Here is a 72,089-nt window from a genome sequence, read left to right as displayed (position 1 = left end):
TTTTTGTAAGAATGTTGGCGGGAGAAGGGGAAATGTGGGACGTATTCCACATGGCTAATGGCGAGTTTCCGGGAGATGATGAGATCGGAGAATATAACGGATTTGTGATCACCGGTAGTTGTAATATACTTATAATGTAATTTTTTACACAGTTGGTGTACTATACTTTATTTTACTAATAATAAGTTCCATTTATCATGAATAATCCTTTTACTAGATTATCTTTTAATAACCTAATAATATAATTTGAGGTGACAAATAAGCAGGTTGCATCAAACTTGTGATGACCCAAAAGATCATCACTTGTTTTAAAATAAAATTCTACGTTCTGAGGCCTTAAAACCTCTTTTAACATCACCTCGATTTACATGCGCAGTCCGGGCACATAGCCGGAAAGCCTATATGTGAAAGTCTGTAAAAATGATAAATTTTGACTATAAAATGAGTTAATTTGACTTCGGTCAACGTTTTGGGTAAACGGATCTGGACCCATGATTTGACGGTCCGGAAGGGTCCGTAGGAAAATATGGGACTTGGGCGCATGCCCGGAATTGAATTCCGAGGTCCCAAGCCCGAGAAATGAATTTTTAAAGAAAATTATTTTCTGAAATTGTTTAAAGGATATGGAAATGAAATTTGATTAGAACATATTGGTATCCGGCCCGTATTTTAGTTCCGGCACCCGGTATAGGTCTTATATATGATTTAAAATAATTCTGTGAAGTTTGGTAAGAAACGGAGTCCGTTTGACGTGATTCGGACCTTAATTGGAAAGTTCAGTGTTTAAAGAAGTTTTGAGAAATTTCATTGATATTGAGGTTTAATTCGAGGTTTCTGATGTTATTTTGGTGATATGAGTACACGAATAAGTCTGTGAGATATTTTTGAGGTTGTGTGTATATTTGGCTTGGAGCCCCGAGGGCTCGGGTGAATTTTGGATAGGCCACGGGGTGCATTTTGAACTTAGAAAATTGCAGAACGTTAGCTGGTGTGCCCAGGCCTACAGGCTTCGCATTTGTGAAGCCTGGCTCGTAAATGCGAGCTCGCAAATGCGAAGGCTGGATCGCAAATGTAAAAAAACAGCCCAAGCCTGACTTGTTCGCAAATGCGAAAACCCCTGTTCAGCCTTGGGTCGCAAATGCGACCCATTCTTCACAATTCCCAAGTCGCAAATGTGACATGCTGTTCGCAAATGCAAAGGTCCTATTTTCCTAAAGGGTTAGCAAATGTGATCCTTGTTTCGCATTTCCCAACAGAGAAAAGGTTGCGAACCCCTGTTCGCATTTCTCATACCTGCGACCTACAACTTTTATACTTAACTGATTTTAAACCCATTTTTCGTATCCTCTCAAAACATAAACACCCTAGGACGATTTTTCAAAGGCTTCTTCTTCTCCAAATCAATTGTAAGTCATTTTAACTAGTTTTCTTTGATCATTAACAACTTTTAACATGATTTCAACTCAAAATCAATGATTTCCATAGGGAAAATTGAGTGTTTTGGGTAGAACCTAGGTTTTTCAAAAATTGGAGATTTGGACCTCGATTTGAGGTCCGATTTCAAAACAAATCATATATTTGGGTTCGTAAGGGAATGTGTAATCGGGTTTTGGTTCGAACCTCAAGTTTTGACCATGTGGGCCCGGGGGCGATTTTTTGACTTTTTGGGTAAAACTTTAGAAAACTCATTTTCATGCATTGGGGTTGATTCATTTAGCGTTTATTGATGTAATTAAGTAACTTGTGACTAGATATGAGTGAATTGGTGGTGGAATCAAGGGGTAAAACTATAGTTGAATCGTGAATTGTGTTCGTGGCATCGAGGTAAGTGGCTTGTCTAACCTTGTGTGGGGGACCTTCCCCTTAGGATTGGTATATTTGGTAATTGAAATACCTTGTACGTGAGGTGACGAGTGCGTACTAGTGCTAATTATTGGAAATCCGATTTTCTTTAAGTACTTACTAGTATGTTTCCTTTCCTGTTTCTATTACTTGCACTATTAAGCCTATTGTTAGCTTAGGAAAGCATGTCTAAGTGACTTAATTGCTTCATTTGATTTAACCTTCCTTACTTGAATTATGTGCAGCATGCTAGGCTAGAATCAGTTATTGCCTTAATATGAATTTTACTATTTATGTTTATCTTTCTGCTGCTGCTGTGTATTTATTTTGGGACTACGGACGTGGGATTCCGGTAGCTCCCCCTTGTTTGTTTACTTTGGGACTACGGGTTAGATTCCCAGTAGATCCCCCTGCACATTTACTTTGGGACTACGGGTTAGATTCTTGGTAGATCCCCCTGCACAGTTATATGGAACTACGGGAATGCACCGGGTAGATTTCCCCAGTACTGGGTATTACAATTGGGACTACGGATCGGGATTCCGATAGATCCCCGTGCATTGATAGTTGGACTACGGGACGGGATCCCGAGATATCCTTCGGACATATATATGATGGACTATAGAACGGTATTCTGGGAGATCCACTGGACAGTTGTAATTAGGACTACAGGACGGTATCCTGGAAGGTGCCCCGGTTGTTATCTCTGTGTTGAACTGTATTTCTTTCCGTGGCTTGTTTTGTCTCTGTTCTAGTTGTTGTTGTCCTGTCAATTCTATGTTATTTCTTAATGTTGCACTTATTTATACTATTTTATTCAACACTATTAACCCTTATATTGCGTTTAACCTCAGTAAGGCTCTGACCTTCCTCGTCACTACCCGACCGAGGTTAGAATTGGCACTTACTGAGTACCACTGTGGTGTACTTATGCCCCTTCTGCACATGTTTTTCATGTGCAAATCCAGGTACTTCTACTCAGGCCTACCATCCTTGAGGGGGGCGACTACTTAGAGACTTTGAGATACACCTGCCGCGTCCGCAGACACAGGAGTCCCTTTTTATTCCTGCCTTTTAGTATTTAGCCCTTCTATACTTTCTATTCTTATTAGACAAATTCTGGAGTTAGAACTATGTAGTGTTTCTTTTTCTTAGCTTGTGATTCGTGGGTTTCCGGGTCTTGGATTTAGACATTGGTTTTGAGATCTATATAAATATGGTGTATGCCGAGCGGCATATTTAACATTGTTATTGCCTTATTTCTATTTTTAAATTGTTTTACTTCTGAAAGTTTTGGTTATCTTCTGCAAGTTTAGGCTTACCTAGTCGTAGAGACTAGGTGCCATCATGATGGTTCACGGAGGGCGAACCGGGGTCGTGACAAGTTGGTATCAGAGCTCTAAGTTCATAGGAGTCACGGATCACAAGCTGATTTATTAGAGTCTCGCTGATCGGTACAGAGACGTTTGTACTTATCTACGAGAGGCTATGTAACTGTTAAGAAAATTTCCACTTCATTTGATTTCCTTGTCGTGCGATATTTTGGCATCACAATTCTAAACTTCTGTCTTCTATTCTCTCACAGATGGTGAGAACACGTGCTACTCGAGATGATCAGGCACCCGTGCCCCCTACTGCAGTCGTTAGAGGCTGGGGCCTGGGTAGAGGTTGGGGACGCACATATGGTGCAGCCAGAGCACCTACGCGAGCTGCCACTGATGTACCACCCACAGTTCCAGCCAGAGTCTAGGCATTTGATACGCTTACTGCTACTACAACTCCAGCCCTTCAGGAGACTTTGGCGCAGTTCATGAGCATGTATACCACCTTGGCTCAGGCAGGGTTGCTTCCGTTGTTGCATCTACATCTCAAACTGGGGGAGGATTACAGACTCCCATCGCCCGCACTCCTGAGCAGCGAGTGCATGTTGAGCAGGCCCCTGAGATTATTCCTTTGCCGCCTACAGTGCCAGTTCAGCCCGGGGACAGGGCAGCGGCTTCCGAGGATGAGCAGTTGAGGCTTGAGAGGTTCAAGAAGTACAAGCCCCCTGTATTTAGTGGTCTAGCATTGGAGGATGCTCTGGGATTTTTTGATGAGTGTTACCGCATTCTCCATACCATGGGTATCTCAGGATCGAGCGGGGTTTCTTTCACTACCTTCCAGCTTTGAGGAGCCGCCTATGAGTGGTGGCGCACTTATGAGTTAGACAGTCCAGATGAGGCTACTTCATTGACTTGGACTCAATTTTCAGATATATTCCTAAGAGAGTATGTTCCTCAAAGCCTCGGGGACGCATGGCGCGCAGAGATTGAGCATTTGCGCTAGGGCGCTATGACTGTCTCAGAGTATGATGTCCGTTACACCAGTTTGGCTAGGCATGCGCCAGCCTTGGTTGCTACTGTCCGCGAAAGGGTTCGCCTGTTTATTGAGGACCTTATCCCCTACATCAAATATAGCATGGCTCATGAGTTGGAGATGGATATTTATTACAAGCAGGTGGTGAGCATTGCTAGAAGGATCGAGGGTATGCATGCTAGCTAGGGAGAGAGAGGAGAGGGAGGCCAAGAGGTCTCGAGAGTGGGGCCATTATTTTGGTGCCTGTACCCCAGCTACAGGTCATCATGGAATGGGTTATATGTGTCGTCCTATTCATTCATCTCTTCCAGCAGCCAGTAGTGCTCCAGCTCTTCCTAGACCTCAGGAGCCTTATTATGCACCACCGGTATCTAGCGCGACTCTTGCGCGAGGTGCTTTCAGAGGTTAGTCCAGCAGACCTGGCCCTAGCCAGTGACAGCCACCACATCCTCCCAGATCTTGTTTTGAGTGTGGTGACACACGCCATCTAGTGAGGGATTGCCCCAGATTTGGGAGGGGTGCACCTCCACAGACTTCTCAGTCATAGCGTGCCGCACAGAGTTCTCAGGCTATGGTTACAGCTCCAATTGCTACCCCACCTGCTTAGCCAGCTAGAGGTGGAGGTCGGGGAGGTAGAGGTCTCCCTAGAGGGGGAGGCCAGGCCAGATACTATGCCCTTCCTGCCCGTACAGAGGTTGTTGCCTCCGATTCTGTCATCACAGGTATTATATTGGTTTGCCATAGAGATGCATTGGTTCTATTCGATCCAGGCTCTACTTACTCTTATGTGTCTTCTTATTTTGCTCTGCATTTAGGTGTACCTCAAGATTCTTTGAGTTTCCCTGTTTATGTTTCTACTCATATGGGAGATTCTCTTATTGTGGACCGCGTTTATCGGTCATGTTTGGTTGCTCTTAGTGGTTTTGAGATCAGAGCCGATCTATTATTACTCAGCATGGTTGATTTTGATATTATCTTGGGCATGGACTGGTTTTCGCCCCATTATGCTATTATTGATTGTCACGCCAAAACCGTGATGCTGGTTATGCCAGGTGTACCACGTGTTGAGTGGAGGGGTACTTTAGATCATACTCCCAGTAGAGTTATTTCTTTTCTTAAAGCTCAGCATATGGTTGAGAAGGGGTGTGACGCGTATTTAGCTTATGTGAGAGATGTCAGTACTGATACCCCTTCAGTTGATTCAGTTCCAGTAGTACGGTATTTTCCCGATGTGTTTCTAGTTGATTTTCCAGTCATGCTTCCTGATAGAGATATTGATTTTGGCATTGATCTGTTGTAGGGCGTTCAGCCCATTTCTATTCCTCCGTATCGTATGGCTCCTCCTGAGTTGAAGGAGTTGAAGGATTAGTTACAGGAATTTCTTGATAAGGGTTTTATTCGACCTAGTGTTTCACCTTGGGGTGCTCCTGTCTTGTTTGTGAAGAAAAAGAATGGTTCTATGCGTGTGTATTGATTATCGCCAGTTGAACAAGGTTACAGTGAAGAATCGTTATCCTTTGCCTCGTATTGATGACCTGTTTGACTAGCTTCAAGGCACACGGGTGTTTTCTAAGATTGATTTGCGCTCAAGTTACCATCAGTTGAAGATTCGGGAGCCAGATATCCCGAAGACTGCTTTCCGGACTCGGTACGGTCATTACGATTTCCTTGTCATGTCATTTGGGTTGACCAATGCCCCAACATCTTTTATGCATTTGATACACAGTGTGTTCCGTCCATATCTTGAATCGTTTGTCATTGTGTTCATTGATGATATTCTGGTGTATTCCCGGAGTCGGGTAGATCATGAGTAGCACCTGAGGACTGTGCTTCAGACTTTGAGAGAGAAGAAGTTATATGTTAAATTCTCGAAATGTGAGTTTTGGTTGGATTCAATGGCATTCCTAGGCAATGTGGTATCGAGTGAGGGTATTCAGGTGGATCCGAAGAAGATAGAGGTCGTGCAGAGTTGTCCCAGACCATCCTTAGCTACAGAGATCCGCAGTTTCCTTGGTTTGGCTGGCTACTACCGTCGTTTTGTGGAGGGGTTTTCATCGATTGCAGCCCTTATGACCAGGTTGACCCAAAAGGGTGCTCCGTTTCAGTGGACGGAGGAGTGTTTGGCAAGCTTTCAGAAGCTCAAGACAACTTTGACCACATCCCCAATTTTGATACTGCCTATAGGTTGAGGTCTTATACGGTCTATTGTGATGCCTCGAGGGTTGGCCTCGGAGCGATGTTGATGCATGACGGTAGGGTGATTGCCTACGCATCTAGACAGTTGAAGATATATGAGAAGAAATACACTGTTCACGACCTTGAGTTAGCTGCTATTGTTCACGCCCTGAAGATTTGGCACCATTACCTATACGGTGTGCCTTGTGAGATTTATACTGACCACCAGAGCTTGCAGCACTTGTTCAAGCAAAAGGATCTAAATTTGCGCCAGAAAAGATAGTTAGAGTTGCTAAAGGACTATGATATCACTATTTTGTACCATCCGGGCAAGGCCAATGTGGTGGCCGATGCTTTGAGTTGTCGGGCAGAGAGTTTGGGGAGTTTGGCTTATTTACCAGCATCGGAGAGGCATATGGCGATGGATGTTCAAGCCTTATTTAGCTAGTTTGTGATATTGGATCTTTCGGAGCCCAGTCGGTTTCTAGCTTGCGTGGTTTCTCGGTCTTCCTTATTTGATCGTATCAGGGAGCGGCAGTATGATGACCATCACTTTCTTGTCCTCAAGGACAAAGTTCAGCATAGTGATGCTAGAGATGTGACTATTGGTGATGATGGGGTATTGAGGATGCAGGGTCGGATTTGTGTACCCAATATTGATGGGCTTCGGGAGTTGATTCTAGAGGAGGACCATAGCTCGCGGTATTCCATTCATCCGGGTGCCGCGAAGATGTATCAGGATTTGAGGCAGCACTACTGGTGGATGCGGATGAAGAAGGATATAGTTGGATTTGTAGCTCGGTGCCTCAATTGTCAGCATGTGAAGTATGAACACCAGAGACCGGGTGGGTTGCTTCAGCAGATAGAGATTCCGGAGTGGAAGTGGGAGCAGATCACCATGGACTTTGTAGTTGGGCTCCCACGGACTTTGAGGAAGTTCGATGCTATTTGGGTGATTATGGATCGGTTGACCAAGTCTGCTCATTTTATTCCTGTGGGCACTGCTTATTCCTCGGAGCGGTTGGCGGAGATCTATATCCGGGAGATTATTCGTCTACATGGTATTCCGGTTACCATCATTTCAGATAGAGGTACTCAGTTCATATCACGGTTCTAGAGTGTCGTTCAGCATGAGTTAGGTACTCGGGTAGAGTTGAGTACAGCATTTCACCCTCAGACGGACGGACAGTCCGAGCACACTATTCAGATTCTTGAGGATATGCTTCGTACGTGTGTGATTGAGTTTGGAGGGTCTTGGGATCAGTTCTTGCCATTGGCGAAGTTTGCTTATAACAACAGCTATCAGTCCAGCATTCAGATGGCACCGTATGAGGCTTTATATGGGAGGTGGTGTAGATCTCAGGTGGGTTGGTTTGAGTCGGGTGAGGCTAGACTATTGGGCACAGACTTGGTAAAGGATGCGTTAGAGAAGGTTAAGGTGATTCAGGATAGATTCCGTACAGCCCAGCCCAGACAGAAGAGTTACGCGGACCGAAAGGTTCGTGATGTTTCCTATATGGTTGGAGAGCGAGTTTTGCTTCGTATTTCGCCTATGAAGGGCGTTATGAGATTCAGGAAGAAAGGGAAGTTGAGTCCGAGGTTTATTGGCCCTTTTGAGATATTGAGGCGTGTGGGAGAGGTTGCTTATGAGCTTGCCTTACCTCCCAGCTTGGCAGGAGTTCATCCGGTATTTCATGTTTCGATGCTCCGGAGGTATCACGGCAATCCATCGCACGTGTTGGATTTCAGTTCAATCCAGTTGGACAAGGATCTATCTTATATTGAGGAGACAGTGGCAATATTGGACAGACAAGTTAGAAAGCTGAGGTCAAAGAAGATTGCATTAGTGAAGGTTCAGTGGCGGGGTCAGCCGGTCGAGAAGGCGACCTGGGAGACCGAGCGGGATATCCGAAGCCGTTATCCCCATCTTTCTCTGACTTGGGTACTTTCTTCTTCTGTCCGTTCGAGGACGAACGGTTGTTTTAGAGGCAGAGAATAAGGTCATCACTTGTTTTAAAATAAAATTCTGCATTCTAAGGCCTTAAAACCCTCTTTTAACATCACCTCAATTTGCGTGCACAGTCCGAACGCGTAGCTGAAAAGCCTATATGTGAAAATTTGTGAAAATGATAAATTTTGACTATAAAATAAGTTAATTTGACTTCGGTCAACATTTTGGGTAAACAGATACGGGCCCGTGATTTGACAATCCTAGAGGGTCCATAAGAAAATATGGGACTTGGGCGTATGCCCGAAATCGAATTCCGAGGTCCCAAGCCCGAGAAATAAATTTTTAAAGAAAATTATTTTCTTAAATTGTTTAAAGGATTTGGAAATGAAATTTGATTATAACATGTTGGTATCGGGCCCGTATTTTGGCTCCGGTGCCCGGTACATGTCTTATATATGATTTAAGATAATTCTGTGAAGTTTGGTAAGAAACGGAGTCCGTTTGACGTGATTCGGACCTTAATTGGAAATTTCGGTGTTTAAAGAAGTTTTGAGAAATTTCATTGATATTGAGGTTTAATTCGAGGTTTCTGATGTTATTTTGGTGATATGAGTACACGAATAAGTCCGTGAGATGTTTTTGAGGTTGTGTGTATATTTGGCTTGGAGCCCCGAGGGCTCAGGTGAGTTTTGGATATGCCACGGGGTGCATTTTGAACTTAGAAAATTGCAGAATTTTAGTTGGTGTGCCCAGGCCTGCAGATGCGAAGCCTGGATCGCAAATGCGAAGTCTGGATCGCAAATGCGAAAAACATCCCAGGCCTGCCTTGTTCGCAAATGCGAAAACCCCTGTTCAGCCTTGGGTCGCAAATGCGACCCATTCTTCGCAATTCCCAAGTCAAAAATGCGACATGCTGTTCGCAAATACGAAGGTCCTATTTTCCTAAATGGTTCGCAAATGCGAGCCCTGTTTCGCATTTCCCAACATAGCAGAGGAATTGCGAACCCCTGTTCGCATTTCCCATACATGCGACCTGCAACTTTTATACGTAACCAATTTTAAACTCATTTTTCATATCCTCTCGAAACATAAACACCCTAGGACGATTTTTCAAAGGCTTCTTCTTCTCCAAATCAATTGTAAGTCGTTTTTAACTAGTTTTATTCAATTATTAATATCTTTTAACATGATTTCAACTCAAAATCAATGATTTACATGGGGAAAATTGGGTGTTTTGGGTAGAACCTAGGTTTTTCAAAAATTGGAGAATTGGACCTCGATTTGAGGTCCGATTTCAAAACAAATCATATATTTGGGTTCGTGGGGGAATGGGTAATCGGGTTTTGGTTCGAACCTCGGATTTTGACCATGTGGGCCGGGGGCAATTTTTTGACTTTTTGGGTAAAACTTTAGAAAACTCATTTTCATGCATTGGGGTTGATTCATTTAGCGTTTATTGATGTAATTAAGTAACGTATGACTAGATATGAGTGAATTGGTGGTGGAATCAAGGGTTAAAGCTATAGTTGAATCGTGAATTGTGTTCGTGGCATCGAGGTAAGTGGCTTGTCTAACCTTGTGTGAGGACCTTCCCCTTAGGATTGGTATATTTGGTAATTAAAATGCCTTGTACGTGAGGTGACGAGTGCGTACTTGTGCTAATTGTTGGAAATCCGGTTTTCTGTAAGTACTTACTAGTATGTTTCATTTCCTGTTTCTATTATTTGTACTATTAAGCCTGTTGTTAGCTTAGGAAAGCATGTCTAAGTGACTTAATTGCTTCATTTGATTTAACCTGCCTTACTTGATTTATGTGCAGCATGCTAGGCTAGAATCACTTATTGCCTTAATATGAATTTTGCTATTTCTGTTTATCTTCCTGTTGTTGCTGTGTATTTATTTTGGAACTACGGACGTGGGTTTCCGGTAGCTCCCCCTTGTCTGTTTACTGTGGGACTACGGGTTAGATTTTCGGTAGATCCCCCTGTACAGTTATATGGAACTACGGGAATGCACCCAGTAGATTCCCCCAGTACTGGGTATTTACATTTGGGACTACGGATCGGAATTTCGGTAGATCCCTGCGCATTGATAGTTGGACTACGGGACAGGATCCCAGGAGATCCTTCGGACATATATATGATGGACTATGTACGGTATCCCGGGAGATCCACTGGACAGTTGTAATTGGGACTACAGGACGGTATCCTGGAAGGTGCCCCGGTTGTTATCTCTGTGTTGAGCTGTATTTCTTTCTGTGGCTTGTTTTGTCTCTGTTCTAATTATTGTCTTGTCAATTCTATGTTATTTCTTACTGTTGCACTTATTTATACTATTTTATTCCACACTATTAACCCTTATATTGTATTTAACCTCGGTAGGGCCCTGACTTCCTCGTCACTACCCGACCGAGGTTAGGCTTGGCACTTACTGCTTACCGCTGTGGTGTACTCATACCCCTTCTGCGCATGTTTTTCATGTGTATATCCAGGTACTTCTACTCAGGCCTACCATCCTTGAGGGAGGCGACTACTTAGAGACTTCGAGGTACATCTGCCGCGTCTGCAGACACAGGAGTCCCTTTCTATTCCTGCCTTTTAGTATTTAGCCCTTCTGTACTTTATGTTCTTATTAGACAAATTCCGGAGTTAGAGCTATGTAGTGTTTTTTTTCTTAGCTTGTGATTCGTGGGTTTCCAGCTTGGATTTAGATATTGGTTTTGAGATCTATATAAATATGGTGTATGCCGAGCGGCACATTTAACACTGTTATTGCTTATTTCTGTTTTTAAATTGTTTTACTTCTGCAAGTTTTGGTTATCTTCCACAAGTTTAGGCTTACCTAGTCGTAGAGACTAGGTGCCGTCACGATGGTTCACGGAGGGCGAACCGGGGTCGTGACAAAACTTGAGCACGACCAGATATTATTGTGGTGTGAATCGGAGTGTATGATTTTATGTTGTGTCACTGTATACGAGTTAATGATTCTTTCTCCCTTACTGTGATCAGATGCATGCTTCATCACCAACAGCAGCTAGCTATTTCATCATTAAGCTACTGCATATATATATTTCTAACAAGTTTTATTACACTTTGCATTGTCCAGGACCATCAATTTCTCTGTACTGTGTACCTCTGCACTGGGCAGTCATATTTTGCCTGTGATTTGACATGATTTTAGCAATGTTCTCACTTTATTTGCGTGTTTCCTGTCTGTATCTTATATGGCTAAAATTTCAATCGGTTTGTCACCTCCAAATGGTTGAAACATGTGTTCGTTCTTTTAATTTGGAATACAAAAAATATATATGTTGGAAGACTTTAATTTAGTGCTTAATAATGACAGCCTTTGCTGCCAAATTTGCAAATAAGACTACTCATACTCACAGATGTTGCATATGCATGCAGCAGTAATTTTGACCACGATTGCCTATTCGCGGTAGCTACAAGAACAAGAGCTAGAGTAATGTTTAAGTTTTGTTATGATGATACCCTAGAAAAAGTGATAATTTGATATAATGCATGGGTTAAATTTCAACTGAGAGTGTACATTTTTTACCCGGACCATATATAATTCCTTAAATCCTATATTTGATTATGCGTGAATGTCTGTTCTTATGTTTGATGTTTCGCCGTGGGTTGTTAGTAGTTTATATAGTTTCCTCACTGTTTCCTATGGTAGTATATATTGTTGTCTATAGTTATTGTTTTTACATCTATTTTTCTATTTCTTACGATGTTGTTACTATTTTTTATCTTCTATTGTTGTCACTAGTCTATTGTTTATTTTTCTTCTTCTCGAGCCGAGGGTCTTTCGGAAACAGCCTCTCTATCCCTTCAGGGAAGAGGTAAGGTCAACGTACACTCTACCCTCCCCAGACCTCACTTATGAAATTTTACTGGGTTGTTGTTATTGTGATGTCTGTTCTTATGTGGCCTACTTTCAATCAGTGGCGGAGCTAGGTCTAGGTTACGTTGAAGGAAGGAAATACTTCAAAACTATATATGCAAATAAGGCAAAAACGAATTCTTTTGTTATATATATAAAAGTTGTTGAATTTCATTCAGATAAAAAAAAATCTAGTGAGTGACAAAAGGGATTCAAAAATTGCTACTTTCGAATTCCTTATATAAATTCCTCGTTTCGCCACTTTTTCCAATCCTTCTCATTTTTCTTGGGCATAAGTATGGAGTGCTTCATCTTAACTCCTATATTATTCAAGGACTCCTTCGTGGAAAATTATACAAGTTAGTATATCGAAACCACCATGATATTGGAAAATTTATGCCTTATTAATTATGTAGAGAATTAAGTAATCTATCTGCTAAGCTATGTCGTAATGGGACTCTGAGCTTGAATTTCTTTGGCAGACCTCAGAATTTAGTATTTCACCTATAGCAAGCTAAGAACAATAGTTCAATTAATTAGTATCTACTCATATATATTGAGTTAATCACACTGAGCCAAGGACAAGTGAAGTCATACAAAAGCTTAGAGAGCTCAAGTTGTACGTATTTTGATTAAAGATTTTTAAATTCTACGTTTCAATAAATTACTTTTTTTTAATTGCGTTATTTAGTTAACGAATTTATGTACACTTTGGTTTTAAGTTAACTTAGGGTGTGTTTGGTACGATGGAAAATATTTTTCGGAAAATATTTTCCAATCTTTTCATTTTTTGTTGGCTTAAATGTTTTGGAAAACATTTTCCTCGTGAACTAATGTTTTCCTTGTCAAGAGAGGAAAACATTTTCCAAAATTCTTTTTCAACTTTCTCCACCCTATTCCCCATCCCCACCAACCAACCCCCACCCTCACCCTAAATAAAAATGTTGTTAATAATTTTTTTTTCATTTCAACAAATGAGTGTTTTCTTTTCATGATATAAAAAAGTATTTTTCTTTTCATTTTAATAAAAAAGTACTTTTTTTTCATGATGTAGAAAAAAGTAATTTCTTTCATTTCAACAAAATGAGTATTTTCTTTTTATAATTAAAAAATATATTTTCTTTTACTTTAATAAACGATTACTTTATTTTTATGTTGTAGAAAGAGTACTTTCTTTTCAACCAAAAAAAGAGTATTTTCTTTATAGTTATGGAGCATTAATTACTTTGGGTTTGTGTGAATTATTAGAAGAATATATAATTAAATTGTTGAAGAAAATAGAGTTCCGAAACCGTTAGGTATTTGGGAGGGGGGGGGGAGCAAGGAAACATGGGGACTTGGGGAAAAGGGGTAAGGATAGTAACATAAAAAAATATTTTCCTAAAAATATATTTTCTACTCTCAAACCAAACACTAGAAAATATTTTCCGAAAAAAGTTTTTCACTCACCAACCAAACAAGGAAAAATAAATAATAAAACCACTCATTTTTCATGAAAATATTTTTTAGAAAAACATTTTCCTTTGTACCAAACACACCCTTAATGTGTAAATATTTTCATATTATCGGTATATAAAACTAAACAATAATAGCATATAATTAAGGAAAAGAGGGATGATATACTCTTGGATCGTCACATGGGCAGATTTAGAGTATTACGTACGGATTTGAATAAACCTAATAGTTTTTACTTAGTTCTTATATTTGTAATTTATAGATAAATATAAATATTTAATTGCAAACTCAATAACTAAAACAAATTATAAAATCGATGACAAAATTCAAAAGCTATAAACTTCAAATCATGACTCTACCATCTCTTTTGGAAAATGAAAAGACATAACGCCCAAATGAGAGAGATGCCTCAATTCTTTATCATCTGGGAGAGGGGGAATTATGTGGTGCAAAAGACAAAAAGGTTCTGAAGCAGAAAGCATGGTGTCTATATGGTTCTTTTTCAATTTTAGTCTACGGGGAGGCCTCTAAAAATGGCTAAAAGCTTTCATGTTTGAAAAGGATAAGAGCAAATTCACAAGTCTTTTTATCCCATGCCATCCAAACAGTCCTAATTCATACCTATCGTCTCTGCATCATTTGTCTAGTGTATGCTCAAATTTAGCAAACGTAGATTGATGATTTTAAGTGAGTGGATATCAATTGATACTGCATGATTCATTATCTCTTTGTTTGAGAAAGTGTGGATTTAATTAATACAAGTATATATTCTGACATCAAGATTTAAAATGTTCAAAATAAATATGATCATATGTACAGTTGTTAGTATCTATTGTCAAAAACAACATCCGTTACTGGTGAGGTGACAAGACATCCTAGATCGTGAACATTCATAACCCCGGCCCCACCAATTATATTCCTGTCATATATATATATCGATCTATTTATGGTGCCATATTGGATATTGTAAAAGGCTAGTGGGCAGTGACACGAGGCAGACGAATAGCACTCCAATCAGTGAAGTTTATCTTAATCCTAGACTAGATAGGGGATGATCCACACAATATCCTGCACTTCAAAAGAAAGACAAGTTTTTAAATTTTAACGAACCGCGATTATCTGTCTAGTTCAAAGTTGGATATGCCTGGGTAGACATCAAAATTTTAATGGATCAGGCCAAATCTTATATTAAAGATACTACAAAGACTCTTGAAATCCTAGGAGTCTATTAGGGTTTCTTGGATGTTACTCTACCCTAACTCACGCCTATATAAAGGTATATATATTCTTTTGAAGAGGTGTCTCAAAATTCCCATAAACTCTTGGTATATTCACAAAGAGATCAAAATATGGCTGAATACTTCTTGACAATCAAATAGTTCAAGAAGCTGGAGATCAAATACATATTCAGGAGGTCTGCCCATCCTACATTCGAGAAATACGCTATTTCAGCCCTCGAATCACAGAGATAATCAGGAGAGAAAAATCAAGGGAGAAACAGAATTGTACTCACAATTGATTAGTAAAAATATTTTTCTCTTATTTTGTGATTGCAGTTTATTTTTCATATCTTGAAAATTTATGCAAACACCTTGCTTGGCTTGTCTTACGTACATTCTCCATTACAAACATATATCGACAGTGTGAAAGAATTTCTGCATTATAAAATCATCAAAATAGTAACTACAGGTAACTATATATAATAAGCAAAACTAATTTATTCTATGATAACATCATATGGTCACTTAATTTGCGAGTATTCCACCAATGAAATATCTGATTTGAGGTCCCTCTTTTTAGTTGAGAAGAACCTGAACAGAATGGAACGGACAATGAAAAGAAAGATGCCAAATTGCCAAAACAATTTGATTTGGGGTGGCAGAGGGGTTGAAGATGACTTCTCAAGGGAATAAATGTAGTCTAGTTGGGTGTGTTTGTGCCTCCCAAGGTTTGATTATCTGGTCCAGAAGTAAGACACTGTAGGACCAAAGGAGTACCAGAAGCTGATTAGATACCAAATGTCCAAATTTGTGAGGAGAAACTTGGATGCCGCTGTCCTTAAGCTGTCTGTCCCACATTATTTTGGTCCCCAGCACCACCTCCTGTCAATTGTATATACGCCTTAGGAAGTTAAATAATGCAAATATTGTCTAGTGAGGTGAAAGTTGGTAATAGATTTGCCAAAACAAATCACCTCATTTTTCTTAAGTTGTGTAAATGAGTCTCAAAGAAATAGACTTACGAGGGTAATCCAAATAAAAATACCGGGCGGGCTTTTTATTTCCCGTTCCATATGAAATTATTACTATTTGAATAGTCAAACTATTTTTTATTCAAGTGCCTGCTACCACTCGACAAGGAATACTCTTGCCACCTGAAACCTACAGTTACACTCTTACTAAAGCGTTGGGTTTCGAACATTTAGTCATAAGCAAAAAGAGTGTAGTCATAAAATTATTCGATGATTACGTCTAGCTATAATCAACGTTGAAAGCCACAAATATTAATAGATGGCAACCTTCAATTATTGCCCTTTAAGCATTACAGCTAAAATGCGAAAACATATGGAACAAAACGATAGACTTGGCAGAAAAGCATCTTCAAAGAAAACCATGTTCTTAGATATGAATACATGTGCGTTCATGGGTTTGTAAATGTTTGTACAGTACATTACCATATCCTTTCTTTGTGGTAGCAAAAGGAAAACATATTCTCAAACCTAGGTAGGACCATAGTAATACTTATATAGTCCTTGAGTCATCTGACGTTTTGGAAATACTAGGGAAAGCCATCCATCTGCTCAGTATTTCTTAATGTTTCAACAACACATTACACTCCGACCGAATTCATATAGTTATACTTCAGAAGCACAAAAAATAAGAGAAAAGAAAATAAATTAAGAGGAAAGTAATCCAGGAACGGAGAAAACAAATTGAATTTTGCTTTTTCTTTCAGGTCTCACACAGCTAAAAGAGATAATACAGTTAACAAGAAGCTGGCATACAGAGAACTACCTAGTATAACCAGCAACTCAACTAATTGAAGCGGTTCACAATAATTGGCTGTCACCAGAGAACTTGGTCCATTGGATGCTAAATCTTTTAGTGAGTGCGGATTCTACTGCTTTCAGCATTTCGTATAGGATGAAAATACGGATGAGCCTGCAATGTCGATCACAGTTACAGTGGGCAACATTTCTAAGAACCTTGAACTGACAACATATTGCCCAGTAGAAATCAAAGACGATTAAAGGAAAAAATTGGGAATTTTAACCTTCATTAAGGAAAAGAGAACTTTATTTATTTATTTATTTTGGAAAAAGAGAGAACTTTCTTTATTTATTTAATAAGCTGGAGAAAAAAAACGAAAGGCAGGGAGGATTTTACCATTGCTTCTTTTGCAGTTGGTCTTTCCTGATGATCGTAGCGGAGCAGTTTGTCAACAAAATCAACCGCCTGAAAAATAAGCATTGCACATTTTTAGGTAAACAGAATTTCACCTCATTGTATTTATAAAATCTATCGAAACTAGCTTTCATACCTCGGGGCCTGCGAGATGTTGGCTTTCAGAATTAATAAACCTCGACCATGGTTTCCTACTATGTCTGAACAATGAAAAAGTCTAATTATCTAGCAGAGAATGATCCATTTGAAAATATAGTTTTTGAGTTGACAATACTAACCGTCCAACAAGGGCTGCAAGATGAGGATCTAATTCCAATCTATACTTGTTTAGATAAGAATTTAATTCATCAGTCCCCAGAATCTGATGATCAAAACATAAAAAAGGAACTTTTAAGGGGTCTCCGCATCAAAGTATTGTACTCTTTTCTAAATGCAAATATACAACTCATTCATGTTTACCCTGGTAATCTTGCAAAAAAATTGGTCATATCATCTTCCAAACAATTTAGAATTCTTTTAAGACCCGGCAAGGCAGGGCTGAACTGACAGTTGAGTTAGGTGAGCCAAGGGTGATTAATTTTAGCACAGGTGCAAGACCACAGTTCAACAAAAACAGAAATGGGACTGCAATGAACATAGATCGGTCTAGCTCAAAAGAAATCATATGCATCACGAACCTACTTTCCATTTACTTAATTGTTTGGAGAGCAGGCACGAGTCCTGCATTTCAGAGACACCCATCAACAAACTATTTCCATTTGTTTAGCCATAGCCAAGCTTATGTCTAGACTCATTTAATGGCACGCATCCGAAATAGGTATTTGTAATTATCCAATATTAGTACGTGCAGCCTTTTGCTAATTATGTAGAGCATTTTGAAGTATCTGCACGGAACACCTATAACCCTGTCACACCCATCCCCCAATGCAAATAAAAGATTTCTGGCCTGCACGTGATTTGATATGACATGCTGTAGACATGAAATTGAAATTAAAAAATATCCACTGCAACCCCCCCCCCCCCACCTCCCCCCAAACAAAAAAAAAACATGTTAAGCTTTCAGATGAGGGGGTATGCATACTTCAAGATAAAATAGTCAACAGTATAAACATAGGAGAAAGTGGGACTCAGCAAGGGAAGAGCAACAGGGTTGACTGAGAATGACTGAGAAGTAAACTAATCGAAGCAATCTTTCATTGGCTTCTTTTTCCAGGTTTAAGGCATTTTGGCCAAAAATAGGATGCAAGAATTTTGGATGGAGTGGAGGCTCGCATTCGGTGTTCTGTGTGATAAGAATTAGACCTAATATGCTGTATGAAACTGAATGTTGGCCAGTCAAAAACTCATATTCAAAAGATGAAAGTAGCAGGGATAAGAATGCCGAGATGGATGTGTAGGCGTACCCGGATAGATAAGATTAGAAATAAGGTTATTCGGGACAAAGAGGGAGTGGCTCCTATAGAGGACAAGATGTGAGAGTCAAGGCTGAGATCAGGGGCGTATCTAGGGGGGTTCTATGGGGCACATGAACTCATGCTCCCCTCCCTAAATCATGTATAGTAATGTTATATTTTCTCAAAAATATTTAATTATACCCATGCTCAAATATAATATGATGTGATGGTTATTTGGTCTACCTCTCTAAAGAGGTTGTGAGTTCAAATCTATGTCAATCTTATTATTATTTTTCTTTTTTTAGAACTAGACGCCCATGGGAGATACGCGTGTGGTGTCACTTTTTGCGTATTAATTAAGTACTTTTTATTTCTTTTTTTGTTTGGTTTATACTTTCAAACATTGAAATTCCTATTTTTCTTTTGTTACTATAGAATCTTATATGATTAAACAAAATGTGTATGATAAACTAGTAGCAATGTGTGATGTAGCATATAGTTAATGTGTTCAACTGATCCCAATATTTTTAACATAAAAAATAGATATAGATGTAAGAAAATTACTATTTAAAAATTTTAACTTTGAACTTATAATTCAAGTGTAATGGGTGCGCAATAGTAAGAAATAAAGGTTGAACCCGTAAAATTTATACCTTGGATCCATCTCTTCTTAATAGTGCACCCATCCTGCCAAAATCCTGGATCCGCCTCTGGCGGAGATGATTCGGGCACATGAAGAGGAGAAGCACAAATGCTCCATTATAGGATATGAGAGGTTGGCCATGGCAGGTCTAAAATAGAGGCAGGCCAAAGAAGTACCAGGGTCCAGAAAGAGGTGATTAGGCAGGATTAAACCTGTTAATCGGGCCGGGCTGACCCGTTTTCAGCCTGGTTCGGCCCGGCACCGTAGCATATAGGGCGGGCTGGGACGGGTTGGACAGGGAGCGGGTTTTAGACGAACACATTTTAGATACCGGTGCACCGGAACCCGCTAAACCCGCTAACCCGTTAACGGGTTGTTAACGGGCTGCAGCCCGATTCAGCACGTTAACGGGCTAATAAAAATTTTAATTTTTTTTTTAATTTGTGTACCGTTGCTAACAAAATTTAATTAAAAAAAATAATAATTAGCACAGCCCGCCCGAGCCCGTTAAGCCCGAACCCGGACGAGCCCACAAAACCCCGCAAATTCTTGCTATCCTCAGCCCGCTAACCAACCCGGTCCGTTAACGAACGGGTTGGGTTTTTTTTGTTCAGCCCGTCCCAGCCCGCCCGTTAAACACCTGTGGGCAGGACATGCCGCTACTTCAACTTATTCAGAATATGACCCATGCAGTGTTATAAATAGCGCTCGCCTCATCGCTAATAGCATGAGGCAAGGCGAGGGTGTCGCTTCAGAGCATCTGTTGCGTTGCGATTCCAAATAGCGCTCGCTTTAGGGTGTGTTGCGTGAGGCGGCAGTGTCGCGAGTAGCGACTGTAGCGTCGCTATTTTAAAAAAAAAAAAGAGAAAGGCAGAAGACTTAAGTCGGGAATTAGGGCTTAGATCTTTTTCACCTGCGAACAAAAAAACTTCAGCGATTAGGGCTTTTCACATGCGAACAAATCAACGGTCTTCTTCAGTCTTCTTCTTCATCATCTGGCTTCATCTTCTTCAAGCTTCAACAGCGAAAAAACAGAGGTATGCTTCTCTCTTCTCTATTTTTTTTCTTCTGTTTTTTGTCGATAGAAACAGAGCCAAATAGGTTCTGCATTTGTGCTTTTTTTGTCGAGCAAAAACCAAGGCTTTTCTTCTTCTCTTATTTTTTTTTTTTTTTGCTCTATTTTGTCTTTCTTCTTTATTTGCTGTTTTTCTAGAGGCAAAATTTTCATTTTTGTTCTTCTTTCTTTGTTGTTTCCAAAGGCAGAATCAATTTTTGGTTTTGCTCTGTTTTTTTGTCTTTTTTTCTTTGCTTTTTTTCCAGAGGCAGTGTTTCCAAACTCCAAAGGCAGAATCATTGTTTTTGCTCTATTTTTTTGTCTTCTTTATATAGTAGATTAATTGCATATTGACTTGATAATTTTTTTCTATAAAACAGCGTTGAAATGGCGTCATCCGATAATTCTAAATGAAATGATATAGCTTGGAATTATACTATACAAGGCACGTCAAGATTCGCAATTAAATGTGTGTTTTGTCAAAAAACATATAATGGTGGGATAACTCGTCACAAGCAACATTTGATAGGTGGATTTAAAAATGTAATACAATGTCCCCTTTGTCCGTCTGAGGTTAGGGAGGAAGTAAAAGCGTTTGTTGAAAAGAAAAATATGGCAAGAACTCAAATGAATTATGAAGCATCGGTGAATCTAATTGATGAAGATGATGAAATGGATGAAGAAGGTGAAATGGGACCTCCACCCCCCCCCCTCCCAAACTCATAAGATAAATCCAAATACTTCTAGTGGGTCATCCACGGCACGTACGGTGGCAAAAGGTCCTCTCAATCTTTATTTCTCGGCAAAACAACAAGAAAGGGGAAAAGGTGAAGAAGGTTCGGGTTTAGAAGCCAAGAAGATTTTGAGGGATCGCGTCGTCAGTGCCTTTGCATCATGGATGTACGATGCAGGGCTTCCTTTCAACTGTGTCAACTACAAAACTTTTGATAAATTCATTGAGGTTGTAGGACAATATGACCCAGGAATGAAGCCAAATAGCTATCATGAAGTTAGAGTAACTCATCTTTAAAAGGAGGTGAAGAAGATAGACCAAATTATTGAGGAGCATAAAGTGGAATAGAACAAGTTTGGATGTTCCATTATGATGGATAAATGGACAGCACGGAATGGAAAAATGATCATAAATGTGTTGGTAAACTCTCCAAGAAGGAGTGTTTTTTTTTAATCTCACGATGCTAGCAACTCTTCTACGGATGGAAGCAAAATGTACAACTTGTTTAGAAATATTATTGATAAAATTGGAAAGAAAAATGTTGTACAAATTGTTACAGATAATGCTAGTGAGAATGTTAGTGCGGGGAAGATGATGGAAGCTATCTATACAAACATTTATTGGACTCCATGTGCTGCCCATTGTATCAACTTGATGTTGGGTGACATATTCAAGGAAAACCCATATGCTTCAGGTAACTTTAATATAGTTATCTTTAAATCCTTTAACTTTATTTATACTTATGTCCTATTGTATTAACTATAAAATTGTTATTGTTACTTTTACAGTTTTCACTTAGGCCATCAAGGTATATGCTTACATCAGTCAGAGGCCGTTGTTGTTGAATTTGATGAGGAAATTCACAAATGAAAGAAATTCGGTGAAACCGGCCAAGACTAGATTTGCAACAGCTTTCTTAACTTTGCATAGTTTTTACTTGCAAAAGAAAAATTTGAGAAAGCTAGTTCTTTCGACTGAATGGAAAGATAATAAATATGCAAAGGAAGCTGCGGGTAACGAAACTGCCAAAGTTTTTATTTCTCCATCATTCTGGAATGATGTCGTTCGGGCTCTTAAAGTTGGTGGTCCTTTGATTAGGGTGCTTCGTATGGTGGATGGGAGAAAAAACACCAATGGGCTATCTTTATGAAGCTATGGATAGAGCCAAAGAGAGTATTGCAGCGTCATTTGAGGGAGATGTTAGGAAATATGAGAAAGTTTTTGAGATAATTGATACCAAGTGGAACAATCAACTCCATCGACCTTTGCATGCAGCAGGCCATCTCCTGAACCCGGGATTATTTTACAAGAACACTAGAGATGGAACTTTGGATTCAGAGGTGTTGATTGGATACCATGCATGTCTTGAGAAGTTGATCCCTAATTCAGTGACGATAGATCAAATAGGGGAGGAGTTTGGTAAGTACTCGCAAGCAGAGGGCCTATTTGGTTTACCGGCTGCCATTAGAGCCAGAGACATAAGGTCGCCAGGTAACTAACTTTAATATAGAAATCCTTATAACCTTAATTTAATTTATTTGATTTATACTTATTAACTTTTAAAATATTTTTCTATAGTAGAATGGTGGAAGCAATTTGGACATCAAACTCCAAACTTGCAAAAGTTTGCCATCAAAGTATTAAGCCTAACGTGTAGTGCATCTGGATGCGAGAGAAATTGGAGCATATTTGAGCATGTAAGAAGTAGATTTATTATATTAATATATTCTATATTGTATTATTATTAGTATCTATTAATTAATCTAACTTATGCGCAGATTCACTCCAAGAAAAGGAATAGGCTTGAGCTATCGCATCTCAATGATCTAGTGTATATTAAATACAATAGAACATTGAGGCAACGTTATGAAGCTCGCGATACCATTGATCCAATTATGTTGGACAACATTGACGAGGCAAATGAATGGTTAACTGGAGCCCCCCAAAATCATGAAGATGAACAAGTGTATGAAGGAGATGATCTTGATTGGGGTACTATTTCTATGGCCGTTGGAGTTGAGGAGAATATCTATGGACTTAGAGCGAGTTCTTCAAGTTACAAGGGAAAGGGGGTAGCAAGTTCAAGCCGGTCCCTAATTGATGAAGAAGATGATAGCCAATATAATGCTAACATTTATGAAGTTGTAGAATTTGAAAATCTTGAAGAATAGATGTTGCTTGTTTTAGAGTTTAGACTATTAGTCTTTAATTTATGAATCTACTACGAGTCTATGACTATCCATTGAGTCTTCAATTTTTGAATGATATATTTATTAATAAATTATTATTATTGAGTTTTTAGTTATATGTATATAATATTTTATGTTTTTGTATAAATTGTCACTTCACATAAAAAAGGCGAGCATTTCGCTGCGTGCCTCTTGCCTCAGTGAAGCGGGCCCTCGTCGCTATTTGTCGCCGCACGCTATCCAAAACACTAGACCCATGATAGGAGAGTGTAGAGGTTGAGAATTAGGGTAGAAGATTAGTAGGTAATCGATAGTTCCCCTTTCATTACCAGTAGTACTAGTAGCACTCGTGTATTTTCCTATTCTTCGATCTCCGTTACTTCATGTTGTTTCGTTCACTTCGTTTATTTTATTTCTCTATTGTTACTATTTGATGCTACTTTTTCTTTTTACGTTTCTCCTTTCTCTCCTTTTTCTTTTCCATCTTTTTCCTTGTTCTTTCTTCTTTTTTCATCTTTTCTTGAATTGAGGATCTATCGAAAACCGCATCTCTAATGGGATTCTACAGGGTATGTTGTTGTATAGGATGTAAGAATTTTCTAAATGATCAAGTCCCTGAAGAAACAACTTCTCTACCCCTCGGGGTAGGGGTAAGGTCTGCGTACACACTACCCTCCCCAGACCCCACTAGCGGGATTACACTGGGTCGTTGTTGTAGATCAAGTCCTTGAAGAATGGCTCCAGATTACTCCCTTTCCCCTCACCAAAAAAAACTAAAAGAGAATTCAAGAAACAAAGGAAAAGACAAGAGACAAATATAGTGTGTCCTCTTATGCACATAAGATTGCAACCCCTCAGTCTTCTGTCAAAAAAGTTCACTTTTGGGGAGAGGGAACAATAAATGAAAAACTTTCATTTTTTTCAAGTACAACTCAATATTCTCAAAAGCTTCTTTGGATTATTAAATGAAAGAAGAAAGAGTCTTAACAGCTAGAGACCCTCTTTGTCCAAAAGGTCATCGATGAAATCCATTTATTAGGGCAACGATAGGCAGATCATAATTTACTTAGTAGGCGTTTGGATATAAATTCCAAGATTTTTTTCCAAATTTGAAATTTCAATAAATTTGATTTGAAGATGAAGTTAAGTGTGGTTATAATTTTTGCAACATATTTAGATGCATTTTTTTCAAAACCATGAAACATGATTTATACCCCACAATTTGTAAAAAATATCAAAACCACCACGGACTTGATTATCCTACTTGAAACAAACAATCAAACATGCTGATTGTTCAATTGTACGAACAATCTCTAATAGAAGTTGTAGCGGCTCCTTCAAGTAAAAGTATAAATTGTAGATCTAATGGTGGATGTCAAAATATAGTCCAAAATTTAATTACAGATTGAGGTCCTTTTATAAATTTCAAAAATAGGGTAAATTTGTAAAACTTCAAAATACTAACTTTCCAATTTTCCAATTGAAAAACTGGTTCCCATCAGCTTTTCAAATTCGAAAATGCATTTTCAAGTTGGATTCGAAAATTTGTAAAAAGTTCATAACCAAACATTGTTTTGAAATTTGTAAAAATTTCTTATGTCCAAACGGGCTCTTAATATGGTGCATTTTCAATGAGCACCATGCAAAAAGAAATGCAAGAACAGATGTAGGCTTTCATGGAGATTGTGGTTGTGCCAAGGTGCCTGAGCATGAATGGAACATGAAATTCAGAAGGGACAATTTTGACAGAGGTTGACAGAATCGTACCAGTATCGAACGAGCTTAATTAGATCTCTATTAAACCAGAAACCTCAGATTCTTTGATCTGGAATCTGCAGAGAAATGGGACTACTCTGTTCACTCCTGCTATAGAAGTCTGGTATCCTCAAGATGTCCTTTTCTTTCTTGGCCCAGAATGTAATTTGGTTTTGCTCCTCACGGAGTACCTTTTGAGTTGGATGTTAGTCCAAGATGGTAGGTTGACAAACTCTAACTTGCACAGGAGGGGCCTACAAATTTGTAGTATATTTTGTAAAAAGGAGGTAAAGGACATCAGGCACCTGTCTCTTCATGTCCACTTACGGAGCCTTGTTTTGAATATTATTTGCACTAAAATGGGTGATGAAATCAACCATCAAGAAACTTCTCAGTAGATGGACAAGAAACAAAGGGTACAACAAGAGGCGTTTTAAAGGAAAAACTTCATCCACAAGCATGCTGAAGTGTTAGATGTTTATGTAATAGCTCTCTGGTCTAATCAGTCAGATATACATGAAAAGGAGAAAAAGAATATAGATGTCATCAATTAACAGAGGTAATGTATCTTATGGAACAATTTTTTTTTTTACATCCAAGCACTATTTTAGTGCTTGGCAATTTGCAGTAATATAATACTTGCTACTAATCTCCAAAAAAAAGGCAGGGGAGTTGATGATCTTAACAAGTGATAGAAAAAGTATCAGAAGGCTTGTGGGTGACTGGATAGTATGCAAAGGCCAATTATTATTAATGAAGCATGTCGTCTTGCGGGACGACCTATAGTGATGCATTGGTGAGGCTTGATAAATACAGGTGCATGGACAGACAACACCACCAATACCACCAATTTACATGATGTCTCTCTCTTGAACCGACATCCCCCCTCTCCCCCTCCTGTTGAAGCTTATTTCCTTATTCACTGCTTGGTCTCATTTCTAAGGTTGCCCTGTTTAGCTTCACATGATGGGTTGCGGATGGAGAGATCTGTGCTCGTGATTAACTTCATACAGTTGGAACAAGTTCTATATGTAAACCATAATTTGCTCAAAGCACACACACGTACATGTACACACACAGAGAGAGAGTAAATGGCAATATATAATACGCACACGCGCACGCGCACTCACACACACACATATACACACACACACAGATATGTGTGTGTGTGTGTGTGCATGCGCGCGCCCCGCGCGGCGTGCGTATTATATATAGCCATTTACTCTGTGTGGGACATTATCATAAGCACCATAAGTCCATAATCACAATAGTACAATTTCACATTGTTTGTGAAAACATTTGATCTGGATGAATCAACACTATTAAGATTCTTTCAGCTTCACATGTGAGTTAGTTACCAATTTATCAAAGAAAGAAAAGGAAGATGTGACTTCATTCCCAAAGCATAAATGCCATATATTAAACATCAAAGGCTAAACGATAAACTTCAAGGTGGGCATTCTACATACCTTCGCAATCTTCACAAGCTGATCATAATTGTCATGCCCATAGAAGAAAGGCTCCTTCCGGAATATCTACATAGTACAATTCCTTAGAAGTAAGCATCAAAGTGAGAGGAGACCTTAACAGACAAGTAAGTTCTGACTTTTGGACCTCAGTATCTGCCATTCATGCATGATTTACCAGGCGAGAATCAGTCATGAATGGCATTAAGTAAGTACCAAGTCAAGGACAAATAAAAAAAGGTAGAGAGCATAACACATGCAAGATGAGGTCTCGAATGTGCATCTGTATGATACCAAAAGAGAGGCAAAAAAGGGTGCAAAAAGATTGTTGCTCACCATTCCTGCAAACATACAACCAAGACTCCACAAGTCCAACGAGTAGTCGTAGTCTTGCAAATCAACAAGTAGTTCAGGACCTTTGAAATATCTGCAACCATAATGAGAGGAGGCAAGTCCATCAGAAGCCACAATGAGAAACCAAAGAAGCCCTCCAAAAATATTGAGATTAGATACAGAATTAAAACTAGTTTTTGGTATTTGAGGGGAAAAGGGCAGAAAAAGCATATGTAACCCACATCAATAAAGTAACAAAAGGTGCATGCAACAAACCAGAATCATTTTTTCTCTATTACGGCAAAGATCCTAGGATTTTATAATCACATAAATGAGGTGATACTTAATTATAAAGCCTCATGTAAGTTCTATATCTTCATGGATGGGGGAATGCTCTTAACTATCATAATATGTATCCCATTGAACATGACTAATAAATAGCGGACAGACAAAATACTTCTGCTTTGATTTTTCCGAGCTCAAAAACCTCCCTTCTGTTCCTTACGCTACCAAACCCAATTCCTTACCCCAGCTGGGTTCCTGACCCTAACACTTGCAAGGAAATGCACTTCAAAATCCATTTATTATCCTAACCTCTCTGTCTCTCAAATTGCATTCCCATCAAAATGAACTCTTAGTATTAGACTGCTAAACCAAGTATAAATCCAGCATATACGTTTTCGAGCCAAAAATTTGGCCAGCCTATGTAAGAACTGGAAATACAATTTTCTAATATGCAATTTTTTTCTTTGGGTAAGTAGGTTTCTAACTATGCATTCCCACCAAAAAATTATCCTCTTAGATTCAGGAGCACAATGACAAAATAAACACATGCATTGCCTCCTAGAAGTTCTAAGCATAATCTTTTTCATGTTATCATCAAAATAAAAACATGGTAAAAGCTATAAAACAACAACGAAAACTATTTCTCAATTCCAAGCTAGTCAGGAGCAGCCATATGAATCCTCAATATCAATGTCATTCCATTCAAACCGGTTTTATTCAAAGCTCAATAATTTGGATTAAGATAAATTAGGTTCTCGGCTTCTCGCTTTATCCAACAAAAAAAAGGTGTGTTCTCCAACATCAAAGGTTCTCTAAATTTCATTTGAAATACAAATTTGCAAACAGATCTAAAGGCTCCGGGTAAACATTGGACCTAATATGAGCACATCAACACAACTAAGCGTTAATCCAACTAGTTGGTCTCGTCAATTGGGATTGTTTGCTTCCATTGTGCTCTATTCTACGCTAGGTGCACATGGATTCCCAAAGAAAGGTGTTCAATTGGTGATGCCAAAGGCAGTGAATAGCACTCCCAGGGTGCTGGTAAGAACAGAGGATGAGGAAACACCGAAAAAACTGTTCAAAACACAATATCTTTTTATGCACACTTTGGAATGCATGCAAACATAATCTCAGTTGATTTGAAGGAATGTTTAACTTTGACGCAGTACACAATACGAAATGTAGATGTTTACTGATTGTAGGACGTCCAATGTAAATAATTTTGACACTTCGATGGAGTTCATAGACTCCTTACATAGCTAAAGGAGCTATAGTCCTCCTTTCTAGATCCAAGTACCCCCCTGGGTGCTTTAACATGCAGAAACTTCTATCACTTAGCCCCAACAAAGAAATGCTAACGACTAGAAGCAAATTGAGATTCCTGCCACCACTCAATTAATAAAAATAAAGGAAACAAGAGAAATCCTTCTTCAAAAGTTAAATTGATATGATTTTAAATCTCAAAAGACAAATGATACAAACAGCAGTGGAAGATCGAACCTAGAAGCCACACGGACATTATATTCCTTTCCAGGATGATAAAATTCTGCAAGTCCCCAATCTATTAACCGAAGTTTACGCTGCTCATGATCAATCATTACATTATGGGGCTTCACATCACGGTGCATAATACCTTGAGAATGGCAATAATCTAATGCCTGCAGTGGATACAGTAATACTTGAATTCTCTGGCACCTCAAGAAAATATCAATTGCAAGGCATAATATAGAAATATATGTAAAAAGAGTTGACTGTGTAAAACAACAGCTGTACCACAAACAACTGTCATGATCCCAGACTAGCAACACTCATTTCGTTCCATTATAACTCATTTCATTCTTGTGTACAATAATTTGTCTTTTAATAGCCCGTTTGGCCAAGCTGCAAAAATCAGCTTATTTTGAGAAGTGCTTTTTTTCGGAAGTGCTTTTCTCAAAAGTACTTTTGGTGAGAAGCAGTTTGTGTTTGGCTAATTAGTTTGAAAAGCACTTCTGAGCAACAATTAGTGTTTGGTCAAGCTTTAAAAAACTGCTTCTAAGTGTATTTTTTCCAAAAGTGCTTCTCAAAAAAGTACTTTTGGAGAGAAGCTACTTTTTTCTGCTTCTCCAAAACTGCTTCTGCTTCTCCTCAAAAGCACTTTTTTCCTTCCAAAAGCTTGGCCAAACACCTCAATTTTTGGCCAAAAGTGCTTTTGGCCAAAAAGAAGCTTGGCCAAACAGACTATAAGTCTATAACATGTCAATAATTTATTGTACTCAAACAGAGAAATCTCATCATATTATCAAGTTGAAATAATATGAACCTGAGATGATACAGTTACCCATCTTTAAACTCAAATCTCGCCAGTCAGCCAAAATATCAAAAGAATGAGTCTTCTCCAATCATAATAGCAAACAAGGAGCTTTAGATCATACTCCAAAATACTTGTCTACTTTGACTTGTATGGAGATTGATAATACAAAATCTAGTTACATTTTTTTCTTTTTGATAAATCATATCTGGCTACATTATTTTTTTCACTTTTTTTATGACGGCGGTGCCCGAGCCAGCTTGCGCACACCCACATCTAGATACATCATTATATTGAATGGAGAAGATATATTTTGGACAATAGTGCCAAACTGAAGAAATGGAGAGTTCAGTTAAAGAGATTAGTTCAAATGGTTGAACCTAAGAAAAGAATTCAAACTTTTAGATAGGGTAAAAATGGAAATAGATCAACTATTATGCACATAATCATTCTGCGAAATTTGTTCAAAAGAGTAGTGAAATTTCTCACTAGAAATAAGATCATCATCTCAAAGCAATTTGCACATAATCATCTTCAGATTTTATCCGAAAAAGAGATTCAAAGGGAGCATCCTGTATAGCAATAATATAATATTACTATAATCTATAGCAAGCTTCCGTAACCAGGGAAATATTGAAGATAAAACGAAGATCATATATTTGAGAGGCCTTAAAATCCACATCAACAGAGAACTTGCCTTTAACAACTCATAGATGTAATATCTAATATCGAAGTCGGAAAGATTAGGATACAGCACTTTAAAATCTGTGTTATTCACATATTCAAATATAAGGCTTGGGGTCTTCGATTGCTGATCTCTAACGATATCGAGTAACTTCACAATATTAGGTCCACCACAAAGATTCTGCAGTATCTTAATCTCACGTTTGATCTGCAGTTAGTGTCAATAATATATAAGTACCTATACAAAATAACGTGCAAAGATATGTTGACAAATAAGAGAGCATGAATCAGAATGCCCACAAAAAGACAAATGCACAGATTACTTGCAGATAAATGATACTCCAGCACACAAGTAATCACGAGCTACTACAGTAAACTAACAAAACATAAGCAGTTATAGATATATGCAATTGAAAGAATTATTTGGCTAAACAGTGAAAGATTAAGAAAGTTAAACCAGAAGATATCTAATGAGCTTAAAGAATATCAATAATATATTATGTCGCTCAGCGACACAGAATTACGCAATGACTAACCCTTTTAAGGACTTGAACATTCTAAGAATCTGATTCCGTGGTGTAAGATGACAAATACCTTGATGGTTTCCTCCACTCCTTATGTGTAGCATTAAGGTTTTGAGTCTTGCTTTTTAGTATTGCACCTACTTGTTGCCAGTTTCTTTAAATAATACTCACCTTACCTTAATATTCTATTCTAGTCACCCCGTTTCACCTTCTTTTCAGCTCCAATCTTAAATGGTAGACCGCATCTTTCAAAACTCAAGCAAGTTTTCCTTTCTCCATATATCAAGCCAATTTCAACATCTCAAATGAGCCTATTCTTTTTCATTACTTATCCAGAAAATGAGCCTACTCTAGTTCATACTCAAATAAAGCACAAGCAAATGAAACAATATGCCATTCTCATTCCTCAAGCTGAAATAAAACTCGTCCAACAATAGATATATTTGACACCTCACAATGAAAAACTTAAAAAATCTGAAAAGCACCAATGTCAGCTTATAAAACTAGCACTGAATAAGGATATTATATAAAGAAGGAAAGAAGGAAAAAGAGCAACCTTTTTCTTCTTGACAGGCTTAAGGATTTTGATGATGCATTTGTCATTATTAGTAGTGTGAATTCCCTCAAACACCTCGCTGTACTTTCCTCTGCCGACTTTCCTTACCACCTCGTAATCATCCTGCTCTCTATACAACCAAATCAACAAATAAAAAGTTAAATTCGTTCAAACAACCTTAATTAAACAAAGTAAATCAAGCAAGAAATGAACAAATTACCCCCATTGAACAGTAAGGGATTCATAATCCCAATACTCTTTGGGTCGGATCACATTGATGTCCGTATAAACCCGGGCCTTGGACGGCGCACCGGGACGCCGAATAGATTTCCCTATTTTCTGCGCCAGGGTTTCGGATAAAGTCGCCGACGGTCGATGAAGATAAGGAGATGACGGTGACGGCGGAGGTAACGAAGAAGGTGATTTGTGTTTCTGTCGGGTGAGAGAGAGCGACGGAGTTTTCGAGGAAAACTGACGGAGGAGAGAGGGGAAGAGAGAAGAGGTGGCCGGAAAAGGAGAGAGGAGGCGATGGTTGTGGTGGTGGCGGAAGGAAACAAAGAAGTGAAATGGCCGTACGGCCATCAAACGAGGGAAGGGAAGGTTATATATTTGGGTAATGGATTACGCACACAATGCTTGAAATGGAACCCTCCTTTCTTTTCCTCATCTTCTTTTTCCCCTTTGACTTTGCATCTCTCATGCGTAGACTCAAACGACACCGTACGTCGGTATTTTCTGAATTTCTTTTTCTGGTCTCGAAGGAATTTGAGGAAAATTACCTCTTACGCCAACTAAGATCTTTTGTGGAGTATTTATTTATAAATCTAGTTAGCGTTTGGACCTAAAAATTGTAATTTAAAAAAAAAATATTTAGAGTTAAGTTGAAAAATAGTATTTGAAATTTGGAGTTATGTTTCGACATTTATTTCACTTGAAATAATGTTGCAATTTTGTGAGTGAGAAAAAAATTGAAAAAGTGGTTTATTTTGAAAAACTCATTTTCAAAATTTTTTGAAAAACTTACAAAATTCCATGGACAAACATGTTTTTGAAAAAATAAATAACAAAAAGAAAAAAAAATATGAACAAACGGGTCCCTAATGTGTTTTTTTTTATCTCAGGTAAAAATAGTTACAATATAACTAAACTAATGTTTGTAACAAACTAAAAAATCAAATATTCCCAGGACTTCCCTCTTCTAAAAGATGAAGGAACATAATAATTTGTTTATTAATCTCGAGTTGTATATATATAACTAATTTTTATTACTGCTAACATAACATATTTATTTTAGCAAAAGAAGTGCCATAGGTGCAGGGATACTTTACATATAAATCACTAATATTTTATATTTGAAATGATGATTCAGAAGATGAACTATCAAGCAATGGCGTTTCTTTGTCAAAGTATATTTTTCTTTTTGCTATGTAGAATATTGCTTATAAAGAGAAATCAAGATAGGCAATTCTCTTTACACCAATGCTCCATTCTATGCCCAGGATAAAAAACAACCGCAACAGCAACTTTAATTTACCTTTGCCTTTCTTATTTGACAAGGGCCAACAAAGCATAGAAGTTGTTATTATTAAAACTGAAGAGGAAAAAAATAAAGTTGTGGAATGGAGAATACCACAAGGCTCTTTTAAAAGTGTCCGCCATATTTGTTCTTCTTGTATATATTGTTTATCACGATAACCTTGCACTTTATAAAGCTAAAAACTTGAGATGTATGTTGCTCAATCATGGGGCAATTCCAATGGATACGAATAGGGCAAAGAATTTCACAAAAAAAAAATGAAATCGATGAGAAAAATATACTACTTGTTTTAAAATAACCTAGCCAGTTCATAAGTCATAACTTACTTGAAGCATATACAATTTCCTTACAAACATGAATTAATACTATAGAGCATGCGAATCTCAATATTTATTATTAATCCAACCATCATAATTATATGTCATCAGTTATATTATCAACAGACTTCATATATTAGTAAGTTGATTACCGTGAAGATTTATTTTCTAGAAAAGAAAAATGACTTTGATCCTCAGAACTAAAATTACTGTCTTCTTATGGACATATTTGTGAATACCGATAGAAAAATTATTTTTATATATAGAAACACCTGTAGGAATAAGAAAAGAATTTTTTTGGGAAGATTAAACTTTACCCTAAATGTTCCAATTCAATACTAAGTAGTAATGCAACTCAAAGCATCACATTCTAATTCAAAAAAAAAAAAAGGTAGATTTCCTCTTTCTTGTATTATAAAAACCTAAAAGAAAGTAGTACGATATTAGAAAAAAAATGAGGCGCAAAGTTACTATACTCGCATGGAAATTTCTCCTAATGCCTAGTGCTAAGGTAGAGTACTATAATCCTAAGGCAACTTTGGCATCCCGCAGCCACCATGGATGAGATTAGGCACTTGGGTAGTCTAGCACGACTTATGTGACAATACTGGTTACTTAATTTGATTAAGTACCTACATCACACCTGGTGCTATCACTTCACAATTTATACCACACCTGTTGCACGCAGTTACATCTGCCATACTTAATAAATTATTTTTCATAGATTTAATTTTATATTAAATCTTGAATATCCCTAGCGAAACTCCTGATTTTGCCATTTATTTGTCACATTCAATAGGAGTTGTCATTGTCCAGAACCATCAAAAAGTATAGTAACTTATCATGAATATTTGGTATGCAGTTGCCCAAGCACTGTACTACAAGGATATATAAGACTTTTCTGAAGTATCTATAAGTTAGCTTCTTTACCTACAGTAATACAGCTAGTTCTGTTGTGCATTCATGTGTGTCTTGTCTCGCTGCATGCCATACATTTGGAGTTCTATTGGTTTATTGACAGAATAGAATACCGAGGAAGTTGGAAACTTTTTCGATAGATATATTTCTTTCTACCTGCCTAATACAGTACTTTGATTGGTTACTTAAGAAACGGACTTTATACTTCCTGTTACTTGATAGAAAATTCTGATGCTAAGGCCACGAGAGCGCAGCTGATATTATACTAGACTAAGAATATGCTCTTACTTTCTATAAAATGAATAAGGAAATTTGAGAGAGTTTCGTTTGTAGTATGAATTATTTGTCAAAGGAAGGTAATGATATATTACTATATTTTAGAAGTGGCAGTTGGGTGGAACAAACATGGGACGAACATTGCACTAAAGAGTTGAACAGAAAAGCAATATACTTTGTACTATAAACTTGGACCCATTTATATAGTATTAAGTGTTAACTGTGTTGGATCTGATTTTAATGATGCAAATAATATATTTGTGTAGGATCTCAAGGAAGCATCCAAGATTGAAGGAATCAAGAGGAAGGAATCAATTGACCATCTAAAAATTCAGAATCAATCAGAGATTGATTTAAATGGAAAAGAAGCAATCGAAGATCTTGCTAGATAATCAATCAAGCTGCTATTTTCAGAAAGAGCAATAATCAAGGAGTAAAACTCGCGTTATCAAAGCCTGTAGAAGGAAAGCTATCAATGAAGAAGAGCAACGGCAAACTGCTAATTTCGGAATGACCAACAATCAAGGAGTAAAACTAGCTCATCAAGATCTGTAGAAGGAAAGTTATCAATGCCCTCGCATCAAGGAAGAGCAACGACAAATAACATTATTCTTGGAAAAAATTAATCTCTTTCCAAGGATCAAATCTTTTAAGTTGTCAAATCTCTTCAGCAAACGGTCTCCTACAAAGTATTTATACACATCCTTAAGGCTTAGACAAACATACTATGATCGAACCAAACACCCTCTATTTGTTCTACTGCAAGCAAACACTGTACCTCTCTAAGACCTGTTGTGTAACAAGTTAGAGAAGAAAGAAAGAACAACACTGGTGAGGCATTGTATCAAAAGAGACGAGTGATATAGGAACTGAGCTATTACGTCATTTCCATTGTACTCGAAGAAACGCATTCACTAAAGAGAACTCTCTTGCAACCCAAGGGGACTGGACTAGGATTCACATTGAATCCGAACCAGTATAAAAATTTCGGTGTCTTTAATTCCTACATTTACTTTCAGCATCTTATATTTTGTTATTACAACTGTTAGTTTATTGCATCTAGTCGACTAATTAAAAAACCAGTCAACTAACAGAGATTAAGTTTAAAAATATACAATTCATCTCCCCCTCCCCCTCTTGTACTTTCAATTGGTATTAAAGCGAGGCTTACATTTTTCTTTTGCTTAACAGCTTGTGAGAAAAGATCATGGCAAATCAAGTTATCATAGGAGCTCTCTTCTAGGAAGGAACTTCAAAAGTTAGACCACCATACTTCAATGGACAATATTTCTCTCACTAGAAAGTGCATATGGAGATCTATGCCAAGGCATATGATGTTAAAGTTTGGAGAGTCATCAAAAAGGGAAACTATCCCCTGTCAGCTACTACTCCACCACTTGCTGATCCTGAAGATATAGACTCATATATAAAAGAGCAAATGGAAGTGGTACAAGTTAACAATAAAGCGAGAAACCTGCTTTATAATGCCATAAGTAGTGAAAAGTATGAGAAAATCTCTAGCTGTGACACAACCAAAGAAATGTGGGACAAGCTTGAGGTTACATATGAAGGAACCAGCAAAGTAAAGGAAACACATATCAACATGTTGGTTCATGATTACGAACTCTTTTTAATGAAAGAAGGAGAGTCTATTGAAGAGATGTTTGTCAGATTCAGCAAAATAATTAGCGATCTAAAAGCATTTGGCAAACCATATATGAGTGGTGATCAAGTTAGAAAAAATTCTCAGAAGCCTACCAATCACTTGGCAGACCAAAGTAGTCACACTTGAATCTCAGGATCTAAATAAGTTATCCTATGATGAACTACGATTACTGAGGACATGGCCCTTGACATGGAATTATGGAGGTCGAGCATTAAGGTTGTAGGTTAGGGGAAACTTGTGAATATTTCTACAGCACAATAGAGTGAGACTAGCCAGTTAGGAGTTAGACTAAGAATGTCATTGGTCGTCTATTGATGCAGGGCTTTACCTGCTAGTTTTACTATACCGGCCATCTATTTCGTATTTCGTATTCTGTATTTCATATCTCTTATATTGCTGTTATTTTATTATGCATTTTTATGGTACTAATATATTGGCTCCTGTTGCTTTTTTTGAGCCGAGGGTCTCCTGGAAACAGTCTTTCTACCCTTCGGGGTAGGGGTAAGGTTTGCGTACATATTACCCTCCCCAGACCCCACTTGTGGGATTATACTGGGCCGTTGTTGTTGTTGTTGTTATATGATGAACTATGAGGAGAACTCATAGCCTTTGAAAAGACACATCTCAAGAAAACTAGTCAAGAAGAAAAAAGGAAAATAGTCGCATTCAAGGCCTCAACTGAAATAGCTAAAAATGAAATCGATGATGATCCTGAAGCTCTACGAGAAGAGATTGCTATGCTATCAAGAAACATGGATGGCTTAATGAGAAGATTCAGAAATACGAGAAAAGGAAGAATTTCACCTAGGCGATCCAGGCAATACAACGAACAGGACAAGAATGATGGAAAATGCTATGAGTGTGGAAGATTTGGACACATTCAAGCTGAGTGCCCAGATCTAAAAAAAATCCAGAGGCCTTAACAAGAACAAATCTTTTGGAAGTTGGAGTGATGAAAACAGTTCAGAACACAAAGAGATAGCAAATCGTTGCTTCATGACGATTCTGGAAAACGAGATGAACAAATCCTCAGGATGCTGGACGGATGAGGACACCTCAGATGATGAATGCAAAGATGACAATGAGAACTGTTTCATGGCACGAGGTGAAACAAGTGAGGTAAGATCTTATAACTGTGAAAGATGCAATGAATTACAGGATATTCTTGACTTAACTTTGAAAGAGTCTCAAAAAATGATGAATGAGCTTAAGAGACTAAATAAAGAAGTCAAAGACTGGAAACTCAAATATGAAGTATGGGAAATTGAAAATGAAGTACTTCAAGAAGAATTTGAGGAATTGCAAATGCAACTCAATGGCATGCGCAAATCCACCAGTCACAGTTCTGTCAGGTCAAACCAGGTGACTTACAAGTCAACTAGAAAAGAACCAGCCAGAACAAAGTCCACTAGTACTAACACTAATGAAAGACCTAAAGGTGGGTCAGGAGTTACGTGTCACTACTATAACAAAAGTGGACATAAATATTCCTTTTGTCGCTTTCGTAAAGCAAATGTTTCAGGATGGGTTTGGAAACCAAAAAACAATTCTGAATCTAGCAATACTAACCCTTCAGGACCCAAGCAAGCTTGGGTACCTAAAAGAAACAACAACAACAACAACAACCCAGTATAATCCCACAAGTGGGGTCTGGGGAGGGTAATATGTACGCAGACCTTACCCCTACCCCGAAGGGTAGAGAGGATATTTCCAGGAGACCCTCGGCTCAAAAAGCAACAGAAGCCGCTATATTAGTACCATATAAATGCATAATAAAATAACAGCAATACAATAGATATGAAATACAGAATACAAAATACGAAAAAGATGGCTGGTATAGTAAAACTAGCAGGTAAAGCCCTGCATCAATAGACGACCAATGACATTCTTAGTCTAACTCCTAACTGGCTAGTCTCACTCTATTGTGCTGTAGAAATATTCACAACTCTCCCCTAACCTACAACCTTAATACTCGACCTCCATAATTCCCTGTCAAGGGCCATGTCCTCAGTAATCCTAAGTCGTGCCATGTCCTGTCTGATCACCTCTCCCCCATACTTCTTAGGTCGTCCTCTACCTCTCCGCGTGCCCACTACCGCCAGTCGCTCACACCTCCTCACCGGAAGTAATCACTATATTTTGCAGGAACACCACAGAATAAGCCGAAAAGGAAATGGTACTTAGAGTGTTCCAGTCACATGACATGTGATAAAAATCTGTTCAAAAAAGTTAAAAAAATTGATGGAGTAAGCGTTAAGTTTGGGGATGACTCAAAGGGAAAGATAATTGGTACTGAAACAATTCCCTTTAATAACAATTGTGACATTACTGAAGTTTATCTCATCGATGGACTCAACTACAATCTCATAAGCATAAGTCAACTATGTGACTCAGGATATGAGGTAAATTTTAAGAAAACAGGCTGTGCTATTGAAGACGAGACAGGTAAAACAATCCTCCCAGGAAAAAGATGAAGCATTAAGAAATTTTGAGATTTTCTACAAAAAGGTTGAAAGAGAAAAGGAATATCTGATTTCAACAATTCAGAATGATCATGAAGGAGAATTTGAAAGTAGAGAATTTGAAGACTTCTATAATGATCAGGGATACACTCATAATTTCTCTACACCACGATCACCACAGCAAAATGGGGTTGTTGAGAGGAAAAACAGAACCCTCCAAGACATGGCAAGAACTATATTACTAGATCACTCACTGCCAAATCACTTTTGGGCAGAAGGTGTAAGTACAACATGTCACATTCTCAACCAATGTCTCATAAGGCCCATTCTGAAGAAGACTCCTTATGAACTATGGAAAGGTAAACGTCCCAATATCAGTTACTTTCATCCCTTTAGAAGTAAGTATTTTATTCACAATAACAGTAAGGACAACCTTGGAAAATTCGATCCAAGAAGTGATGAAGATATTTTTCTAAGTTACTCATTAAACAGTAGATCTTTTAGAGTCTATCATTAATGCACATTATGTGTGAAAGAATCTGTACATGTTATATTCGATGAAAATAACCCCTTGGTCGAGAAAGGAATTACTGCAGGTGATGAAGATCAAGCTCAAGAAACTCAAGAGACAAGCAAATCTCAAGAGTCAACTGATAAATCTGTTACGATAGAGTCAACTAATGAAATCAACGGCAGTGTACCAGATCATCCGATCGAGTCGACAACTAATGTAGTGCGTCCAAATGAATGGAGGAGCGAACCCGAATATCCTCAAAAATTCATCATAGGGGATCCAAATGAAGGAATAAAAACCAGGGGAGCTCTCAAAAAGAAAGCAAATTTAGCATTAACCTCTCAAGTTGAACCAAAGAAGATAGAGGAAGCTCTAAAAGATTCAAGTTGGGTACGGGCAATGCAGGAAGAGTTAGATCAGTTTGGCAAAAATCAAGTGGGAAAACTGATACCCAAACCTGAAAATATTTCTGTAATCGGAACAAAGTGGGTCTTTAGAAATAAATTGAATGAAGATGGAAAGGTCGTAAGGAATAAGGCCAGATTAGTTGCTCAGGGATATTCACAACAGGAAGGAGTCGACTATGCCGAAACTTTCTCTCCAGTAGCTCGCTTGGAGTCTATACGAATTCTTCTGGCATATGCATCGTTTAAAGGATTTAGGTTGTTTCAGATGGACATCAAAAGTGCCTTTTTGAACGGATTTATTGAGGAAGAAGTATACGTGAAACAACCGCCTGGGTTTGTAGATTCAAAGTTTCCCTATCATGTATATAAGCTCACTAAGGCACTATATGGACTAAAGCAAGCTCCACGTGCATGGTATGATAGACTTAGCTCTTTTCTTATTGATCATGGCTTCACAAGAGGTAAAGTAGACACTACCTTGCATATTAAAAGATCAACTGAAGGTAATCTCATTATTCAGATTTACGTTGATGATATTATATTTGGTAGTGCTAACACTCTTATGTGCAAGGAATTTTCAAATCTTATGCAAAGTGAATTCTAAATGAGCATGATGGGAGAGCTAACATTCTTCCTTGGACTTCAAATTCAACAATCTGAAGAAGGAACCTTTATATGTCAGACCAAATACACAAAGGAACTGATTCAAAAATTTTGCATGAGCAATAAAAAATTGGCACACCAATGAGTCCTTCAATGAGTCTAGACAAAGATGAACAGGGAATCCCTGTTGATGAAACTAAGTATCGTGGAATGATTGGCTCATTATTGTATCTGACTGCAAGTTGACCGGATATTATATTTAGTGTGTGTAAATGTGCCAGGTTTCAGTCAACTCCTAAGGAATCTCATATGACTGCAGTAAAGAGAATCATTTGATATCTCATTGGGACTGTCTCCCATGGACTATGGTATCCTCGCTCTTACTCTTTTAAATTAGAAGGTTTTTCAGATGCTGACCTTGCAGGTGATAAGGAAGATAGAAAGAGCACAAGTGGTACATGTCAATTACTTGGAAATGCATTGATATCTTGGAACAGTAAAAAAAAAACAAGCATCAGTTGCATTATCTACCACTGAAGCTGAATATATTGCTATTGGATAATGTTGTGCACAATTACTGTGGATGTCCCATCAACTGGGTGACTATGAACTTTCCTTTAAACCTATACAAATTTTTTGTGATAATTCAAGTGCTATTTGTCTTTCAAAAAATCCTGTGCATCATTCTAGAGCAAAGCATATAGATATCAAGCATTATTTTATTAGAGATCATGTTCTTAAGGGAGATATAGAAATATCTTTTGTTGGAACAATTGATCAGTTAGCAGATATTTTTACTAAGCCGTTATTAGAGGATAGATTTTGTGCTTTAAGAAAATTACTTGGCATTACTTGCTTGAATAATAACCTGTAGGACCTATGTGTAATACGGTTACTTTTGTAGGTTTAATAATTGTCTTTTACTTTTGCATTTATTACGCCTCCATTTTCCCTCTCTTTTCTTCTCCTTTCACATCAGTTTCATCGTTCAAAGTTGGAAAGCCAATCATCACGTCTATTCAATTGACGTCTTTTCCTTTTCTGTACTCAACCGTCAGAAGGTTATCTTCTTAAGGTGGAGATCCCTTTTCAATCACTTTCATCCCTATCATCTAGAAAACCCTTCTCCAAAGCTATGCTCAAACCACTATCCGTCAATGGCCAAACAACCCAAGAACCCATCCGCCTCCACCAGAAAAAGTACCCGCTCTAAAGCAAAACCCCCTTCTATGCCCCCATAACAAGTAGACCTAGGGTCCGACCATTCTGAGGGTTTCGCCTCTTCGTAGGAAGATTTGTCTGATCATTCTCAAATCTTAGGAGAAAAAGCCCTAGGAAAACGACCTATGGAAGACCCCCCTGTTTCCTCTACTCCAAAGAAACCCAAGATAGATCTTTCTGGCTCTCTAGAATCTGACATGAATTTCTGGAATTCTCCAAACAGGGATCTCTGCATTGCCTTGAAAGACAAGCCCATTGCTCCTGGAAGAGTAGTCGACCTCAATGATATAGAAGCCCTAAATTGTAAGGTAAAAAATCTTTTTGTTCATCAAGGGTGGTATAAGTTCCTCTCTATTCCTCCGCCTAAGGTCTAAGGTCTATGAAGCCCTGGTAAAGATGTTTTATGCTAATCTTCGCTCTAGTAAACTTGATAAGTTGGAATCCTTAGTGTTAGGTAAGCGCATTGTTCTTGATTGTGCTATGTTTGATTCACTCTTTCAGTGTAAATATTCTAGTTTTCCTATGCTTTTCAAAAATACCTGGCCCGATGATTTTGAAATTTCCTTTGATCAAGCTAAACGATGTATTGCTGAGTGTCCCTCTAAATCCCTTCGCAACCAGTTAGGCCCCAGTGATGTTAGTTTCGAAACATGAGTCCTGGCGCACATTGTAGCAACTACTCTACTTCCCCGCACTAGTTCCTTTTCCACCTTCTCTCAAAGAGACACTTTCTTAGTATACTACCTTGTGACCAAACTAAAAGTCAAGTTATCCTCCTGGGTCATTAATTTCATGATTGAAAGTGCAGAAGATCCCACCAGTCTACCCTATGGCATGCCCATCACTCACATCCTGGAAGCTCACCAAATTTTCCTGTCCGCTTATCCCTTTATCACTGTTTCAAAGTCTTACAATTCTAGAGCCTTTGCAAGTATGAGATATGTAAGTGTTAAGGGCTCCTGGGTTAAGAAGCACGAAGGTGATGTAAAACATGCTTCTGTAGATCCCAAACCTAAACCCTCTGCCTCTCATCCCAGCCCTGGTGATCCTGATCTTGGTGAGAATCTTTGTGCCATTGACATTCAACTCTCTGAAATCAAAAATCTCCTCACAGCCACTCAATCAACTATTGGTGACATTCATGCCATCTCCAAAGAAACAGGGTCTGATGTGTCCAAGATAAGAGTTGTTGTTCTCAGAGTAAGGGAGAATGTTGTCAAGTCTTTCAAGGAAATTCATGACAGGCTGGATGGAGTGAGCATCTCAGCCAATGCTAGCTTTGAACAATTGAAGGAGGCCATCTACAACACTCTTACCTATTTTCTGCGTCGATAATGTGGTTGCTTAAGACAATCTTTTTTTGCTGTGCTATTTTTGGCCTGTTAACTCAGCCATTGGACAATTTCTTTTTGTTTTGTTTTGGTTGTTTCTTTTGGACTATAACTCTGCTGCATAATGTTGTAAGTTCTGTTTTAGTTCGTGGTTTGTTCTATTTATTCCCACTTTGCTGATGCCAAAAAGGGGGAGAAGAGTATATGTATTTATATACAGGTATAGTCGACTGAAGGGTAAATGTAAGCTAGTATCCTCTACGGTAGGAGTCGACCACAACATCTAACCATGGAATAGTTAACTGCATGAACTGAGGGGGAGTATCATGAACCAGTCAACTATATACATTGAGGGGGAGTATAACACAGGGAAGTCAACTATTGTTTATACATATATATTATTTTGTCATCATAAAAAGGGGGAGCTTGTTGGATCTGATTTTAATGATGCAAATAATATATCTATGCAGGAACTCAAGGAAGTATCCAAGATTGAAGGAATCAATTAACCATATGAAGATTCAGAATCAATCAGAGATTGATTTAAATGGAAAAGAAGCAATCGAATATCTTGCTAGAGTTTGTCACGCCCTAAAACCAAATGACCGGCACCCGGTACTCTACCCAACCCGAGTGAACCATCCCATAAATTAATACTCATCTATATGCCTATTAGGGGATATGAAAGCCTCTTCAAATACGATCATCTTAAGATATAACCCAAATCATAAAAATATCTTTAAGCAACTATTTTGCTTTGAAAGAAAACTTCAAAAAGGTAGAAGAAAGTTTCAGTCATGCATGCCATATGAGTAACCATAGGATTACAACCCAAAATGAGTACTACTATTGTCTATGGAATCTCTATGACACGGAATGACATAGCCAACCAAGGCATAACCCGATGGCTCAAAAGAATGATAATATAATAAAGTCCTCCACGGGTGCGAGGGTGGAGTCTCACTAAAAGTATCAACAGAAATGTAGAGCTGCCCTATCCACGCGGTCCAAGCTGCTCAGTTCCAGTCCCTGAAAACAGAAATGGAAATGTGGCCGAAAGGCCTAAGCTCCACATGCCTAGTACGAATCATGAACGGTTCCCCAACAAAAATATAGGGCAAGCCTTAAGGAATGGTAAGATATGCAATAACAATAGATATAAGAAAGAAGCATTTATATCAATTAACAATTTAGAAAATAAAATAAAATAATAAGATAAAACATATTTCAATGTCTTCCTTTAGCGTTGATCTTTACAAAATCATGTTAGATTTTTCATTTACCGGGAGCACTATACCATCACCGACACGAGGAAAAGTCAACTAGATTATGTACCTAGCAGCAAGTATCATATACCCTACTTGCTCAGGTCGTCTCATCGTGGTGCCGCACGAATCGACTCAGCCGTGCTAATAAAGTAGCACAATAGTACCCCCTAATGGGAAGTACTCTGTCGTAGTCTCCAACCGTAAGGTAGGTTCTACGCCTACACCGGCACGTGTAGTTTCATGACCTAATGAGGAAAATATCCAAGGTCAATCTCGGTGAACTTAAGTAACTCCCAAAACCTTTACATTTATCAATGACGATATTCATAGCCAAATCAACTATTTGAAAATAGTTAAATCCAAAATATTTCACAACTCATGTATTTGCTTTTAAAAAAAATACTACAAGTGCTATTCTCATTTGTTTAGTTTTAAAATTTGAATAACATTTCAAGGAAATAATATTCATAGCACTCAAAATCTTTTATGATTCAAGAAATGGTGCAATCCCAACTCGCTTGTCCCCACAAGATAGGACTCACATTTAGAAGCTGAATTTAATCGTGTTTCGATATGAGTTTGGAGAAAAGTTCCAAAGGTAATAAGTTTCAACGTATCTCAAATTGCTTCCAACCTTACCCCAAATGATCCAATAATGCCAACGAGTCACAATCTACATATACAAACTCACATAATTCAATAACGTATCACAACAATACCAACTAACCCAACTAAGTGCCCAACACTTTAAGTCTAATTTCATAAGTTTAGCAAAAATCCTCATTTCATCATTTGAAGGTAAATCCTTGAACTTTAACTCAAAATCCTTAAACATGTCATGGGATCTAGTCATTCCATTGAAAGCTCAAATAACATCGTTTGAACAAAATCCAACACTATTCATCATCCCTACAACCCATTCTTCTAGGGTTTTATGAATAGATGTTTAAATAAAATTCTACCTTCATAAATACACTCTACTACGTCCATGGAGTATAACACCTAAGTTTGGAGTGAAGAGATTACCTCTTTGTCAAACCCTAGAATTTCAAGATTTGAGTTCTTGAAGTGACCTTGGGATTTTCTTCAAAGATCTATAAATTCCATGATGTCGGAGGGTTAAGAGATGTAATAAATGAACCAAATCTACCAAAGAATGACATTTAATTCTTACCTTGAAGGTGCATTAATGGTATGGAACTCCTTTCTCTCTCTAAGCCTTCAAAGACAATAACCCAAATAAAAGACCAATCCTAACCCGTAATTGTCTTTAAAAAGCTCCAGCTATTGGCTTAAATTTTCGGATGCCAACTTGTACGCGTTAGCCGCACTTCACTGCCTAGCATGCTGGACTTCAAATCCTTGGGACGCCATGTGCATGTGATGCACTAAAGGAGGCGACAATCACTGGTACATATCTTTTGTCCCTTTCTTTCTATGTCAATTCAATGCATTGACTTTCTTTTCATTTTTTTCAATTAAATAATAAGACCCAATTGAATAACATTTTGACTTAATTCCAACAGGTTCCACCAACTTATCATTAAAAAAATGATTATCCACTTATTCCTAAAGTTCCAAGCATCCATTCTTTGTAATGTAGGTTAATCCATGATCCATCCTTCAAGAATTAAAATTTTCAAGCTCACATTAGTCGGGTTAATTATAGAAATTCGCAGGGTTTTACAGATAATCAATCAGGCTGCTATTTTCAGAAAGAGCAATAATTAAGGAGTAAAACTCGCGTTATCAAAGCCTGTAGAAGGAAAGCTACCAATGAGGAAGAACACCGACAAGCTGCTAATTTCGGAAGGACCAACAATCAAGGAGTAAAACTCGCTCATCAAGATCTGTAGAAGGAAAGCTATCAATGCCCTCGCATCAAGGAAGAGCAACGACAAATAACATTATTCTTGGAAAAAATCAATCTCTTTCCAAGGATCAAATCTCTTAAGTTGTCAATTCTTTTCAGCAAACGGCCTCCTACAAAGTATTTATACACATCCTTAAGGCTTAGACAAACATACTATGATCGAACCAAACACCCTCTCTTTGTTCTACTGCAAACAAATATTGTACCTCTCTAAGACCTGTTGTGTAACAAGTTAGAGAAGAAAGCGAGAACAACACTGGTGAGACATTGTATCAAAAGAGACGAGTGATATAGGAACTAAGCTATCACGTCATTTCCATTGTACTCGAAGAAACGCATTCACTAAAGAGAACTCCCTTGCAACCCAAGGGGACTGGACTAGGATTCACATTGAATCCGAACCAGTATAAAAATTTCGGTGTCTTTAATTTCTGCATTTACTTTCAGCATCTTATATTCTGTTATTACAACTGTTAGTTTATTGCATCTAGTCGACTAATTGAAAAATCAGTCAACTAACAGAGATTAATTTTAAAAATATATAATTCTCCCCCCGTACTTTCAAACTGTACATTAAATTTGGAACCATTTCATTGGTGAGTAAACACGTGTACTGTATCTCTCTGTTGTTCTCGATCTCCTTCCTTTGGTTCTCTTTCTCCTTCTTCCTTTGGTTCTCTTTCTCCTTCGGTATTCTCTGCAATTCTCTTCCTCCTCCGTTGCATTTAAGTTTCATCTTTGTTTGGGTGAGCATCTCAACTTTCTTCTCACTTTTTAAAATTTTAAGTTTTTCTCTTAATGGGCTGTGATGATGTTTTATGGCGTGAATTTCTTCTTTTTTTAATTGATGTTCTTCTTGTGCTATATATAAGTTGAATAATGTAAGTTGTGGAGTATAGCTACTAGAATTGTATATCTTACACTTTTTTCTTAATCCCATTGTTTGAGTTTATTGATGCACCCCAATTGTTCGATGATATGCAAGAAACAATCAAATAATATCTATTTTTCTTTTGACTGATGTTTTACAACGTGCTCCTCGATCATTCATGAATTCGAAAGGTACGTTATTTATTTCTATGCCAAATAATATTTATGGGTTGTGTGTATTTCTACTACAGTAGTGTCGTTGTTTGTCAGACTTTTTCTTTCCAAGAAAAAATAAAAATAAATTTATACTTTCTCAAAATCAAATTGTAAATATAATTTTACAAAGTTATAAGCTATTTGGAATAAGAGTATTGAATAACAAAGATATTGCTCAAATTTTTGGATTAAGCCGAGGGTTAGATTGCATGACATTTTGATTGTTACAATAATAGTGAAGAGGTTGGTCGATTAAAATAGACGAGAAGAAGAAGATCTATTACTTGATCTTTGTAGCTTGTGAGGAGCAAAATCGGATGCTCCTCTTTTACTGTAAGATCACTTGAAAGTTGAACAATCAGATGTGCCAATAAAATAAATTTTTGATGGTCAAAAGTTGAAAATGGGAGAAGTATTAAGAAAAGCCATAAAAAAAATTGTTTACATTTTTAACCTAAGGTTTCATTCTTGAATGACGACAAATATTAAAAAAAGTTAAAATATTATTTGTATTTTTCTTTTAAATCCAATTTAGCGAGTCACGGTTTTCTTCTTACTTCTTTGATGTTTGTGGTATATAGTAATCTGACAAATATTACTTATGCTTGTGTTCAAAGAAATCATTGAAACATGTATTATTTGTTTGCATTTGGTTTTGATTGCAGTTGATATTAACCGCTTAACTTTGTGTCTATCAAGAAAAATTAGATATAAGGTTTAGAACTAAACCAAATTATAAATTTTATTTCAATAAAACTAAAAAATACTTGGAACATAAATCTCGATAAATAGAGGATTAAGAAGAGTAACTGAATATCATTCTCTGTTCTTGCTTCTTTTTTTAACCACTGTTTTTTTTTGTTTGTTAAATTTCTTCTTTTTGTTTTATTTTGGTATAGAAATTGGCACCTCAAGAGTTAGGGATGGCAATAGGGCGGGACGGGTGCGGGGCGGGTTAAAACTTTTGTGTTTCAGTAGGAACAATACGTATAAAGGAACACAACGGTCACAAGTATAAGACTCACTCTCATGCCATGACCCGACAACAACGTATAGGTACTCGTCATCACACCTATACGTCGTACTTAACAACTAATCAAGTAGCAAATAAGGCAACAACACCTAATCCCTCAAGCTAAGGTTAGCTACAACACTTACCTCGATTCCACGGCCTCAATCAAACCTCAATTACCGCTTTACCTCTCGATTCCACCTCCAATCCGCTTGTATCTAATCATAATTAACTTAATAACATCAATAAATGCTAAAGAACCCTATTCAAATGCTTAATTATAGGTTTCTCAATATTTTCCCCAAAAAGTCAAAAAAGCGACCCCAGGCCCGCTTGGTCAAAACTCAAAGTTCGGACAAAAACCCGATTACCCATTCACCCCAAACCCTGATACACAATTGGTTTTGGAATCCGACCTCAATTTGAGGTCTAAATCCCCATATTTTGAAATTTCTAAATTCTACCCAAAATACCCAATTTCCCCATGAAAATCCCTAAATTTTATGATGAAATCTTGTAAAAAGATTAAATAGATTGAAAGAATTGAGTTGAGAATCATTTACCTATAATTTGGGGAAGAACTTGCTCTAGGAAAATCGCATCTTGGAGTTTTACCTTATATAAATCAAACAATTCATCTATAATATATTTGCTTATTGTATTTAGGCATACAAATTAGGCACACACATACATTTGATAAAGCAAAAGTTCCATACGCGTTTCTTCCAAATTAAATATTTAGGCTATTGTATGGACGTGAATTTGTATAATTATTTTCTTAAAAACTTTATTTCTATCATAAAAGTGTAGTCCATGTTTTAACTATCTATAACTTTAATTCATTTTGACCATCTAAAAGTTATGTGTAATATGAAAATTTTAAAGGCCAAAATTTACAACAATGCGGGAGAAAAATGTATAACATATATTACAAATGAGTTGCCATTATTTTATTTTTTTCCTTTTTTGTAAATATTCCAAATAACATCCCCTATATTTTTTATACATTAAGTTATTTGTTATAAAATATTAATTCAATATTAAGTCATTTTTCGAACTTATATTGTTACTTATTAAATTTTGTAGGAGTGATAGGCCAACCTCATCATTCTTATATCTGTGTAAAAAATAGCACGGTATAGCCAGTTTTCAGACTGGTTATTCAAAAATAGTCAGCGTTTACTAAGTCAATGAAAAATAGCCACTATTTTGTTGCAACAAAGACCGATCCAACATAATATACTGGAGTTCGGTGCACCTGTGTATGAACTATAGCATATTATGCTGGACCGGTATACTTTGCTAGCTCCAGTATAATATACTGGAGACTGGAGCACCGGTGCTCTAAACTCCAGTATATTATGCTGGATCGATATACTTGCTGGAACTCCAGTATATTATGCTGGAGTTCTAGTATACTTATGCTAGAACTCCAGCATAATATACTGGCGTATTTTCCGGGTTTTGAACAGTGTTTTCGCGCAAATTTATCTTTACATGAAAAGTGGCTAAATTTCGATTACTTTTGAAACTAGACTATTTTTGAACAACCGGTTGTAAATTTGGCTATTTTTGAATTTCTTCCTATATCTATAAAACGCCAAAAGTCGCCCCGCCCCACTTAATTGTTTTGCATATATATGGTAAAACTATTGTGATACTAGGGTAAAACTAAAATTTGAAACTGAAATATCACTAAATCGAAACTCATTTAGTTGCTGACGAGAAAATTAAAAAGAGATAAGTGACATTTTATAAAACTATATATGAGATCTGAAAAACGAGTGATCCATTGCACGTAACCTTATAACTTATTAATAACTTAATCGTCAAGTTCTTAATGACGATAAAAAAAAAGTATGTTTTAGATTTAAGACTAATATTTAGCTATAAACATAACTACATTCTCTATTGCAATGAAAACAATACATCTACAATATGATAAGTAAGATATGCACGTCCATGAGTGTGGTATTGTTAGAACTTTGATAATCTTAAATAAATAATAATTAATAAATATTTTATATCGGAACTTAAGTATGTTTCGAATCAAAAGAGATACTATACTTTTTTGAAAGTTGTCCCGCATTGAATCCGTACTAAACCCGCAACCCGTTCTGCCCTACTTTAAAAATTTTAAAAATTGATTTAACCCGTCCCACCCCGCCCTGCACCCGTATAAAAATAAACCCGCCCCGCCTGCCCCATTGCCATCCCTATTAAGAGTGTTGAAAAGGGAGAAAAAACATGTGATACATATTGTGCTGCAGATTAGTCAAATTACATTTTGGCAATATGACTTATACTATGCATGAATTTAATAGGTAAGAGATAACTCAAATAGTACAGTTATAGCATGGCGTGAACCTAAGTCTACCCGGACAATAATATGAATGTAACTACGTACGGAGTTTCGTCATCTCGTGCGTACGTAACCCCCGTAACAAGTAGCAAATATCAATTACAACACCTAGGGGTAGTTTCCCCCTCACAAAGTTAGACATGAGACTTACCTTGCTCCGAAGTTCCATAACCAACTCAAACGCCACTCCAACACCTCAAATCAACTCCCCCCTGTCGCTCCAAAACTAGTCAAACAATGTGCAAATCAATGAAAATATACTCTAATGCTTACAAGTTAACAATTTATAACAATTTTTAACTCTACTCGAAAAACCAATAAAGTCGACCCTCTGGCCCAAGTGCCCGAATTCCGAAACTTTTTGAAGATAAACATTACCCATAATATTACTAACTCAAATATATAATTTATTCTCAATTCCATGCCCAATTTTGTGGTCAAAATCCAAAAATACTAATTTCTAAGTTTTCTCTAAAAATCTCATAATCTTCAAAAAATCTCATGAATTTACAAGCCTTAATTCATATATTTAACTCACAACTAGTAGAAATCACCTACCTCATTATTGACGATGAAAATGGTGCTCCAAAATTGCTCCTAGGTCGGCTCCCATGGAGGAAATGAAATAAAAATGGCCAAACCCCCGTCTTTAAAAGACACTACCCAGTCCGACCTTCTTCGCGAACGCGGCAAGTCCCTCGGTTTTGCGAAGCAATACCATCTCCAAAATTACCCTTCGCGAACGCGAGTCCCAGCTCGCGAACGCATTGCTTAACCAGGCGAACCTTCGCGAACGTGATGCACCCTTCACGAACACGAAGGCTAAGAATCTCCCAGGCCCAATTCCCCTTTACAAACGTGATGCCTCAATTGCGAACGCGAAGCACAAAAGTCAGCAGCCTATAGATCCTTCTTCACGAATGCATGAATCCATTTGCGTTCATGAAGAACAAAACCAGACACCAGACATAAGCCATCACAACTCAGCCAAACTTTGTCCGAAACCATCTCGAAACACACTCGAGGCCCTTGGGACCCCGTCCAATTACACCAACCAATTCCATAACATAACACAGACCTGCTCGAGGTCTCAAATCATACCAAATAACATCTAAAATACGAATTGCGCATGTGATGACCCAAAATGTCATCTTTTGTATTAGGATCCGTTTTCGTATTCTGAGGCCTTGAAAACCTTATTTTATCTCTCCTCGAGTTGCGTGCGCAGTCTAGGCGTGTATCCGAAAAGCTCTTATGTGAAGAATTAAGAAAAAGATGATTTTGGCTTAAAAAGATAATTTTAGTAGACTTCAGTCAACATTTTGGGTAAACAGATCCGGACCCGTGTTCCGACGGTCCCAGAGTGTCCGTAGTAAAATATGAGACTTAGGCGTATGTCCGGAATCGAATTCCGAGGTCCCTATCCCAAGAAATAATTTTTTGAAAAATATTGTTAATTAAAAAATACAATGGTTTTTAGAAATTGAATAATGCTTGAACTTATTGGTATCGGGCCCGTATTGTGGTTTCGGAGCTCGGTACAAGTCCGTTATAATGTTTTTACCTTATCTGTGAAATTTGATGAAAATAGAAGTAATTTGACGTGATTCGGACCTTTGATTTAGAAAATAGAAAGTTTGAACTATCTTGAAAATTTCATGAGTTTTGGTATTGAATTCGTAGTTCTAGATGTTATTTTGGCGGTTTGATCGCGCGAGCAAGTTTTTATGATGTTTTAAGACTTGTGGGCATGTTTGGACTTAGGAAAAAATGTTGCAGGTCCAGTTCTGGTGTTGGCCTCTGATCTCGCAATTGGGAGACCAGAGTTCGCATGTGCGAAGCCTGACAGTGTTGCAATTGCGAGCCACTCATCGCAGATGCGAAGAGTAGCTGGGCCAACAGTCTTCGCAATTGTGAAGAACTCTTCACATTTGCAAAGTAAAGCTGGGAGGGGTATTGGTCGCAAATGCGATCATTTAGTTGCATTTGCGGAGGATGATGTTCGCATTTGCGAACTTTCCTTTGCATTTGTGAAGGCAACAAAAATGTGAGGGGTTCGCATTTGCGATGCTTTCCTCGCATTTACGAGCTTTGCAAATGCGAAGCTCAGGTCGTAAATGCGACATCTGCAGCTGAGTAAAAGGGTCTTGGACGGAATATTTTATTCATTCCTCAAATTTTCAGAACCTAAACTTCAAGAGGCGATTTTCCTAGAGCAAGTTCTTCCCCAAATTATAGGTAAATGATTCTTAACTCAATTCCTTCAATCTATTTCATCTTTTTACAAGATTTCATCATAAAATCTAGGGATTTTCATGGGGAAATTGGATGTTTTGGGTAGAATTTAGGAATTTCAAAATTTGGGGATTTAGACCTCAAATTGAGGTCGGATTCCAAAACCAATTATTTATCCGGGTTCGGGGGTGCATGGGTAATCGGGTTTTGGTCCGAACTTTGAGTTTTGACAAAGCGGGACCGGGGTCGGTTTTTTGACTTTTTGGGGAAAATATTGGGAAACCTATAATTAAGCATTGGAATTGGATTCTTTAGCATTTATTGATGTTATTAAGTTAATTATGATTAGATACAAGAGGATTGGAGGTGGAATCGAGAGGTAAAGCGGTAATGAGGTTTGATTGAGGCCGTGGAATCAAGGTAAGTGTTGTGGCTAACCTTAGCTTGAGGGATTAAGTGTTGTTGCCTTATTTGCTACTTGATTAGTTGTTAAGTACGACGTATCAGTGTGGTAACGAGTACCTACACATTGTTGTCAGGTCATAGCATGCGAGTGAGTCTTATACTTGTGACCGTTGTGTTCCTTTATACGTATTGTTCCTACCGAAACTAGTTATTACTCATATTAAACAAGTCTTACTATATTGTTCCTGGTTTCTGATATTGATTGAGTATTGGCTCAAGTTGAGATTTCTGTTGTGAAATTAAATGATGAAATGAAGTTATTTGATTGTGATGCCCTTGCCGGGTTGTTATTGTTTCTGTTGTTGCCTATGGTGAGGAAGAGTAATAAAGCACGAAGGGTGACATCGTGCACATTTATATTTATGCATATGGTGAGGAAGAGTGATAAAGAACGAAAGGTGATGCCGTGCACATCTATATTTATATTTATGCATATGGTGAGGAAGAGAGATAAAGCACGTAGGGTGATGCCGTATACGTTTCTATTATTCATATGGTGAGGAAGAGTGATAAAGCACGAAGGGTGATGTCGTGTTCATTTCTATTATTCATATGGTGAGGAGGAGTGATAAAGCATTAAGGGTGATACCGTGCACATTTCTATTATTGATTATATGGTGAGGATTGAGAGTAAAAGCACGAAGGATGTTGCCGTGCCTTTTCTGTTTGTTGTGTTTATTTGTTGTTATCGGTTCAAATGTTCTAGCTGTTTAGATTCCTTTATTGCTATGATTCTTTGTGTTGGAACCCCATAGCATGTTGCCTTTTCCCATTCATTTCTTCTCAGTTTTTAATACTTGTTATTCTATTAGTATATTGTTTAACTACACAGGTTTATATTATTTGTCGTGTCCTAGCCTCATCACTACTTCGCCGAGGTTAGGCTCAGCACTTACGAGCACATGGGGTCAGTTGTACTAATACGACACTCTGCACTTTCTCTACAGATCTCGGCACTGGACCACACTGATCCGAGTTCGAGGTTGCTGCCTTCAGTCCATAGGAGACCCAAGGTAGATCTGCCGGCGTTCGCAGAACTTGGAGTCCCTTTCCCTCTATCTTAGTTCCTATTTTCTTTCATTCCAAGAAACAGATGTATTTTTCCTTTAAACCAGTATTTGTAGAAATTCTTAGACGTTTGTGAATTGTGACACTAGACCATTGGGGTAGCCTTGTTTCAGGGTTTTGAACTGTTATGAAACTTCCGCATTTTATATCTGCTTAGCTTTAGCTATTATTTATTTATTGTTTGGGTTAATAATTAATGCGTTAGAAATGTATCTGTTGGCTTGCCCAGCTTTCAAGAGTAGACGCCATCACGATCCCGACGATGGGAAGAAATGAGTCGTGACAAGTTGGTATCAGAGCACTAGGTTGCCTAGGTTTTACAATTCACGAACAAGCTAGGTAGAGTCTGAGGGATCGGTACGGAGACATCTGTGCTTATCCCCTAGAGGCTATAGAGTTTAGGAATAACTTCACATCTATTCTTCTCTGTCGTGCAATTGGATTTCTCAATGCTAATTGGACTTCTACTATGTTCTTTCACAGATGACAAGAACATGTACCGCTTCATCAGCTGATTAGCAGCCCGAGCCCCCAGTGGCAGCTCCTACGAGGGACAGAGGATGAGGCCGAGGCCGTGCTAGAGGCCGAGGTAAGGGCAGGGCTCGGCCTAGAGCAGCAGTACCAGTGGCGGAGCCTCAGGTAGAGTTTGATGATGAGGTTCTGGCCCAGACGTTCCAGCAGAGCCAGCTCAGGCTCCGGAGGGGTTCATCGCTACTTTGGTACTTCAGGACGCTTTGGTCCGTCTGGTGGGCCTTATGGAGAGTGTTACTCAGGCCGGCATACTTCCTGTAGCACTAACCATCTCTCGGGATGGGGGAGGAGCACAGACTCCCGCTACTCGCACTCTAGAGCAGATGGCTCCTTAGTTACGGATTCCAGTTGCTCAGCCAGTTGGGTAGTTCCACCAGGTGTTGTAGCTCAAACTGGTGATGAGTCAGTTATGTCTTCAGATGCTTTGTGGAGATTGGACAAGTTCGCCAAGATTTTTACTACTACCTATGGCGGTACATCTTCAGAGGATCCCTAAGACTATTTGGACAGCTGTCATGAGGTTCTATGGAACATGGGATAGTGGAGACCAATGGGGCCGACTTTGCTGCTTTTCGTATGTCAGGTTCCGCCAAGAAATGGTGGAGGTATTATTGTTTGGCCAGGCTAGATGGGTTGCCTTCTTTGACTTGGGACCAGTTCTCTCAGCTATTTCTCGATAAGTTCCTTCCCGTCACTTAGAGAGAGGAGTACTGCAGGCGATTCGAGCGTCTTCAGTAGGGTTCTATGACTATCACCCAGTACGAGACGAGGTTTATTTATTTGGCCCGTCATGCTCTTCTTTTACTCCCCACTAAGAGAGAAAGAGAGAGAGAGGGTGGGGAGGTTTATTGAGTGACTCGCTCAGCCTATTATATTGTAGATGGCTAAGAAGACAGGGAGCGAGATTTCTTTTTAGGATGCGGCCAATGTGGCCAGGCAGGTTGAGATGGTTCTAGCTCAGGGGAGTGGTCAGGGGTTTGATGAGAGGCCTCGTCATTTTGGCAGATTCAGTAGTGCCTCGTTTGGAGGTAGGGATTCTTTTGGTTTAGGCCATCCTCCCAGGCCATTTCATTCAGCACTTCAGGCTTCTCATGGTGTTCCAGGTGGCCGTGGTTCTCATATGCAGTATTCTAATTAGCTACCCTACAGTGCACCACCAGCTCCTATCAGTGCACTTCCGATCTAGAGTTTTTAGGGTGGTTACTCAGGCCGTCAGGGTCAGCAGTCTCAGCAGCCAAAGTCTTGCTATACTTGTGGTGATTCGAGGCATATTGCTAGATTTTTCCCTCGAGCCTCGAGTAGTTCTCAGCATCAGGGTTCTCGTGCCATGGTTCCGGCATCGGGCATTCCGCCACCCGCTCAGCCAGCTAGAGGTAGGGGTCAGACATCTAGAGGTGGAGGTCAGGCCGCTAGAGGTGAAGGCCAGCCAGTAGGAGGCCGTCCTAGGGATGTAGTTCAGAGTAGGTGTATTCAAAACTGAACCGAAACCGAACCGAAATCGAAGATTAATGGCTTATTGGTATCGGGTTAACGGTTTACCAGACGGGGAACATTTTGAATTTTTTTTATTAACGGCTTATCGGTTTAGGGACATATTATTCAATTTTCTTAACGAATAATATGTTAACCCGTTAAGAATATATATATATATATATACATATAAAATTTATTTTTATCCATGTATATATATATATATATATATATATATATATATATATTAAATAATCAAAAACCCTTCTTCCTCTGATACTCTATCAAAGTGAATTAGAATAAAAGAAAGCCAAATAAAAGGAGTCATCTAACTGGGAATAAAGACAGAATTTACTATCTGAAACAAGATAACAACACCAGTTATACCACTGCTTCATCAACTTTGCGTGGGTTTCAGCATCCTATAATTCTAAGCATGACGAACGTTTGTTTTAACAACGACCAATTGGAAATCTTTCACATGGACTAAGGCCAATGTGCATAAACATAAATAAGATTCTAGACAGATGATTTACCCATCACGGTGTCTCTTCTGCTTCGTCCCTCTTAGTATGTCGACCACCTATTTAAACATAAAAAGACTAAATTTTATTTTATTTTGATTGACTTAGGCCGATAACCGCCCGATAACCGCTCGATAAGAGCTAAACCGATACCAATCCGCCTGATATCTTATCGGGTGGCTAGAGGATTAATACATTTAAAAGTCGATAATTGATAAGCCAAACCGTTAAGAGTAAATAATCGCCCAATCCACCCTATAAGCAGCCCTAGTTCAGAGTGGTGGGGCCCAGCCCCGATGTTATTCTTTCCTAGCTAGACCTGAGGCTGAGTCCTCCGATGCAGTTATCACAGTTACTGTTCTGGTTTGTAGTAGAGATGCTTCAGTTATGTTTGATCCATGGTCTATATACTCATATGTGTCTTCTTATTTTGCTTCATATTTGGTTGTTCCTCGTGATTCTTTGGATGCTCCCGTATATGTGTCCACGCCAGTGGGTGATTCTATTATTGTAGATCGTGTTTATCGTTCGTGTGTGGTTGTTATTGAGGGTCTTGAGACTAGTGTAGATCTCCTACTTCTCGATATGATGGACATTGATGTTATTTTGGGGATGGATTGGTTGTCACCCTATCATGCTATATTGGATTGTCATGCCAAGACCACGACCTTAGCTTTGCCGAGGTTGCCTCGAATTGAGTAGAAAGGGAGTCCTGGTCATTCTACCAGCAGGGTTATCTCTTATATGAAGGCTCAACGCATGGTCGAGAAGGGGTGTTTGGCTTATTTGGCTTATGTTCGTGATTCTAGTGCTGAGGTTCCTTCGATGGATTCTGTGCCAGTTGTCCGGGAGTTTCCAAAGGTATTTCCTGTAGACATGCCGGGGATGCCACCTGACAGGGATATTGACTTTTGCATTGATTTGGCTCCGGGCACTCAACCCATTTCTATTCCGACGTACCGCATAGCCCCACCAAAGTCGAAAAAATTAAAGGAACAGTTGCAAGACTTGCTTGATAAGGGCTTAATTAGACCTAGTGTCTCGCCCTAGGGTGCGCCAGTGTTGTTTGTTAAGAAAAATGATGGATTGATGAAGATGTGCATAGATTATCAGTAGTTGAACAAACTCACCATCAAGAACAAATATCCATTGCCGAGAATTGATGATTTCTTTTATCAGCTTCATGGTGCCAAAGTGTTTTCGAAGATTGATTTGAGATCTGGCTACCATCAGTTGAGGATTAGGGCATCCGATGTCCCTAAGATAGCTTTTCACTCTCGGTACAAGCATTATGAGTTTCTAGTGATGTCATTTGGGTTGACAAATGCCCCAGCAACATTTATGGATTTGTTGAACCGGGTGTTCAAGCCCTATCTGGATTCCTTTGTGATTGTTTCATTGATGATATCTTGATCTACTCCCACAACTGAGAGGAGTACGAGCGGTATCTTCGAGTCATTTTTCAGACTTTGAGAGACAGCCAGTTATATGCTAAGTTTTCAAAATGTGAGTTTTGGTTGAGTTCAGTGGCGTTCTTGGGTCATGTTGTATCAGTAGAGGGTATTCAGGTGGATCCTAAGAAGAGTGAGTCAGTCAAGGACTAGCTCGGACCCACATCAGCTACAGAGATTCAAAGTTTCTTAGGCTTGGCGGGTTATTACCATCGGTTTGTGGAGGGGTTCTCATCTATAACAGCCCCGGTGACCAGGTTGACCTAGAAGGGTGCCCCGTTCAGGTGGTCGGACGAGTGTGAGGCGAGCTTTCAGAAGCTCAAGGCAACTTTGACTACGACACCGATATTGGTATTGCCCACAGGTTCAGGGCCATATATAGTATATTGCGACGCATCCTGTAGTGGACTTAGTACGGTGTTGATGCATAATGGCAAGGTTATTGCATATGCTTCGCGGCAGTTGAAAATTCACAAGAAGAATTATCCAGTTCATGATTTAGAGCTAGCAGCCATTGTTCACGCGCTTAAGATTTGGAGGCATTATTTATATGGCGTTTTATGTGAGGTGTTCACGGATCACAAGAGTTTGCAACACTTGTTCAAGAAGAAGGAGCTAAATTTGTGGCAGAGGAGGTGGTTGGATCTATTAAAATACTATGATATCACCATCTTGTATCATCCTGGGAAGGCCAATATAGTGGCCGATACTTTGAGTAGGAAGTCAGCCAGTATGGGCAGCCTTGCGTATAATACAGTTGGTGAGAGACCGCTTGCTTTAGATGTTCAGGCTTTAGCCAATCAGTTCGTGAGGTTGGATGTTTCTGAGCCCAGCCGTGTTCTAGCTTGCACAGTCGCTCTTTGGTTATTATTTTATCATATCAGAGATCGGCAGTATGATGATTCTCATTTACTTGTCCTTAGGGACACAGTGCGACATGGAGGTGCCAAACAGGTTACAGTTGGAGATGACAGAGTTTTGAGGATGCAGGGTCAAGTTTGTATGCCTAAGACTTCGTGAGTTGATACTAGAAGAGGACCATAGTTCCTGGTATTCTATCCATTTGGGCGCCGCTAAGATGTATAAGGACTTGCGGCAGCATTATTGGTGGAGGAGGATGAATAAGGATATTGTTGCGTATATAGCTTAGTGTTAGAATTGTCAGCAGGTAAAGTACGAGCATCAGAGACCTAGTGGTTTGCTTTAGAAGATTGAGATTCTTGAGTGGAAGTGGGATCGTATCACTATGGACTTCATGTTGGACTCCCACGTACTCAGAGAAAGTTCGATTCAATGTGGGTTATTGTGGATAGGCTGACTAAGTCAGCACATTTCATTCCTGTGATAGTTTCCTATTCCGGAGCGTTTGACTGAGATCTACATCCGGGAGATCGTTCGTCTTTATGGTGTGCATGTGTCTATCATTTCTGATCGAGGTACGCAATTTACCTTGCATTTCTAGAGGGCAGTACACCGTGAGTTTGGGACGCGGGTCGAGTTGAGCACATCATTTCATCCTTAGACGGACGGACAGTTCAAGCGTACTATTCAGGTTTTGGAGGATATGCTTCGTGCATGTGTTATTGACTTTGGAGGTTCTTGGGATCAGTTCTTTCCATTAGCAAAGTTTTCCTACAACAACAGTTATCAGTCGAGCATCCAGATGGTCCTCTATGAGGCACTATATGGTAGACGAAGTCGATCGCCGGTTGGATGGTTTGAGCAAGGGGAGGCTCAGTTGTTGGGTACAGGATGCCTTGGATAAGGTTAAGATTATTCAGGATAGGCTTCGTACAACTCAGTCCAGGCAAAAGAGTGTCGACCATAAGGTTCGTGATGTGGCATTCATGGTCGGAGAGCGAGTGCTGCTTTGGGTGTCGCCCATGAAGGGCGTGATGAGATTTGGGAAGAAGGGAAAGTTAAGCCCTAGGTTCATCAGGCCTTTTGAGATCCTTGATCGAGTGGGAGAGGTGGCTTACAGATTTGCGTTGCCACCGAGTTTATCAGCTATACATCTAGTGTTTTATGTGACAATGCTTCGGAAGTATGACGGTGATCCATCCCATGTGTTAGACTTCAACACTGTCCAATTGGACAAGGACTTGACGTATGAGGAGGAGTCGGTAGATATTCTAGACCGGTAGGTTCGTCAGTTGAGATCGAAGAATTTCCCTTCAGTTCGTATGTAGTCGAGAGGTCAGCCTATTGAAGCAGCTACCTGGGAACCCGAGTCCGATATGCAGAGCAGATATCCCCATCTTTTCACCGACTCGGGTACTTTTTTATGTCCGTTTGAGGACGAACGATTGTTTTAGAGGTGGAGAATGTGATGACCTAAAAGGTCATCTTTTGTTTTAGGATCTGTTTTCATATTCTGAGGTCTTGAAAACCTCATTTTATCTCTCCTCGAGTTGCGTGCACAGTCCGGGTGTGTATCCAGAAAGCTCTTATGTGAATAATTTAAGAAAAAGATGAGTTTTGGCTTAAAAAGATGATTTTAGTTGACTTCGGTCAACATTTTAGGTAAATAGACCCGGACCCATGTTTCAACGCGGAGGATACGTAGTAAAATATAGGACTTGGGCGTATGCCTAGAATCGAATTCCGAGGTCCCTAGCCCAAGAAATGAATTTTTGAAGAAAATTGTTAACTGATAAATACAATGGTTCTTAGAAATTGAATAATGCTTGAACTTGTTGGTATCGGGCCCATATTTTAGTTCCGGAGCCCGGCAAAGGTCCGTTAATATATTTTAACCTTATTTGTGAAATTTTGTGAAAAACGAAAGTAATTTGACATGATTCGAACGTTTGGTTGAGAAAATAGAAAGTTTGAACTATCTTGAAAATTTCATGAGTTTTGGTGTTGAATTCGTAGTTCTAGATGTTATTTTGGCGATTTGATCGCGCGAGCAAGTTTGTATGATATTTTAAGACTTGTGTGCATGTTTGATTTGGAGCCCCGAGGGCTCGGGTGAGTTTTGGATAGGCTTCAGAGTATTTTGGACTTAGGAAAAAAATGTAGCAGGTTCAGTTCTGGTGTTGGCCTTTGATCTCGCAATTGGGAGACCAGAGTTCGCATTTGCGAAGCCTGACAGTGCTGCAATTGCGAGCCACTCATCGTAAATGCAAAGCATAGCTGGGCCAACAGTCTTCGCAATTGCGAAGAACGCTTTGCATTTGCGAAGTAAAGCTGGGAGGGGTATTGGTCGCAAATGCGATCATTTAGTCGCATTTGCGGATGATGATATTCGCATTTGTGAACTGTCCTTCGCATTTGCGAAGGCAGCAGAAATGTGAGGGGTTCGCATTTGCGAGCTTCGCAAATGCGAAGCTCAGGTCGCAAATGCGACATCTGCAACTGAGTAAAAGGGTCTTGGACGATAATTTTTCATTCATTCCTAAAATTTTCAAATTCTAAACTCCAAGAGGCGATTTATCTAGAGCAAGTTCTTCCCCAAATCATAGGTAAATGATTCTTAACTTAATTTCTTCAATCTATTTCATTTTTTGCAAGATTTCATCACAAAATCTATGGATTTTCTCGAGGAAATTGGGTGTTTTGGGTAGAGTTTAGGAATTTCGAAATTTGGGGATTTAGACCTCAAATTGAGGTCGGATTCCAAAACCAATTGTATATCCGGGCTCAGGGATGAATGTGTAATCGGGTTTTGGTCCGAACTTCGAGTTTTGATCAAGCGGGCCCGAGGTCGGTTTTTGACTTTTTGGAAAAAATGTTGGGAAACCTATAATTAAGCATTGAAATTGGGTTCTTTAGCATTTATTGATGTTATTAAGTTAATTATGATTAGATACAAGCGGATTGGAGGTGGAATCGAGAGGTAAAGCGGTAATTGAGGTTTGATTGAGGCCGTCGAATCGAGGTAAGTGTTGTGGCTAACCTTATCTTGAGGGATTAGGTGTTGTTGCCTTATTTTCTACTTGATTAGTTGTTAAGTACGATGTATAGGTATGGTGACGAGTATCTATACGTTGTTGTCGGTTCATAACATGCGAGCGAGTCTTATACTTGTTACCGTTGTGTTCCTTTATATGTATTGTTCCTGCTGAAACTAGTTATTACTCATGTTAAACAAGTCTTACTATATTGTTCCTGGTTTGGGATATTGGTTGAGTATTGACTCAAGTTGAGATTTCTGTTGTGAAATTAAATGATGAAACGAAGTTGTTTGATTATGATGTCCTTGTCGGGTTGTTATTGTTTCTGTTGTTGCCTATGGTGAGGAAGAGTGATAAATCACAAAGGGTGATGCCTTGCACATTTCTATTATTGATTACATGGTGAGGATTGAGAGTAAAAGCACGAAGGGTGATGCCGTGCCTTTTCTGTTTGTTGTGTTTATTTGCCGTTATCGGTTCAAGTGTTCTAGCTGTTTAGATTCCTTTACTATTATGATTCTTTGTGTTGGAACCCATAGCATGTTTCCCCTTCCCGTTCATTTTTGCTCAGTTTTTAATACTTGTTATTCTATTAGTATATTGTATATTTTTTGTCGTGTCCTAGCCTCGTCACTACTTCGCCGAGGTTAGGCTCGGCACTTATCAGTACATGGGGTCGATTGTACTGGAAATGCACTCTGCACTTTCTATGCAGATCCCGGTACTGGATCACACTGATCCGAGTTCGAGGTTGTTGCCTTCAGTCCACAAGAGATCCAAGGTAGATCTGCCGGCGTTCGCAGATCCTAGAGTCCCCTTCCTTCTATCTTAGTTCCTGTTTTCTTTCATTCCGAGAAACAGATGTATTTTTCCTTTAAACTAGTATTTGTAAAAATTCTTAGATGTTTGTGAATTGTGACACCAGACATTGAAGTAGCTTTTTTTCAGAGTTTTGAACTGTTATGAAACTTCTATATCTGCTTAGCTTTAGCTATTGTTTATTATTGTTTGGGTTAATAATTTATGCGTTAGAAATGTATCTGTTGGCTTGCCTAGCTTTCAAGAGTAGGAGCCATCACGATCCCGACGGTGGGAAAAACCGGGTCGTGACAGCGCATCGATTCAAGCTTAATGAACTATTGGACTTCTAACTTCCATATTCGATGTCGAAACCTATCAAATCCCTTCCGATTGACCTCAAATTTTGTTCACAAGTCACGTTTGACATTACAGACCTACTCCCACTTCCGAAATCGGAATCCGAACCCGATATCAAAAAGTCAACTCCCGGTCAAACTTTCTAAAAACCTTCAAATTTCCAACTTTTGCCAAAAGACCCCGAAATGACCTACAAACCTCCAAATCCACATTCGGACGTGCTCCTAAGAACAGAATCACCATACGGAGATATTCACAGGCTCAGAAGCCCAAATGAACTTCGAAAACATTAAAATCCACTTCAACTCAAACTTATGAAATTCATCCAAACTGCAAACTTTCCACAATAAGTACCGAAATGCTCCTAGGTCATCCAAAACCCGATCCAGACATATGCCCAAGTCCAAAATCATCATACGAACCTATTAGAACTTTCAAATGTTTATTCCGAGGTCGTTTACTCAAAAGTTAAACCTTAGTAAGTTCTTCTAACTTAAGCTTCCAAAATTAGAATTTTCTTCCGAAATTAACTCCGAACTTTCCGAAATTCAATTCCGACCACCCGTACAAGTCATGATACCTGAAGTGAAGCTGCTCAAGGCCTCAAACCACCGAACGACACACTACAACTCAAAATGACTGGTCGGGTCATCACATTCTCTCCCACTTAAATATATGTTCTTCCTCGAACGTGCTAAGAACTACTCTGGAGTTGTCCAAAATCACTGTTTAACACCTCATGCACCTACCCATTCCACCACGACCTAGTTGAGCACATTAGCTCGAGCCAGACTGAAGATCCTTCCTACTACCTTAGCTAACAAGCTTTAGAACCAAATTCCAACATCCAGAATTCTCTATGATATCGGATTCTCCAACTTGGGAACTCTGCTTATAGCGAAGGGAAGGAGCCGCTTTTTATGCGAATACCGTATCAATCACCGGACATTGAACGCAGTGACCATGCTCCTCCGCTGAAATCACACCATGTACCCCATAACTCATTTGCCTAAGGCAATCTCCCCCAAGCATAACAGCTGAGATTTTCACTGATCAAAGCCCATAGTATACCTCATAACATATATAAGCCCTACCCCAACTTTTGCAATACTGCCACAACGGAGAAGATGCGCAGAAACTCATAACCACAAGATCATAAATTATTGAGTCTCTCCTCCTGACAAGAACCATTACCTCATTTTCAATTTAATAACGATATTTGCTCTTTAATATGCCTTATATAAATCTGATCGCACTAATCCCAGGTCCAATAATCTCGTCTCACCCAGTACAAGATGCTCCAGCATTAAGCCACCTTAAACACTATCTAATATTTCATATGACACCATCAATGCGCCAACAAGCTATAACTTGAATATGACACATAAGGAAAAACAAACTCTTGAAAAGGATTATCTAGTCTGAGTAACGAATAAAACGGCCATCAAATACTATGAGCCTTTCTCAGAGGCAAGAAACATGACACACAAAAATAAATATAAGGAACCGTGCTCAACATCTTACTATTGCGGCATGCAATTCGATCCACACATGATATCGTTGTGGCGTGCAACCCGATCCAACCATGATACCGTTGCGGCATGCAACCCCATCAAAATAGCATACCCGTGGCGACGTGCCACCCAATCTGCACATAACAATAAATAAGGAAATACCCATCAAAATATAATGCCCAAATATCGGCCACAAGTACGCCAAATGCATAATACAAATTTTGGGTAGATGGATAATGATGTATGCTACAAAATCCAAGTACAACTAAGGTGGAATAAATGACCTGCATTTCGAGAGCCATCCTTCTCTCACAACACCACAAACTATATGGGATCTCAATACGTGTGCGAATAATCAAACCGTCTCACAACCGACATGGCACAATAGAGACTGCATGGAATAGCTGATGATGGAAATAACATCCAAGGCCTGAAGATTTCTCCGTAAGCAACGCTATGCTGAAATGAATACATCCGGCCTCATATAGAGCACACATTCACATTTAGATCCATCCACGGACCTCAAGCCGATTCTGATCGTACCGTACTGGGCTAATAACCTTTCAAGGATCCACAATAACCTTTCCCATGACACACAAGAACAACCTTCAAATTCAGAACAAACTTCCATAGTACACGACCAAATGAATAGAGCACTTTTTAGGCATAAATTCTCATATTAGCGATAGTACCACAATCTCCATACTTGGTTTCAAGCTCTAATCAATCAAGTGACTATATGTCACACTTAAACAATCTTCCTGTGGGATACGCTCCCACGACATTTCGCACTAGGTAACAAAGTCTGCACATCCATACCGCCAGCCATACTAATGTTGTAAAGTAAATTGAGAATCCACAAATCAGTACACAAAACCTCTTACACATGACACCGTTCTCAGGCGACGCTAAAGAAAATACGAGCTTACTCAAAATGTCTGAATTCATTCTTGCTCATCCGAGCTCGTGATATTCTTGCCAACACCGAACCGTAACTTTGATCCTCAATTTCTAATTCCCATGCTGCTCATTGCACCTAACATGCCACTACGTGAGAGTACGAGAATTTCATCATAACTCCTAAACTACTAGTAGAATAAACACTTCACTGGCTAGAAACCTTTCACTTAACTCATTTCAGAAGAACCAATGCAACACGCAACTAAATTCCCAAACTGTAGAAAAATACAAACCTCGAGTCATGATCTAAACGTCATGACTCTTCTGGAATCCATTTACACCACAAAGCCTTTCGAATCAAATACCTCCCAAAGTAACCAAGTTGTGGTGGCGCTCAAGCCCAAGTGCACAACCACAAACTACATGTATAACTTTATGCTGAAGAAACTGATCACTGCCACAATCATGCTGATTCAACCATTGCTAACCAAACCAACTTCTTATAATTTACTCTTGACTTACCTCAGAAATAATAATAGCTCCATTCAAAATATAACGAACTCAATTTGCACTCATCCGAAGTGACCCAATTCATGGGACCCCATTGTCTCAAAACACACGAACCATCTCATACCCTCCTTGTGCGCACATTCTCATCTCCAACTGGTACACCCATTCTGCAAGACATTCTGTTAATCTGGAGCTATTTCTTCCTTTTCTCCAATGTTTCACCGCATACCCGATGATAACATAGAACACTCAAAGTTCTTAGGCATTGCACTTAAATTCTTGAACCAATTAGGACCACTGTTGAGGGTTACCCACTCTGACTTGGTTCCGAATATAAGCCAAACTCTAATGCGCTGCTAGCACGTGAACACCCTATCAAAGAAGTACCCGACCAAATTCTTTTCCGTGTACATAAACCCCAAAAGAAACATAACTCTAAGTCTTCCCAAAACCTGAACATGAATCGATAAGGCCAAATATAACACACGTTTCTCAAATCCTTTGCTCGAATTACCACTAAAGTTTTTTTTCCTTAGTCGTAATAGCCCACCAATACACCGATAACCAAAAAAATCACAAGTAGACAACCACGCAATCCAATCATAGACGATGGGGCTCCCCCACTTAGCTTGAAGCTACAATTACATAACCCTGGAATCCACCAAGATTCCTTCTTCCCCATTGGTATTAATTGAAAGTCCAACAATACATTCCAAACTTGAAGTCATGTTGCATCCAAATAAATTCCATAGACCTAGTCGCTGTCCATTATGATTCCCAAATTGCTCTAAACTTTCCTCAAGGCATGTGGCTATCCTATTACAAAACCCATATGCTACTCTTCCACTCTCCCACTTTGGTTAAACCCTCTCCTTTAAGCAACTTCTCAACTTCTGCTTTTCATACTTGACCTACTAGTAATTCAACCACCGCGAGACTCCTTCCGCCATGTCCTTCCTTATCCTTCGCTGATAAATACTGCCTCAAAGTAAAATCCATCTCTATGGTACCTGATCTAACCAATTTCTACCAACTCTAAGCCTCCTCGAACATTATTTTTATCGAGCCATCAACATTATAAACATCGATTTGATCCCAAAACTGCTCCACACCGCTATCTTTGACAACCGCTTCTCAGGTACCATTTCATAGCACCCTGCCCCGTAGGAAAATCAAAGAGGCCATAACATCGGCAAACCTTAATACATTTAACCAAGGACAACGACACCATATCACAAATGAGAATTCCACCACGCTTGAAAATACCAAGTCTCGTCATTTCCTCAACCAAGGACTAAACATCCATAGTCTGATTGCCTTTCCTCCACCGGAATTTAAATGTTGAAACTCTAAGCCGTGAACTGAGAGATCCTCCTTTCAAGTCATTCACTATCGTGATCCATAAATAAGACCCCTACCATTACACCAACACTATGCGATAGCAACGCACAAATCATCATAACAATCAGTGCCCAACCTCAAAACCATAGGCAACACTGATACTAAGCTGAAAGGACAGAACATCCTACCATAAGGCAATGATAATAGCCCAATCAAATACGTAGGGAGAAACATCCTGCACCACATCCGCAGTACCATTACAATTCCTCGATTCCGAATTGATAACAAGTGCTTCACGTTGTAAGATTGAGTAGGAAGGAAATAAAGGCATACACCTCAAAAGAATCAAATTGCACGATAAGAAATCAAGAAGGGAAGTGCTCCTAATAGCCTTGTAGACTCTCGAAGATAAGTATAGACATCTCCGTACCGATCCGCAAGACTATACTAGACTTGTTCATGACTCGTGAGATCTAAGTGAACCTAACGCTTTGATACCAAGATGTCACGACCCAAAATCTACTAAAGGTCGTGATGACACCTAACGCCGCCGTCAGGCAAGCCAACAGTGAATGGTTAACTTAATTACTCATTTTAGTATTTGAAATCATAATTTTCATTAATTAAATAGTATAAAATAGAATTTACAGGGTGAAATAATAAAAATTCCATGAACCATCTTGCTAAACCTCTAGTAGAAACACCCAAAATCCGATGTCACAAGTGCATGAGCATCTATTAATGAGTACAACAATAATACAACATCCGTCTGAAATACAAGTTAGACGGGGAAATATAAATAACTCTGATGGAGACTCTATATGCTGCGAATCATAACAAGGAAGTGCAGCTCACCGTAAAGTCCCTGCAACAGCCACGCCTCTGCACCTAGAGGACCACTAGAAACATATATGCATACCTGCACAATAAGTGCAACATGAGTACGTAAATCAACGCGTACCTAGTAAGTATCTAGCCTAACCCTACAGAAGTGATGATGAGGGGTTGACATCGACACTTACTAGTGTTCCAATAAGACAGATTCAATAAGAAATAAATAGATATGGGCTAGAGTAAATAAATGAAATAAATAAGTATAAATACGTGGTGCAATCGTCCTCTCAACAATAAACTCAAACTCTCGATTAGCAGTTACTTCCTCAATCAAAGTGTGTGTGTATATATATATATATATATATATATATATATATATATATATATATATAATGGACCTCACCAGATAGGCCTTCATAATTCAAATCAGGAAAATTTCCATATACACTGGCTTTTTGACAATTAATACGCACAATTCTATACAAATATTTTATGGAAATGTCGAGGCGTACAACCCGATCCCATTATAATCTGGTATATAACCATAGATACATCTATTATATTGCCTAGGAGAACGGGCCGCTCCCATAAAAGTGTGGTACATAATCCTCTCAAGGCAAACAGCCAGATCCCATCAAAGTGTATGCACTGCCGAGGGTCGAACGATACGAACCATAGATATATCTATTACACTACCAAGGAGAATGACCCGATCCCATTAGAATAAGAAGATTTAACGGGTCCTTGACCCTATTCATGAATAAACATGTGAGTTATGAACTTTAAAGAAGCTTTTCGATGAACGCGCACAATGTGGGAGAAATTCGTAAGAGGATCACAATTATTCTGTGGCAAATCATGAAGTTCGTCCAATCTCTACAATAGCAAGTCTACCACTCTACACTAATCTAGTCGCTAATTGTAACATGAAGTAAAAGAATTTAATAGGTGAGAGATAACTTAAATAGTACAGTTATAGAATGGCGTGAACCAGAGTCTACCCGGGCATTAACATAAATGTAGCTACGTACGGACTCTCATCACGTCGTGCATATCTAGCCCCCGCAGAAATTAGCAAATATCAATTACAACACCTAGGAGTAGTTTCCCCCTCACAGAGTTAGACAGGAGACTTACCTTGCTCCGAAGTTCCATAATCGGCTCCAACGTCACTCAAACACCTCAAATCGACCCCCCGTCGCTGCAAAACTAGTCAAACAATGAGAAAACCAATGAAAATATACTCCAATGCTTACAAGTTAACAATTTATAACAATTCCCAACTCTGCTCGAAAAATTCTTACGCCCCAAACCTGAAGAGGCGTGGCTGGCACCGCGTGCCATACTTGGCCCGAGCATACTACTCTATAATTGTGAACTCTGGACAGGTAACCCTCAACTTAGGACGATGAGGCCATATCCCGAATCATCTTAAAATAATGTCTACAACCAGCAATACCAAACTAAACATCTACACATGGCTGGTAAAGCTATAATACTGATATAAAAAAATATACAAGACTCGTCTACAAGCCTCTAAGGATAACCGAACTGTATCATGGTTGGAACAGGGCCTCGACCTATCCATCAAACCTGTATATATAAAATGTACTCGACGATATAGATCTGGTAACTCCAAGAAAGTGGAGTTTACCAACCAAGCTGGTGTTTGACTTTGTCTACTAGGAAGGTTTATCCAGCTGTCTATCAGGACCCACAGGCATGAAATGCAGCGTCCCCAGCAAAAGGGACGTCAGTACGAAATAATGTACCGAGTATGTAAGAAAATAGAATAACTGAAAGCTGAAACTGAATTGATAATATAATAACTGAAAGTACCTGGGTGTCAAATATAATTTGACGATATGCTTACATGCTGATACTGACTCGTCTCTTACAACATAGTAAGTAAAATAGTTGTCCGACCCTATAAGGATCGGTATATGTAACTGCTCTGCCGTAGTAGGCTCGCTCATAAGCGCTCGGTCACAGTAGGCTCGGTGTATAACTTACCATCTAATCAGAGATTGCCCAATAGGGGCATACCCATCGATTATAGCTCGATGGTGGTGAAAATCCAATAATACTGTATATATATAGACTCTCTGCTCTCTTGGATGAAAGAAGACAAAACTAAACTGAATATGAAGTCTCGATAAGGGAGAATTTTGTATCTTAGGAGACTAGGACAATATACATAAATTCAGGAATATGAACTTCTCTTTATATTTCGTTATCAAACACATGTAGTTACTGGATCATGCCAAAATGAAAGAAAGGTTTTGCCTTAACATACCTTAACTCCGTTGAGTCCTTAGTACCTTCCAAGCAATTATTCAAACAACTCAACTTAATCTACTACAACATAAGAAGATTCAAAATCAGTGCTGAGTAAAGGCTAAGTCCGCAACTTAAACTAGTTGCTCGTTTCGTAAATTTGGGCTGCATCTCCCCTCTAACAAGGCCCTCCTCCAATACCATATACGAACAACAGTAAGAAACAATAATAACAATATGTATGCATCATTTTACAACCTTATCTCCATCACAATATACCATAAAACAACCCACACACCCTAATCACTTCATACATAAAACAACAACCAAAGTAGTGTCAAACAACCTAATAAATGTAACGACGAATGACCAGCCTACCATTCCGTCATTATGTAATGTTTCTCCACACCTAGAGGATAATTTTTCGTACGACTCCGTTTTGTCGGGCGGCATGTGCACATCAGGAGAAACCGACGTTGTTCAGTGGCTTTTGGCTCTGGATTTGCAGGTGATGGGAGCTTGCTAAATGTTTCCATCGGCGCTGCTAAAGACCGATTACTGGCTTATCTTAGTCAAAATTTTGAACCATCAGAAGTTGGAATGCTTTCCAGGTGCTTGTGCATTACACTCGTTTCAATGCGTGTTGGGAAGATAAGAAGCAGGGGGCGCTCTTGCTCCCAACCACTACAAGGTGTCGATTCGGGGTTCCGGTTTGTAATCTCGGTATTTCAGTCCAAAGATTGTTGCTTTGTTTAGCCCGATTGATTTGCAATTTTCAACATTGTTCACCAATAAAAGTTCCATTTCTCAATTTTCATTCTCATTTTTATGATAGCTTGGTGCGTGTGCTGGTTGATTTGTGATTTTACGTTGTTTGAGTATCATGCCTTAGTTTTCATTTAAATTGTTTTAATTAGTTTTTATTTCGATTGTGATGTATGCAGTCTTGGTTCTTTTATAAATTCTTTTAATTGGGTAGATGGAAAAATTGGAGTTGCTTCTTTCTTGGCAAGGAATAAGAATGGGTCATAAGGTGGGTTTTGGACCATAAGGAATCTGGCCAACTAATAGATCATGTTAGCTAGCCTATTTGCCCCCTAATAATATCTTGTTCATAAATTTGGACTTACAACAATCTCAAATATTAGGAAAATAATTAAATGTGCTAGTTGCTTTAGGCGCAATTAATAATAAAATTATCGTGATCACGGGTACGGTTCCCGTGGCATGGTCACAATACGTAAATCTCAATCCGGGGGTACATTTATGTGACCCGGCCACAATTTCTAATAATGTTAATAAAATAAACATATTGTAGATCGTGGTTACAACTCCCGTGACACAATTCGCAGTGTGTACCAAACAAACAAGTACGACAATCGTAACTTGTTCCAGAATAATTCCATAAATAATTAAAAGCAGTTAAAGGTTAAAAATGCACAATAGGTATAAAAATGTGTAATTAATCAGATAATTAAGCCAATAATAATAGTTGAGCGGCCATGCTAAAACCACAAAACCTGAGAATGCCTAACACCTTCTCCCGGGTTAACAGAATTCCTTACTCGAATTTCTGTGTTTTGCGGACTGTAAAACAGAGTCAAACTTCCTCGATTCGAGATTTAAACCGGTGACTTGGGACACCATAAATTATCCCAAGTGGCGACTCTGAACTTAAAGAATAATCCTGTTTTGGTTATTGTCACTTTAATTGGAAAAACTCTCATATACCTTTTTCGGGTGTAAAAAAGGAGGTGTGACAACTACTTTGAAAACTCTGGAGCTGCGGTGCACTGATACGAGCTAGTGACGCGCTGTATGGTAGCTGATCTGAATACTGCATATGAGAATCACGACCACCTAGAGCACCGTGAGAAGCCTGTAGTGCTGAATGAAACAGACTGAGAGGATTGTTGATACCCAATTTTTCTTATAGTACTTTTCAAAACTACGCTTTGGCATCAATTAGTATTTTTCATACAATTTCTGCATTTTAAAAACATTTTAATTAATTTCTCCCAGCATTTTATTTATAAATCAATCATGGGTTGCATCACAAATAGTTTTATGATAATTTTTT

The 72,089-nt window shown here is 38.7% G+C and overlaps 2 protein-coding genes across 4 annotated transcripts; one reads left to right on the top strand and one right to left on the bottom strand.

Moving 5' to 3' along the window:
* Positions 1 to 16,265: 16,265 nt before the first annotated feature.
* LOC104236638 (casein kinase II subunit alpha-2-like) lies at positions 16,266 to 31,765 on the bottom strand. Of its 3 annotated transcripts, XM_009790607.2 has the most exons (10): positions 31,200 to 31,765; positions 30,980 to 31,109; positions 29,913 to 30,107; positions 28,426 to 28,583; positions 26,641 to 26,731; positions 26,308 to 26,373; positions 17,349 to 17,431; positions 17,207 to 17,270; positions 17,053 to 17,121; positions 16,266 to 16,827 (listed from the first exon to the last, which is right to left on the bottom strand). In XM_009790607.2, the coding sequence occupies exons 1-10, from the start codon at positions 31,559 to 31,561 to the stop codon at positions 16,768 to 16,770; spliced, it is 1,278 nt and encodes a 425-aa protein (XP_009788909.1). In that variant the 5' UTR covers positions 31,562 to 31,765; the 3' UTR covers positions 16,266 to 16,767. The 3 variants fall into 3 exon arrangements, with proteins under 3 accessions (XP_009788909.1, XP_009788910.1, XP_009788911.1); XM_009790608.2 differs by lacking the exon at positions 29,913 to 30,107 and having other exon boundaries at positions 31,200 to 31,629; XM_009790609.2 differs by lacking the exons at positions 16,266 to 16,827; positions 17,053 to 17,121; positions 17,207 to 17,270; positions 17,349 to 17,431 and adding an exon at positions 24,937 to 25,092 and having other exon boundaries at positions 31,200 to 31,628.
* A 3,571-nt stretch (positions 31,766 to 35,336) lies between these two features.
* On the top strand, positions 35,337 to 35,819 carry LOC104236639 (uncharacterized). The gene has a single exon (XM_009790610.2). The coding sequence runs from the start codon at positions 35,337 to 35,339 to the stop codon at positions 35,817 to 35,819; it is 483 nt and encodes a 160-aa protein (XP_009788912.2).
* The last annotated feature ends 36,270 nt before the right edge of the window (positions 35,820 to 72,089 follow it).

Source organism: Nicotiana sylvestris, chromosome 2 (assembly GCF_000393655.2).
Source record: "Nicotiana sylvestris chromosome 2, ASM39365v2, whole genome shotgun sequence".
Taxonomy (NCBI): Eukaryota; Viridiplantae; Streptophyta; class Magnoliopsida; order Solanales; family Solanaceae; genus Nicotiana; species Nicotiana sylvestris.
This window is presented reverse-complemented; position numbering and strand designations above follow the sequence as displayed.

What these genes read in the sequence shown, in the direction of transcription:
- LOC104236638 (XM_009790607.2), bottom strand. Translation starts at nt 31,561, where the DNA reads ATGGCCGTACGGCCATTTCACTTCTTTGTTTCCTTCCGCCACCACCAC. An exon ending in AATGTCCGTGTGGCTTCTAG is followed by an intron (nt 26,732 to 28,425) that starts GTTCGATCTTCC and finishes TTATGGTTGCAG; the next exon opens with ATATTTCAAAGGTCCTGAAC. An exon ending in AGCTTGTGAAGATTGCGAAG is followed by an intron (nt 17,432 to 26,307) that starts GTATGTAGAATG and finishes TTTGATCATCAG; the next exon opens with ATTCTGGGGACTGATGAATT.
- LOC104236639 (XM_009790610.2), top strand. Translation starts at nt 35,337, where the DNA reads ATGGAGATCTATGCCAAGGCATATGATGTTAAAGTTTGGAGAGTCATC.